General features: G+C 42.2%; 3 protein-coding genes across 4 annotated transcripts in view; 2 read left to right on the forward strand and 1 right to left on the reverse strand.

Annotated features, from left to right (window-relative positions):
* LOC124003500 (beta-1,4 N-acetylgalactosaminyltransferase 1-like) overlaps positions 1–1,671 on the reverse strand; it is a 26,463-nt gene extending 24,792 nt beyond the window's left edge. The window contains exon 1 of one of the 2 annotated variants that reach the window (XM_046311794.1): positions 1,453–1,671. In XM_046311794.1, coding sequence (XP_046167750.1) covers positions 1,453–1,459 — 7 coding nt within the window. In that variant the 5' untranslated portion in view covers positions 1,460–1,671. The remainder of the gene's footprint in view (positions 1–1,452) is intronic. The other variant, XM_046311795.1, reaches the window with a different exon arrangement.
* Positions 1,672–10,023: 8,352 nt separating this feature from the next.
* Positions 10,024–34,880, forward strand: LOC124004168 (protein OS-9-like). The gene is made up of 11 exons (XM_046312943.1): positions 10,024–10,197; positions 17,085–17,148; positions 17,396–17,472; positions 25,108–25,206; positions 25,368–25,569; positions 25,711–25,872; positions 26,251–26,342; positions 29,766–29,912; positions 30,065–30,309; positions 32,419–32,678; positions 34,858–34,880. Exons 1-11 carry the CDS (start codon positions 10,024–10,026, stop codon positions 34,878–34,880), a joined length of 1,545 nt encoding a protein of 514 aa, XP_046168899.1.
* A 4,914-nt stretch (positions 34,881–39,794) lies between these two features.
* Positions 39,795–48,928, forward strand: c1galt1b (core 1 synthase, glycoprotein-N-acetylgalactosamine 3-beta-galactosyltransferase, 1b). Its single transcript, XM_046312199.1, has 4 exons — positions 39,795–40,267; positions 40,809–41,071; positions 41,859–42,523; positions 47,391–48,928. Exons 2-4 carry the CDS (start codon positions 40,843–40,845, stop codon positions 47,712–47,714), a joined length of 1,218 nt encoding a protein of 405 aa, XP_046168155.1. The 5' UTR covers positions 39,795–40,267; positions 40,809–40,842; the 3' UTR covers positions 47,715–48,928.
* The last annotated feature ends 23,161 nt before the right edge of the window (positions 48,929–72,089 follow it).

A 72,089-nucleotide genomic window follows, 5' to 3' on the forward strand; every position in this document is an offset into this window, starting at 1 on the left:
AGCAGTGTAAGTGTGTTTAGCACAATGCCTACTCAGAGGTGGAGTGGTTGTTCTGCTTTGCTTAGCTGCCTAGTTCTACTGGTTATTGGGGATGGAAATTAGGTATCTCAGAAGTGTTCATCTCCATGTCTGGACTGAACTGCTGGAGTATATAGCCTAGTGTTGTAGGCCTATGTGTGCTTTTAAGAGAGAGGAGAGGAAGAACAGGTGCATTTAATTTACTTAGTTTAGCTAATTATGCAAGCATGGTGATTTATAAGAACATATGCATTATTAGGGTGTGGCTATAGAGGAGACACAAACTTTCTTGCAAACAGTCTTATGTAGAGTAGGCTAATAGTAGGCCTATTGTGTAATGATGTATGATGTGTTGGCTATAGTGAAATGTCGGCCACTCACAGGCGGTTGGTGGCACCTTAATTGGGGAGCGCAGGCTCGTGGTAATGGCTGGAGCAGAATTGGTGGAATGGTATCAAATACATCAAACTCATGATTTCCATGTCTCTGATGCCATTCCATTTGCTCCGTTCCGGGCATTATTATGAGCCGTTCTCCCCTCAGCAGCCTCCTGTGCAGCCATTATCGAGACAGACATGGTCTCAAATCACTGATGCAGAAGACGTGCTCTGCATATTGACTGAGAATATGATTATCAGCATGGGAATCCTCCCAATATTCCAAGGTTCTTAAAAACACGTTTACAGTTTATAGGCTAGTGCAAGAACAGGACCGCTACCTGAAAAAGAGTATATGGGCTATACAGAATCAAACAGTGATGAAACAAAATGTAGGAAGGTGGGTTGGCTACCTGTATCCATGCCGGTGCGATGTCTAGCACCATCGGTGTTCCTCCCTACTAAATTACGGGATGCTTATTTTACCTTCAATCATCGACAACATCTTATCCTTGCGCTCCGATATTCTTCCAACGCCGCAACCCACAGCCCAAATGAGGAAAAACGCTCTTATGGTGTCGTTCAGATCTAATCATAATGTGGAGCAATTTCAGGCCAACGCACGTCAATGGCCAGTATTGAGATATAATATGATTTGATTCAGCCTTTCTCTCACAGGCCTCTCAGCTAACCGGGTGGTGACTGCACATACTGTAGACAAATACAGGTCTGATTAGCCTGCTTGTCTATTAGGCTTTAATGGACATTTCCTCACTACAAATAAAATATTGCTGCAATTGCGCTCGTAATAGTCGACAACGCCTCTTGTGATATTAAAGCTATAATTAGGATAGATAGGATAGAGATTGTGTACAACACGCATAAATGCTTTGAAAGGTACGCATTTCACGATTGTCTCGTTAACATTTTAATTAAAAGGACACATTGAAAAAGACGAAATGAAACATTAATCTTACCTTAACATCTCTAGTAATCAGATTGGCCTTCTCTATGCTCATAATGCATGCGTAAAATTTTGGTGTAAAAATCTACTTACATTCCATTTATTTGAATCCGGCAGTCACACTGTTTTAATTCCAATAGATTATATACTTCGTCCCAGCAGCTGTGTACCTGCACCTCGCCTCTGCGTTTTTCAGACAAGACTCGTGGATTAAAAGGACGAGAGAGGGATAATGCCACGAGCGCCCAATTGGAATCGCAGCAGAATGGAGGTAAAGCTTCGATCACACCGACAGTGTCTGGCATTGCAATGACATTCATTTCCAATAAAACGCTGCGTTTACCTTGCAGCATTGCGTTGCAGAGGTAGTTGCAGTTCATTGGGTGTGGTGCATGCGTTGAATTTATCTAACGTATGCGTCAAACTGTATGTGTAGACGGCTTGACAGAAATGGTAGGATAAGGTGAATGTTGAACTAAAGTCGGTGTGATCGTATCTCCTCCATGGGTCCAACAACCGCATGCAACCCATGTGTGTAGATAGATAACTACATTCAGTGTTGTGTAGCAGCTCAAAATGGTATGCAGCAGCGTTAAGCCTCAATCACACCACACCACACCATTTTCATTATGGTACACCACGAGTACATTCATTTCCAATTGAACATATGCTCAAACTGTATGCTAAACAGCTTGACAGAAATGGTAGCAGAAGATGAATGTTAAGTATATCATCTATAGAAATTAAAACAGTGTGACTGTCAGATTCAAATAAGTGTTATGTAAGCAGATTTCTACACAATTATGTTAGCATGCATTATGAGCATATTGATGGCTATTTCAAGAGAAGGCTGCATTCCATTGGAACTGAATGTACTTGTGGTGTACCACAAAAAGAATAGCTGTCGGTGTGGTGTGATCGAGCCTTAACGCCTTGATCACACCGACATTATGATTGCATCAATGCGCAACAACACTGAATGCAGGTATCTATTTACACACATGTGTTGCAGATGGTTGTATGCGGTTGTTGGACACATGGAGGAGATAATAAGTTTCACATTCTCCTCAAAGCCGTGCCACTTTGACAGTGGTTACTTTTCTTAATCTAGTTTTGGTCTGACTCAGACCTAGCCTGCAAGCACACTTTTGCAACTGCTAGGGCTTAACCACAAATACTAATATAGATGGCTTGTGCAACGTATAGTGGTAGAGTTTTAGACACATAAACTCAGCAAAAATAGAGTCCTCTCACTGTCAACTGTGTTTATTTTCTGCAACTTAACATGTGTAAATATTTGTATGAGACAACTGAGACAAACTGAACAAGTTCCACAGACATGTGACTAACAGAAATGGAATAATGTCCCTGGACAAAGGTGGTGTCAAAATCAAAAGTAACAGTCAGTATCTGGTATGGCAGCCAGCTGCATTAAATACTGCAGTGCATCTCCTCCTCATGGACTGCACCAGATTTGCCAGTTCTTGCTGCCAGATGTTACCCCACTCTTCCACCAAGATATCTGCAAGTTCCCAGACATTTCTGGGGGGGAATGGCCCTAGCCCTCAGCCTCGGATCCAACTGTTCCCTGAAGTGCTCAATGGGATTGAGATCCGGGCTCTTCGCTGGCCATGGCAGAACACTGACATTCCTGTCTTGCAGACAATCACATACAGAACGAGCAGTATGGCTGGTAGCATTGTCGTGCTGAAGGGGGGAGGATGAGGGAGGAGGAAGTCTTCCTTGTAAGGCACAGCTTTGAGATTGCCTGCAATGACAACAAGCTCAGTCCGATGACGCTGTGACACACCACCTAAAACCATGACGGACCCTCCACCTACCAATCGATCCCGCTCCAGAGTACAGGCCTTCATGTAACGCTCATTCCTTCGACGATAAACGCAAATTCGACCATCAACCCTGGTGAGACAAAACGATGACTCGTCAGTGAAGAGCACTTTTTGCCAGTCCTGTCTGATCCAGTGACGGTGGATTTGTCCCCATAGGCAACGTTGTTGCCGGTGATGTCTGGTGAGGACCTGCCTTACAACAGGCCTACAAGCCCTCAGTCCAGCCTCTCTCAGCCTATTGTGGTCAGTCTGAGCACTGATGGAGGGATTGTGCATTCCTGGTATAACTTCAGCAGTTGTTGTTGCCAACCTGTACCTGTCCCGCAAGTGTGATGTTCGGATGTACTGATTCTGTGCAGGTGTTGTTACACATGGTCTGCCACTGCGAGGTCAATCATCTGTCCATCCTGTCTTCCTGTAGCGCTGTCTTGGACGTCTCATTGTACGGACATTGGAATTTATTGCCCTGGCCACATCTGCAGTCCTCATGCCGCCTTACAGCATGCCTAAGGCACATTCACGCAGATGAGCAGGGACCCTGGGCATCTTTCTTTTGGTGTTTTTCAGAGTCAGTAGAAAGGCCTCTTTCGTGTCCTAAGTGTTCATAACTGTGACCTTAATTGCCAACCGTCTGTAAGCTGTTAGTGTCATAACGACCGTTCCACAGGTGCATGTTCATAATTGCTTCTATGGATCATTGAACAAGCATGTGAAACAGTGTTTAAACCCTTTACAATGAAGATCTGTGAAGTTATTTGGATTTTTACAAATTATCTTTGAAAGACAGGGTTCAAACAGTCAAAACTCTTGAATGAGACGGTGGAACTCTCCTGCCTTCTTTCAGGACCCACATAGACCTGCGCTTTTGGCGAGGCTGGTCCAACAGCGAGATCATGACCGCCTTCCTCAACGTTGGTCTCATTGTTTAGAGCCTACTATCTACTATATTGACTATTTATTATTGTAATTCTATCCAAAACTATGCATTTCTAAGGGAAATTATATTATAGGCTGTCACAAGTTTGTAGATGTCATGGAATAAATAATATTTATGCTACTCTGCAAATTAATTCATTAAAAACTCCAAGAAATTCTGTACTAAAGATTTTTTAAATTATGTAATTCAACACATTTTTTTTACTGTATACACTACCGGTCAAAAGTTCTAGAACACCTACTCATTTAAGGGTTTTTCTTTATTTTTACTATTTTCTACAAGGCATTATAGAATAGCTTCAATATGTTGGATTCATGTAGTTAGATTTTATTTGCCACGGTCACTGCTGGCATACAGTACGAGTCTAAAATTTGGACACACCTACTCATTCAAGGGTTTCATTATTTGTACTATTTTCTACATTGTAGAATAATAGTGAATACATCACAACTATGAAATAACACATATGGAATTATGTAGTAACCAAAAAAGTGTAAAAGAAATCAAACTATATTTGAGATTCTTCAAATAGCCACCCTTTGCCTTGATGACAGCTGCACACTCTTGGCATTCTCTCAACCAGCTTCATCTGGAATGCTTTTCCAACAGTCTTGAAGGAGTTCCCACATATGCTGAACACTGGCTGCTTTTCCTTCACTCTGCAGGTCGACTCATCCCAAACCATCTCAATTTGGTTGTGGTTGGGGGATTGTGGAGGCCATGTCATCTGATGCAGCACTCCATCACTCTGTGTGTGACGTCCAAACTCAGTAGCTCTACACTCACTAAGTTGACTGTGCCTTTAAACAGCTTGGAAAATTCCAGAATATGATGTCATGGCTTTAGAATCTTCTGATGGGCTAATTGACATCATTTGAGTCAATAGGGGGTGTACCTGTGGCTGTATTTCAAGGCCTACCTTCAAACTTGGTGCCTCGTTGCTTGACATCATAGGAAAATCTAAAGAAATCAGCCAAGACCTAAGAATTATTTTTTGTAGACCTCAACAAGTCTGGTTCATGCTTGGGGGCAATTTCCAAACGTCTGAAGATACCACATTCATCTGTACAAACAATAGCACACAAGTATAAACACCATGGGACCACACAGCCATCATACCGCACAGGAAAGAGATGAATGTACTTTGGTGCAAAACGTGCAAATCAATCCCAGAACAACAGCAAAGGACCTTGTGAAGATGCTGGAGGAAACAGGTACAAAAGTATCTATATCCACATTAAAACGAGTCCTATATTGACATAACCTGAAAGGCCGCTCAGCAAGGAAGAAGCCACTGCTCCAAAACCGCCATAAAAAAAGACAAACTACGGTTTGCAACTGTATATGCCGCAACATCTCAAGACATCAGTCAGGAAGTTAAATCTTGGTCCAAATAACTCTTCCAAATGGACAATGACCCCAAGCCAATTTGTAGCAAAATGGCTTAAGGACAACAAAGTCAAGGAATTAGAGTGGTCATCACAAAGCCTGACCTCAATCCTTCAAAAAATGTGTGGGCAGAACTGAAAAAATGTGTGCGAGCAAGGAGGCCTACAAACCTGACTCAGTTACACCAGCTCTGTCAGGAGGAATGTTTGGTTTGACACAAGTTAAACGATTTAAAGGCAATGCTGCCAAATACTAATTGAGTGTATGTAAACTTCTGACACACTGGGAATGTGATGAAAGAAATAAAATATCAAATAATTCCCTCTACTATTATTCTGACATTTCACATTCTTAAAATAAAGTGGTGATCCTAACTAACCTAAGACCGGGAACCTTTACTAGGATTAAATGTCAGGAATTGTGAAAAACTGAGTTTAAATGTATTTGGCTATGGTGTATGTAAATGTCCGACTTCAACTGTATATGTACATATTTTTATTCCATCCCTTTACTTAGATTGGTATGCATGAGGTAGTTGTTATGAAATTGCTAGATTACTTGTTAGATATTACTGCACTGTCGGAACCAGAAGCACAAGCATTTTGCTAACCTCACATTAACATCTGCTGAACATGTGTATGTGACCAATAAAATTTGATTTTATTGGTCAAATTTGATCAAATTTGATTTGATCAAATCAGTGATTTGAGACCATGTTTGCCCTAACAGTGGCCTACATTTCACTATAGCCTACACATTATACATCATTACACCACAGGCCTGCTATTAGCCTATTCAGCCCTATCTTAAGTATCTGTTCTTATAAATCACCATGCTTGAATAATTAGCTCCACTAAGTAAATAAAATCCATCTGATCTTCCTCTCCCTTAAAAGCACACAATGGAAATGGACTGCTATATACTCCAGCAGTCCAGACATGGAGATGAACACTTCTGAGATACCTAATTTCCATCCCAATAACCAGTAGAACTAGGCAGCTAAGCAAAGCAGAACAACCACTCCACCTCTGAGTAGGCATTGTGCAAAACACACACACACTGCTCTCAGGGGTTTCCTTTGCGTCATGGTGAAAGCATTGGATGTGTCTAAGTAAGCAAAATAATTAGTACCTGATCCAGGTGAGGTGCATGAACCTTGAGGGCACTGAAACCATTTACAGTCTTGAGTAAAAGGTACATCCCTCACCCTTTATGGAAACGGAGTTGCTTTGGTTAGGCCTACAAGCATTTGGTTCTATGTAAAGAGAGTAGGTTGAACCAATTTGGAGTCAGGGGTCGACGTAACATTGTAAATGTATATCTGTGACTCTAATTAATATGATGTGTTTCGTATGGTATGTATAATTTGTGGTTGTCCATCATCCACTATGACAGACAAAATAAGAAAAAAAATCCAGAAAATCACATTGTATGATTTTTAATGAATTTATTTGCAAATTATGGCGGAAAATAAGTATTTGGTCACCTACAAACAAGCAAGATTTCTGGCTCTCACAGACCTGTAACTTCTTCTTTAAGATGTTCCTCTGTCCTCCACTCGTTACCTGTATTAATGGCACCTGTTTGAACTTGTTATCAGTATAAAAGACACCTGTCCACAACCTCAAACAGTCACATTCCAAACCCCACTATGGCCAATACCAAAGAGCTGTCAAATGACACCAGAAACAAAATTGTAGACCTGCACCAGGCTGGGAATCTGCAACAGGTAAGCAGCTTGGTTTGAAGAAATCAACTGTGGGAGCAATTATTAGGAAATGAAAGACATACAAGACCACTGATAATCTCCCTCGATCTGGGGCTCCACGCAAGATCTCACCCAGTGGGGTCAAAATGATCACAAGAACGGTGAGCAAAAATCCCAGAACCACATGGGGGACCTAGTGAATGACCTGCAGAGAGTTGAGATCAAAGTAAAAAAGTCTACCATCAGTAACACACTACGCCACCAGGGACTCAAATCCTGCAGTGCCAGACGTGTCCCCTGCTTAAGCCCGTACATGTCCAGGCCCGTCTGAAATTTGCTAGAAAGCATTTGGATGATCCAGAAGAAGACTGGGAGAATGTCATATGGTCAGATGAAACCAAAATAGAACTTTTTGGTAAAAACTCAACTCGTCGTGTTTGGAGAACAAAGAATGCTGAGTTGCATCCAAAGAACACCATACCTACTGTGAAGCATGGGGGTGGAAACATCATGCTTTGGGGTTGTTTTTCTGCAAAGGGACCAGGACGACTGAACCGTGTAAAGGAAAGAATTAATGGGGCCATGTATCGTGAGATTTTGAGTGAAAACCTCCTTCCATCAGCAAGGGCATTGAAGATGAAACGTGGCTGGGTCTTTCAGCATGACAATGATCCCAAACACACCGCTCGGGCAATGAAGGAGTGGCATCGTCAGAAGCATTTCAAGGTCCTGGAGTGGCCTAACCCCATAGAAAATCTTTGGAGGGAGTTGAAAGTCCATGTTGCCCAGCAACAGCCCCAAAACATCACTGCTCTAGAGGAGATCTGCATGGAGGAATGGGCCAAAATACCAGCAACAGTGTGTGAAAACCTTGTGAAGACTTACAGAAAACATTTGACCTCTGTCATTGCCAACAAAGGGTATATAACAAAGAATGGAGATAAACTTTTGTTATTGACCAAATACTTATTTTCCACCATAATTTGCAAATAAATTCATAAAAAATCCTACAATGTAATTTTCTGGATTTTTTTCCCCTTATTTTGTCTGTCATAGTTGAAGTGTACCTATGACTAAAATTACAGGCCTCTCTCATCTTTTTAAGTGGGAGAACTTGCACAATTGGTGGCTGACTAAATACTTTTGCCCCACTGTATATGAATTTTCAAAAAGTATGACATGTTACAAATTTAAATTTGGTGTGGCAAATGTTAGCAAGGTGGCTAACATTAGCTAGGCTGGGGGTTAAAGTTAGGGTTAGGTTAAAGGGTTAGCAAACATGGTAAGTACATTGAACAAAAATATAAATGCAACAATTTCAAAGATATGACTGAATTACAGTTCATATAAGGGAATCAGTCAATTGAAATAAATTAATTAGGCCCTAATCTATGGATTTCACATGACTGGATATATATACAGTGCTGTGAAAAAAAATAATATTTTTTTGCACATTTGTCACACTTAAATGTTTCAGACCAAACCAATTTAAATATTACATAAAGATAAACTGCATTTTGTGTTTACTTGGGTTAAGTGATGATTTGATTTATTAAGAAAAAAAAGCGATCCGAACCGTCATGGCCCTATGTGAAAAAGTAATTGCCCCCTAAACCTAATAACTGGTAGTGCCACCCTCAGCAGCAACAACTGCAATCAAGCGTTTGCGATAACTGCCGATGAGTCTTTCACGCCGCTGTGGAGGAATTTTGGCCCACTCTTCTTTACAGAATTGTTTTAATTCAGCCACAATGGAAGGTTTTCGAGCATGAACCGTCTTAAGGTCACACCACAGCATCTCAATCGGATTCAAGTCCGGACTTTGACTAGACCACTCCAAAACCATATTTTTTTTCACGATTTAACAAGCGGGGGGGGGGGGTTCGGAAAGCTTTTTCCCTTAATTTGATATATTATCACTTAACTGCATTTTGTGCTTACTTGGGTTATCTTTGTGTAATATTAAAATTAGTTTGATGATCTGAAAGATTTAAGTGTGACAAATGTGCAAAAAAAAAGAAATCAGGAAGGGGAAAATACTTTTTCACAGCACTGTATATATATATATATATATATACAGTATATATCTGTTGGTCAGAGATACCTTAAAAAAAATGTGTGGCGTGGATCAGTGAACCAGTCAGTATCTGGTGTGACCACTACTTGTCTCATGCAGCACAACACATCTCCTTCTCAAAGAGTTGATCAGGCTGTTGATTGTGGCCTGTGGAATGTTGTCCCACTCCTCTTCAATGGCTGTGCAAATGTGTTGGATATTGGCGGGAACTGGAACACGCTGTCGTCACATTGATCCATAGCATCCCAAACATGCTCAATGGGTCACATGTCTGGTGAGTATGCAGGCCATGGAAGAACTGGGACATTTTCAACTTTCAGGAACTGTGTACAGATCCTTGTGACATGGGGCTGTGCATTATCATACTAAAACATTAGGTGATGGTGGCTGATGAATGGCAAGACAATGGGCCTCAGGATCTCGTCACGGTATCTCTGAGCATTCAAATTGCCATTGATAAAATGCAATTGTGTTTGTTGTCCGTAGCATATGCCTGCCCATACCATATCCCACCGCCGCCATTGGGCACTCTGTTCACAACGTTGACATCAGTAAACCCCTCGCCCACACGACACCATTTGTCCAGTACAGTTGAAACCGGGTTTCATCCGTGAAGAGCACACTTCTGCAGCGTGCCAGTGGCCATTGAAGTCGGTACCCACTGAAGTTGCTTACTACCCTAGTGAGGGCGACGAAAACGCAGATGAGCTTCCCTGAGACGGTTTCTGAAAGTTTGTGCAGAAGTTCTTTGGTTGAGCAAACCCACAGTTTAATCAGCTGTCCGGGTGGCTGGTCTCAGACGATCCAGCAGATGAAGAAGCCGGGTGTGGACGTCCTGGGCTGGAGTGATTACACGTGGTCTGCTGTTGTGAGGCCGGTTGGACGTACTATCAAATTCTCTAAAAGTATGTTAGAGGCAGATTATGGTAGAGAAATTGACCTTCAATTCTTTGGCAACAGCTGTAGTGGACATTTCTGCAGTCAGCATGCCAATTGCACACATCCTCAAAACTTGACATCTGTGGCATTGTGTTGTGTGTCAAAACTGCACATTTTAGAGTGGCACAAGGTGCATCTGTTTAATGCGGTTTAATCAGCTTCTTGATATGCCACACCTGTCAGGGAGATGGATTATCTTGGCAAAGGAGAATACTCACTAGCAGGGATGTAAAGAAATTTGTGCACAACATTTGAGAGAAAAAAGCTTTTTGTGCATATGGAACATTTCTGGGATCTTTTATTTCAACTCATGAAAACACTTTACATGTTGAGTTTTATATACATATATGTTTTTTTACCTACTGGGAACTGGTAGGTTCCCTAGCAAAGTATCTAAAAAGTAGTAAGTAGTTGCTAAAATGCTGAAGTTGTCTGTGATAAGATTTGCAACCTTTGGGTTGGTAGACATTTGCATTACATGCCAACCAACCACCCTACTTTCGTTTTTATCTTAAGTAACCTTCTGTCTTATGTAACCATGCCAAAACGTGACATATCATATTAATTTGAGTGTACCCAGATTTACATTTAATATGTTATGTCTAGTGTATAAGACCAGGTTGGTTGAACTTCTGCAGGTTGCCAGGGCAGGGCATCATGTGATTTATGAGGGCTGAGTAGTTGCTTAGTGCTGACCCTCTTCTGGGGGCGGCAGGTAGCCTAGTGGTTCATGGCCCCATTACAGCTTTAAAATGTATGCCTTTCATACACCTTTCCAACATACTTCTCAGTATTTGGTATTCAGACTTACCTTATTCAGTCGCATAATTCTACCTTGGGCACTCTGAATATATTTCATTCCACAGCTGAAAACCCTCCCACTTGCTGGCCAACAGATTTTTTTAGTGGAGTTTTCATTCAATAGTGTTTTGTACTTCTTAGTTTGAATTTTGTCGACAGACTAGAATAAAGCGAGAGAACGGGTTCAGATCAATTAAAGAAAGCCATCTAAAGATATGCATATTTGTCTCTGTTTCAGCACCAATTGGTAGAATTAAAAATACTCTGATCTTGTATATTATTTAGGTTTAGGAAAGTATTTATAAAGCATTAAAAAAAACAGGTTTGGAGAGCCTTTACGCTCAAAAGAAAAAAAGGGTGGTTTGACTCATTCAGAAAATTGCCACATTCAGTTCCAAATAAAGCGCCATGCGTCTGGTTCAAACTGTTACGGCTAGGTCTGCACTCCACTCCACAACAATGTTTATCATCAACTGCTACTAATGATCCTCAGCAACAACCACGCTGCCATGACGGCGTTTACAGATGTAGTACATGAAAGTAAATGAAACAATGTAATTAAATGGAATAACAATGTAGGCTATACCAACTGAAGGAACTAACAGTAAATTAGCAGTTGAATGTGTGGTTATTAGCCTACTGACGGTCGATACTGATAGTGGCTAATCAGGGTAGGCTGCTGAGGGGAGGACGGCTCATATTAATGGCTGGAACGGAACTGAATGGCTTCAGACTATGTGTTTGATGTATTTGATACTATTCTACTCATTCCGCTCCAGCCATTACCACAAGTCCATCCTCCCTAATTAAGGTGCAACCAACCTCCTGTGTGGCTAATATTTAACATGATAGAAATAGGAGACAGAGAAAGTCGGGCGAGCCTATAATTAAGACATTCGAGAGTGCCCATCCCTGCAAGTTAAAAGGCTGTGCAATTTCAATTCTGCATAATGGCACAGCATTTCATTAACTTTACTGTGGGGAAGTGTATATGTTATTATTCAGTTTGCTGCCGGACGACTGGTTTCCCATTTGTCTCCGGCGATTATAAGGTCAAATATATCTAAAACAAGTGTCATTCATATTTACAATTCACTTATCCAAATGGATTACTCATTTACCTAGCTCTTATCAAGTTGTAATTTACAGTGCATGGAGAATGATGTTTTTTCTATTGGGAAAAAATTAAGTAGATGCTTTTTCCAACTTGCAACTGGTAGGTTCCCTAGACCTTATTAATGGCATTGGTGGAAAAGGACCCAGTTGTCAAACTTGAGTAAAAGTAAAGATACCGTAATAGAAAATGACAAGTCACCCAGTAAAATATTACTTGAGCAAAAGTCTAAAAGTATTTGGTTTTAAATATACTTAAGTATCAAAAGTAAATGTAATTGAAAAAAATTACTTAAGTATTAAAAGTAAAAGCAAATTCCTTATATTAAGAAAACCAGACAGCACCATTTGTTTAAAAAATATATATATATATATTTTTTACAGATAGTCAGGGGCACGCTCCAACAATTTACAAACTAATAATTTGTGTTTAGTGAGTTCACCAGATCAGCGGTAGTAGAGATGACCGGGGATTTTCACTTGATAAGTGTGTGAATTGGACCATTTTCCTGTCCAGCATTCAAAATGTAACGAGTACTTTTGGGTGTCAGGGAAAAAAAAATCTTTAGGAATGTAGTGAAGTAAAAGTAAATATAAATAGTAAAGTGAATTACAGATACCCCAAAAAACTACTTAAGTAGTACTTTAAAATATATTTACTTAAGTACACCACTGATGTACACCACTGATTAATGGTTTCCTTGCGCGTTAAGATGGTGGCATTATTTAAGGAATTAAATTAAGGTCAGAATATGCTTATCTGTAGACATCTCCGCCACATCTTAATTTATTCTATCTCCACCCCAAACGCATAGCGGGTGAATAGAATGCTATTCTCATGCTTAAGTTAAAGGTCAGAGTACTGTTGGAATCGGCTAAACTTTGAACATTGAGATATTAAATAAATGATAGAGACAAAGCCTTGAATAGAAAGAGTTTGTAAAAAGCCAGAAGGCTTTGGAATATGTTTGATGGAGGAGAGGAGAGCGATGTGTTGATATAGGGAAGACAGTTTGGATATATGTGGATTAGGTGAAGGAGGGTTGGAGGTCAGGAGGTGAGGGGTGAGGTCAGATCCCCTTAAGGGAGTAATAGAGTTGGTATCTGGTTACCTTCTTTCCTGTGGAGAGCCATAAAATGTAAGGATTGGAGAGAAAGGGGAGTGTATTAAGTAGGATGCATATAAACTGTGATGTCTGAAACCTTTTGCTGTCTGTTTACAGCTGTACAAAACCTTTGGGGAATGATTAAACTTGGTTAAAGCTTCTCTAGTGTCCGTGAGTTATTTACTCTGAAAAATAAGAACCGAACAGTACGCATAGAGAAAAAAAGAGAATTACGTTCCATTTATGCATGCTTATCTCGGGTCGGAATCGGCCCCTAAGAGCATTGGGCTAGTAACCGAAAGGTCACTGGTTTGAATCCCCGAGCCGACTAAGTGAAAAATCTGTCTGTACCCTTGAGCAAGACACTTAACCCTAAATGCTCCGTTAAGTCACTCTGGATGAGAGCGCCTGCTAAATGACTTAAATGTAATGGCCTTTTCCCTATATTGATCTCTTCCGACTGACCACACTAAAGGCCGGTTGGGCGTCCCCGCCCAGCCCCACTGGCAATACCATTCCCTCAGGACCAGTAAGAACCTTGCAGCTGAGGGAACTCCTATGTTGTTGGCTGTTCATGTCATGATCTCAGTTCAAGTCATGATATCATCATGCACTCTTAGAAAAGAAAAAGGTGCTATCTAGAACCTAAAAGGGTTCTTTGACTGTCCCCATAGGAGAACCCTTTGAAGAAACCTTTTTGGTTCCAGGCAAAGGCGGAGGTGTTGCTAACATTTACGATGGCAAATTTCAATTTACAAAAAAAATTACGTTTTCGACTTTTGAGTTTCTAGTCATGAAATTATGCAGTCTATTCAATCACTTTTTATAGCTACTGTTTACAGTGCTCCTGGGCCATATACAGCGTTCCTCATTGAGTTCCCTGAATTCCTATCGGTCCATGTAGTCATAGCAGATAATATTCCAATTTTTGGTGACTTTAATATTCACATGGAAAAGACCACAGACCCACTCCAAAAGGCTTTCAGAGCCAACATTTCTCTGGACCTACTCACTGTCACAGTCATACCCTGGACCTAGTTTTGTCCCATGGAATAAATGTTGTGGATCCTAATGTTTTTCCTCATAATCCTAGACTATCGGACCACCATTTTATTACGTTTGCAATTGCAACAAATAATCTGCTCAGACCCCAACCAAGGAGCATCAAAAGTTGTGCTATAAATTCACAGACAACACAAAGATTCCTTCATGCCCTTCCAGATTCCCTCTGTCTACCCAAGGACGCCAGAGGACAAAAATCAGTTAACCACCTAACTGAGGAACTCAATTTAACCTTGCGCAATACCCTAGATGCAGTTGCACCCCTAAAAACTAAAAACATTTCTCATAAGAAACTAGCTCCCTGGTACAGGAGAACCTTCCCAAGTTCTCTCACGTCACCCCGCTCCTCCGCTCTCTCCACTGGCTTCCAGTTGAAGCTCGCATCCGCTACAAGACCATGGTGCTTGCCTACGGAGCTGTGAGTGGAACGGCACCTCAGTACCTCCAGGCTCTGATCAGGCCCTACACCCAAACAAGGGCACTGCGTTCATCCACCTCTGGCCTGCTCGCCTCCCTACCACTGAGGAAGTACAGTTCCCGCTCAGCCCAGTCAAAACTGTTCGCTGCTCTGGCCCCCCAATGGTGGAACAAACTCCCTCACGACGCCAGGACAGCGGAGTCAATCACCACCTTCCGGAGACACCTGAAACCCCACCTCTTTAAGGAATACCTAGGATAGGATAAGTAATCCTTCTCACCCCCCCCTTTAAGATTTAGATGCACTATTGTAAAGTGACTGTTCCACTGGATGTCATAAGGTGAATGCACCAATTTGTAAGTCGCTCTGGATAAGAGCATCTGCTAAATGACTTAAATGATTAAATGTAAATGTACACAGAAAATACCCGAGCTTTGAAGCAAGCTTCCAGAAAATTGTAACGGAAATGACGCCACACTAAACTGGAAGTCTTCCGACTAGCTTGGAAAGACAGTACCGTGCAGTACCGAAGAGCCCTTACTGCTGCTCAATCATCCTATTTTTCTAACTTAAGAGCCCTTACTGTGCTGCTCAATTCCTTTTTGATACTGTCGCAAAGCTAACTAAAAAGCAGCATTCCCCAAGAGAGGATGACTTTCACTTTAGCAGTGATAAATTCATGAACTTCTTTGAGGAAAAGATTATGATTATTAGAAAGCAAATTACGGACTCTTTAAATCTGCGTATTACTTCAAAGCTCAGTTGTCCTGAGTCTGCACAACTCTCCCAGGACCTAGGATCAAGAGAGACGCTCAAGTGTTTTAGTACTATATCTCTTGACACAATGATGAAAATAATCATGGCCTCTAAACCTTCAAGCTGCATACTGGACCCTATTCCAACTAAACTACTGAAAGAGCTGCTTCCTGTGCTTGGCCCTCCTATGTTGAACATAATAAACACTGGCTCTACACTGGCTTCCTGTCAAAGCGAGGGCTGATTTCAAGGTTTTACTGCTAACCTACAAAGCATTACATGGGCTTGCTCCTACCCATCTTTCTGATTTGGTCCTGCCGTACATACCTACACGTACGCTACGGTCACAAGACGCATGTCTCCTAATTGTCCCTAGAATTTCTAAGCAAACAGCTGGAGGCAGGGATTTCTCCTATAGAGCTCCATTTTTATGGAACGGTCTGCCTACCCATGTCAGAGACGCAAACTCGGTCTCAACCTTTAAGTCTTTACTGAAGACTCATCTCTTCAGTGGGTCATATGATTGAGTGTAGTCTGGCCCAGGAGTGGGAGGGTGAACGGAAAGGCTCTGGAGCAACGAACCACCCTTGCTGTCTCTGCCTGGCCGGTGCCCCTCTTTCCACTGGGATTCTCTGCCTCTAACCCTATTACAGGGGCTGAGTCACTGGCTTACTGGGGCTCTCTCATGCCGTCCCTGGAAGGGGTGCGTCACCTGAGTGGGTTGATTCACTGATGTGGTCATCCTGTCTGGGTTGGCGCCCCCCCCTTGGGTTGTGCCATGGCGGAGATCTTTGTGGGCTATACTCAGCCTTGTCTCAGGATGGTAAGTTGGTGGTTGAAGATATCCCTCTAGTGGTGTGGGGGCTGTGCTTTGGCAAAGTGGGTGGGGTTATATCCTTCCTGTTTGGCCCTGTCCGGGGGTGTCCTCGGATGGGGCCACAGTGTCTCCTGACCCCTCCTGTCTCAACCTCCAGTATTTATGCTGCAGCAGTTTATGTGTCGGGGAGGGGAGGGGGGGGGGGGCTAGGGTCAGTTTGTTATATCTGGAGCACTTCTCCTGTCCTATTCGGTGTCCTGTGTGAATCTAAGTGTGCGTTCTCTAATTCTCTCCTCTCCTTCTTTCTCTCTCTCGGAGGACCTGAGCCCTAGGACCATGCCCCAGGACTACCTGAAATGATGACTCCTTGCTGTCCCCAGTCCACCTGGCCGTGCTGCTGCTCCAGTTTCAACTGTTCTGCCTTATTATTATTCGACCATGCTGGTCATTTATGAACATTTTAATATCTTGGCCATGTTCTGTTATAATCTCCACCCGGCACAGCCAGAAGAGGACTGGCCACCCCACATAGCCTGGTTCCTCTCTAGGTTTCTTCCTAGGTTTTGGCCTTTCTAGGGAGTTTTTCCTAGCCACCGTGGTTCTAAACCTGCATTGCTTGCTGTTTGGGGTTTTAGGCTGGGTTTCTGTACAGCACTTTGAGATATCAGCTGATGTACGAAGGGCTATATAAATACATTTGATTTGGATATGAAATGTAATATGAAGTAAAACGTCATTCTTTATGACTGCAGACGAAAGACTTGTGGACATGTGAGTTCTGCTATGGACAACACATTAGACAGTACCATCTTGAGGGTAAGACTTACTTTCAACAACTATTTAGGCCAAGAAAAAAGTTAACAGAACAAGTAGAAACAGCTGGATCCTTCTTGTTTGTACTCACTGTTTACACTTTCACCTTTTTACTTTCGTTACTTACTCTGGTGTTGACCTGTCTGTCAAGTGCTGCTGCATCACATGGTGTCACCTACCTGACGCTACTTTATCTATTTAGATTTCGGTCATGCCTCTAATTATCGGGTCTGTTTTTATCTCTCCACAGACACAGGTGTCAAAGGGGATGTTTTCTTCCCAGGTTACTATGATTCAGAGTTTGACTGGATCAATGAAACAGCCAAGGTAAAATGTTTGTTTGTCTGTTGCATGAAGCCTCCCTCCTCTCTCCCCTCCATAGCATTTTGACATACCTTGTTGTGCTACTGTAGTGTACTCTTCTCATACATAGGACTAAAGAGTTTTTCGATGTATACTTGCTGGCAAATATGAAATGAGCATGTTGCATGAACCAATATAATTTATTTTTATGGAAAAATCTCAAGCTGTTTCGGTTTGTTTCTTGTTTTATTTTTCACCCATTGTACTGTAGTTCAAGTAGAGTTGGAGTGAGTGCTTGGAAGGTACGGGCTGCTTGTTAGTTTTGGAACACAGCATGTACCTTGTTCAGGTTGATGACATGATGAGGGAAAGAACTTCGTGAGCCTGTTGACTTGACTCCTTCAGCTTAAGTGACTCTCCCCTGAGACTCATACTGTGATGTTCTATGCAATTTGGTAATTTAGTAGGATGTCCATGGTCTATAAATTGATATTCTCCAGAGGCCCAGCAATTCATTTTGTCCTTTCTAGTGGACATCAGTTCTCATCAAGAAATGTCCTCTGTAGTGGACACCCAGATGCCGCAACTATGTTTTTTAACTACTATACCCATTGACTGTAATGTACATTTGTCTTTGTTTTTTTGGGGGGGAGGCTCAGGAGAATAGACACTGTATATACAAAAGTATGTGGACACCCCTTCAAATTAGTGGATTCTGCTATTTCAGCCACACCTGTTTCTGAAAGGTGTATAAAATCGAGCAAACAGCCATTCAATATCCATAATATCCACTCAGTAACTTTCAATGTGACACCGTCATAGGCTGCCACCTTTCCAAAAAGTCAGTTTGTGAAATTTCTGCCCTGCTAGAGCTGCCCCGGTCAACTCTGTGCTGGTTTTGTGAAGTGGAAATGTCTAGGAGCAACAACGGCTCAGCATGAAGTGCTAGGCCACACAAGCTCACAGAACGGGACCGCTGAAGTGCGTAGCGAATAAAAATAATCTGTCCTCGGGTTGCCACACTCACTACCGAGTTCCAAACTGCCTCTGGAAGCAACATCAGCACGAGAACTGTTCGTTGTGAAACTCGCTGCCATTGAACTCTGGAGCAGTAGAAATGCGTGATGAATCGTATTTCACCATCTGGGCAGTCCGACGGACGAACCTGGATTTGGCAGATGCCAGGAGAACACTACCTGCCCCAATGCATAGTGCCAATTGTAAAGTTTGGTGGAGGAGGAATAATGGTCTGGGGCTGTTTTTTGTGGTTTGGGCAAGGCCCCTTAGTTCCAGTGAAGGGAAATCTTAACTCTCCAGCATACAATGGCATTCTCTCATTCCTGTTTCAGCATGACAATGCCCCCGTGCACAAAGCGAGGTCCATACAGAAATGGTTTGTCGAGATTGGTGTGGAAGAACTTGAGTGGCCTGCACAAATCCCTGTCCTCAACCCCATTGACCACCTTTGGGATGAATTGGAACAAGAGGTCGACTGATTAATCTGAATGGCCGATTAATTAGGGCCGATTTCAAGTTTTCATAACAATCGGAAGTCGGTATTTTTGGGCGCCGATTTTCTAATTTTTATTATTTTTTAAATGTATTTTGTATATACATTTATTTAACTAGGCAAGTCGGTTAAGAACACATTCTTATTTTCAATGACGGCCGAGAAATGGTGGGTTAACTGCGTTGTTCAGGGGCAGAACGACGGATTTTCACCTTGTCAGCTCAGGGGGATCCAATTTTGCAACCTTACAGTTAACTAGTCCAACGCAATAACGACCTGTCTCTCTCTCGTAGCACTCCACAAGGAGACTGCCTGTTACGCAAATGCAGTAAGCCAAGGTAAGTTGCTAGCTAGCATTAAACTTATCTTATAAAAAACAATCAATCATAATTACTAGTTCACTACACATGGTTGATGATATTACTAGATATTATCTAGCGTGTCCTGCGTTGTATATAATCTGACGGAGCAAACAAGCATACAAGTATCTAAATATCTGACTGAGCGGTGGTAGGCAGAAGCAGGCACGTAAACATTCATTCAAACAGCACTTTCATGCGTTTTGCCAGCAGCTCTTCGATGTGCGTCAAGCATAGCGCTGTTTATGACTTCGAGCCTATCAACTCCCGAGATGAGGCTGGTGTAACCGAAGTGAAATGGCTAGCTAGTTAGCATGCGCTAATAGCGTTTCAAACGTCACTCGCTCTGAGCCTTCGAGTAGTTGTTCCCCTTGCTCTGGTGGTGGTGGCTGTCGTTGTGTTGCTGGTTCGAGCCCAGGGAGGAGCGAGGAGAGGGACGGAAGCTTATACTGTTACACTGGCAATACTAAAGTGCCTATAAGAACATCCCATAGTCAAAGGTTAATGAAATACAAATGGTATAGAGGGAAATAGTCCTATAATTCCTATAACTACAACCTAAAACTTCTTTCCTGGGAATATTGAAGACTCATGTTAAAAGGAACCACCAGCTTTCATATGTTCTCATGTTCTGAGCAAGGAACTGAAACGTTAGCTTTCTTACATAGCACATATTTCACTTTTACTTTCTTCTCCAACACTTTGTTTTTGCATTATTTAAACCAAATTGAACATGTTTCATTATTTACTTGAGGCTAATTGATTTTATTGATGTATTATATTAAGTTAAAATAAGTGTTCATTCAGTATTGTTGTAATTGTCATTATTTCAAATAAATAAATAAAAATAGGCCGATTAATCGGTATCGGCCTTTTTGGGCCTCTAATAATCGGCATCGGCGTTGAAAAATCATAATCGGTCGACCTCTAATTGGAACACCCAATATCAGTGCCCGACCTCACTAATGCTCTTGTGGCTGAATGGAAGCAAGTCCCCCGCAGCAATGTTCCAACATCAGTGGAAAGCTTTCCCAGAAGAGTGGAGGCTGTTATAGCTGTAAAGGGGGGACCAACTCCATATTACTGTTCACTTACACATACGGACTAATACATACACACTTAATCTCGCTCTCTTCTCTCACTCTCTTTCTCTCTTTTCTCCTTTCTTTTTTCTCTGGATTACAATTATCATCATGAATATTAAGGCTATACGCACTACATGTTACACACATAGACATTCAAACATGCAAATTGGCATTATTTATTTGGACATCACACATTATAGTCTTACTCTTATACAGATATCGTACACACTCTGAAACTATCCTCCGCCATTGTCGCAACCCCTATTACCAGGCTGTTCAACCTCTCTTTCATATCGTCTGAGATCCCCAAGGATTGGAAAGCTGCCGCAGTCATCCCCCTCTTCAAAGGGGGAGACACCCTGGACCCAAACTGTTACAGACCTATATCTATCCTGCCCTGCCTATCTAAGGTATTCGAAAGCCAAGTCAACAAACAGGTCACTGACCATCTCGAATCCCACCGTACCTTCTCCGCTGTGCAAACTGGTTTCCGAGCCGGTCACGAGTGCACCTCAGCCATGCTCAAGGTACTAAACGATATCATAACCGCCATCGATAAAAGACAGTACTGTGCAGCCGTCTTCATCGACCTTGCCAAGGCTTTCAACTCTGTCAATCACCATATTCTTATCGGCAGACTCAGTAGCCTCGGTTTTTCGGATGACTGCCTTGCCTGGTTCACCAATTACTTTGCAGACAGAGTTCAGTGTGTCAAATCGGAGGGCATGCTGTCCGGTCCTCATGCTGTCCGCTGCCTGCACCCGCATGCCCGACTAGCATCACCACCCTGGATGGTTCCGACCTTGAATATGTGGACATCTATAAGTACCTAGGTGTCTGGCTAGACTGTAAACTCTCCTTCCAGACTCATATCAAACATCTCCAATCGAAAATCAAATCAAGAGTCGGCTTTCTATTCCGCAACAAAGCTTCCGTCACTCACGCCGCCAAACTCACCCTAGTAAAACTGACTATCCTACCGATCCTCGACTTCGGCGATGTCATCTACAAAATTGCTTCCAACACTCTACTCAGCAAACTGGATGCAGTTTATCACAGTGCCATCCGTTTTGTCACTAAAGCACCTTATACCACCCACCACTGCGACTTATATGCTCTAGTCGGCTGGCTCTCGCCACATAATCGTCGCCAGACCCACTGGCTCCAGGTCATCTACAAGTCCATGCTAGGTAAAGCTCCGCCTTATCTCAGTTCACTGGTCACGATGGCAACACCCATCCGTAGCACGCGCTCCAGCAGGTGTATCTCACTGATCATTCCTAAAGCCAACACCTCATTTGGCCGCCTTTCGTTACAGTTCTCTGCTGCCTGTGACTGGAACGAATTGCAAAAATCGCTGAAGTTGGAGACTTTTATCTCCCTCACCAACTTCAAACATCTGCTATCTGAGCAGCTAACCGATCGCTGCAGCTGTGCATAGTCTATTGGTAAATAGCCCACCCATTTTCACCTACCTCATCCCCATACTGTTTTTATTTATTTACTTTTCTGCTCTTTTGCACACCAATATCTCTACCTGTACATGACCATCTGATCATTTATCACTCCAGTGTTAATCTGCAAAATTGTAATTATTCGCCTAACCTCATGCCTTTTGCACACAATGTATATAGACTCCCCTTTTTATACTGTGTTATTGACTTGTTAATTGTTTACTCCATGTGTAACTCTGTGTTGTCTGTTCACACTGCTATGCTTTATCTTGGCCAGGTCGCAGTTGCAAATGAGAACTTGTTCTCAACTAGCCTACCTGGTTAAATAAAGGTGAAATAAAAAAATACAAATAAATAAACTCTCACTAAATCACATCCAATATCATGCACATCAACTTACTCAGATTTAAGACACACATAATATCTTGTCTCAATTTTCGAACATTTGTGGCACTGGCTCACAGGCAAACAGGCAAGGGAATAAAACATATATTGCTAGAACCTATTTTAAAAAATATATCTAAATATCATACATTTGAAAGCTCTAGTTTGGACTGTCATAATAGCTCTGATGGCAGTAACTTTTAATTATTTCTGTCATGGACAAAGGAACTCAAAAAGTGTGATATTAATTAACAACAATTTCAATCTGAATGTGCAAATAGTTAAGAACGATTCGCAAGGAAGGTAGATCCCTTTTTTTAAATGAAAGTGAATGAAAAAGAGATTTGTCTCATTAATCTGTGGTCCAAATCGGGATGATCGATACTTCTTTGAAAATAATGATCAAATCATTATGGTAGGAGACTATAACACAGTGTTAAGTACCTCATTGGAACACAAAGGAAATCACTCTACAAACTATCATCACTGTGCCCTTAAGGAAATCACACATATTATGGACACATTAGAAAAAGTGGATATTTAGAGACTAAAATCCCCAACCTAGTGAGATATACATGGAGGAGACTTAAGAAGGTATTCATGATGACTTAGCTTGATTTATCTATTTCTCTCTTGCCACAAAGGTTAAAAAAGATTTAATAGGAGACGGAATGCGATTGGATCATCATCTAATTGGCCTTCACATAACTCTTATAACATTTCTACGTGGACAGGGATATTGGAAATTTAATCAGTTTACTGGAGGACAACTTAGTTAAAAATAAGACAAAATAATTTATAACTGAATTTTTCCAGTATAATATAGGAACAGCAAACCCACTTATTGTTTGGGATACCTTTAAATGTACCTTCCGAGGTCATTCAATTCAGTATTCATCAATAATAAAAAAGCAGTTCCTGGCTAAAGAGACTAGACTAACAAGGGAAATACATGAACTAATCGTACAGGTAGATAGCAATAAAAACAATATCACAGAGATACAAAGTAAGTTAATGGAAAAATAAAAATAACTTGAACTTATTCAAGGACGATCTAATGTAATCTATTACAAAAATAAAGCAAACTGGATGGAATATGGAGAAAAATGCACAAAATTATTCCTCAATCTCCATCACAGGAACACTAACAAAAATAATTTGCAGAAACTCGTTACTGAAGACGGAGTCATCTATGATTCTCCGAATATTTTAAGCAGATGTTCTCTTTTTGGTCTCCTCCTCTCCCACTGAATGAAGATTACGGTAAGGAATTCTTTCCAAATAATAAAAAAATTTTAACATTTAACAAATGTACAGAAAAATAACTTTTTGAAAAATAACTTTGAGGCTATTAAATCCTTTCAGTCTGGAAAAAAACCCAGGGCTCGATGGCATACCGGTAGAGGTATATGAAGCCTTTTTTTAAATACTAAAAGCTCCATTGTTAGATTGTTTAACTACTCCTATAGAAATGGTAGTCTGTCAGGTACTCTGCAGGAAGGTCTGATTTCACTATTATTAAAACAAGATAACTTGTGCTATACAGACTGCAAAATAGTTGGGAAGAAATTTTTGATGTACCGATTCCATGGTACAGGGTATATGAGTTGATATATAAAATTATGCAAGTTTCAAGACTTCGTGCTTTTCAGCAAAAATTATTATATGGAATTCTTGCCACCAACAAAGTGATGAAAATTTGGGGCATAAAATCATCAAAGCTCTGCAGATTTTGTTGTGAGGATACAGAATCAATAGACCATTTATTTTGGTATTGCCCTCAGGTAGCCTGTTTCTGGTCTCTGGTTCAGGAATGGCTGACAATGCATAACATTGATCTAAAATTGACACTAGAAATAGTACTGTTAGGAGATCTGGAGAGACCGGGTGAGTCAATTACTAATACTCTTAGTAAAAGTATTTATCTTCAACAATCTGTGGATTCTATGCGATTAGATAGATTGAAATTGTACGTTAAAAATCACAGCATAGTTGAAAGATATGTTGCATAGAAATCCGAAGAGGGTGGCCAGCAGAGATAGGTGGGATGGGATGAGGGAAGCTGAGGGTTGGGATGTGGAATTGGAGACAAGTGAGAGTAGAGTTGCTGGGCGGGAGATAGAATGATGGTCAAAGATAAAGTGAAAAAATAAAGTCAATATAAAACTGAGGGGCAGTGTTTTTACAGCTAATGCTGGTTTGCCTGAGGCTGATGCCGTGCAGGTGTTTGTACACATGCATATACACACTCTCATTCAAATAAAACATACACGGACACACACATATGTAAATAGTGGGGGGGGGTCTTGTCGCTGACTCCTCATCTGTCTGCTCATCCACTGTCCCCTCATCACCGGTCAAAATCTCATTAAGAGTCTTCAGCTCCACTGAGATCTGCTCCACTTTATGTTTTGTGTCCGCTGAACATGAGAGCGGAGGGTCCCCGCTTTTTGGGGGGACCTTGTGGGAGACCTGTCGACGTGCCCTTGAGCAGGGCGTTGACCCTGGATGCTTCTGTGTGTCGCTCCGAATGGGAGTCTGTTGGATGACAGGTGTGGTGTAATTGTTGAGCAGCTTCACTACAAGTATATTGTATGTTTTGGATATTCAATAAAAAAATATATTTTAAAAATCCATATTAATGCCCATGATTTTGGAATGAGATGTTCGACGAGCAGGTGTCCACATACTTTTGGTAATGTAGTGTAAGAGCTGGCAAATACCATCGTCATTAAAAAATGATCTCTTTCTCTTTTGAAATTACAGCCTGCCGTACTGCATCAATACCAACGAGTGTGTGTATACCAGTGTAATACACACACACACTAATAAAGCTCATTTTCTCTATCCTTCCCTCTCCCTCCCAGGCCTCCAAGCAGCACAGGTTGAAGCGCTACCACAGTCAGAGCTATGTCAATGGCTCCAAATGTGACCTGAACGGGAGCCCCAGGGAGACTGAAGTCAGGGTGAGAGACGGTTTCTTAAGATTGCAATAACAACCTGAACAACCTGTTTTATATTAAATAAATATTGAATAAATATGTAAAACTGCAAACACATCAGATATGACTGGTGTGACTCCCTGACAAACTGTGACCCCTGATCTTTTGTGGTCTGTGTTTTTCAGTTTGTGTGTGAGAAGTGGTCGGGTGACTACGTGGCCCGTGTGGACGAGCCCCAGTCCTGTCGCTACGTACTGACGTTCCACACCACCCGCACCTGCCTGCACCCCTTCCTGTGTCCGCCCTCCACCGCCAAGCCCCAGGGCATTGTGTGCCAGCCAGCCCTCAGCACCCAGCAGTACATGGACTATGTCAAGGCCCAAGTCTGTGAGTAATCAGGCAGGATCGAGGTCTGTGGGAGGCTGCTTACTCTTCATGTATTGTGATATGAAGCCTGGCTAAATATTTTATTTCACAAGCCCTGAGGAATAATGTAACCTTCCTTCTCTCTATCGCTCTCATGTTCAGCGGACACAAAACGTAAAGTGGAGCAGATCTCAGAGGAGCTGAAGACTCTCGATGAGATTTTGACCGGTGATGAGGGGACAGATGGCACAGCGGATGAGCGGACAGACGAGGAGTCAGCTACACCAACCGAAGTACCAGATGTCCTGGGGTCAGACACAGAAGGTTCAATACCCATTTCTTGCATCAAAGTACTTAATTTTTGGGGTGTGTGTTGGTCTGATAGGAGACACCACTAATTTCTGTGAGGGAGTGACAAATCCAGGGGGTACCACAGCAACTGACACACTTCAGAGCATCAGGTACATACAGTCAGTGATCATAATATCTTTCAACTTTAGTCTTCCACAGGATGGCGCCAACAGCTTTCTGTTTTGACAGACTGGAGAGGGTGCCTTTGATAATCAGCTCACAGATAATGAGGTCACAGAGGATGGTAATTAATTGACATTTATAAACACTACTCACTACAATATCACATCTGATGCTTTGAAGTGTCATCCTTTTGGTTAAATTCTATCAGGTGTTTTTGATTCCTCGCAGCTTTTGGAGATGAAACATTCAACTCCAAGGTCATCACAGACCCTGCAGACCTGATGAAATGTGTGCAGCATCTAAAAGAGAGCAACAGAAAGGTTGGTGCCGCCTTCAGGCCGGGCTATGGAACAGTTACCTTTTCCCCATAGCCGTGGATTCATAATAAAATCAAATCAAATTTTATTTGTCACATACACACTGTTAGCACATGTTAATGCGAGTGTAGCGAAATGCTTGTGCCTCTAGTTCCGACAATGCAATAATAACCAACAAGTAATCGAGCTAACAATTCCAAAACTACTACCTTATAGACACAAGTGTAAGGGGATAAAGAATATGTACATAAAGATATGAATGAGTGATGGTACAGAGCGGCATAGGCAAGATACAGTAGATGGTATTGAGTGCAGTATATACATATGAGATGAGTATGTAAACAAAGTGGCATAGTTAAAGTGGCTAGTGATACATGTATTACATAAAGATGCAGTAAATGATATAGAGTACAGTATATACATATACATTTGAGATGAATAATGTAGGGTATGTAAACATTATATTAGGTAGCATTGTTTAAAGTGGCTAGTGATATATTTTACACAATTTCCCATCAATTCCCATTATTAAAGTGGCTGGAGTTGAGTCAGTGTGTTGGCAGCAGCCACTCAATGTTAGTGGTGGCTGTTTAACAGTCTGATGGCCTTGAGCTAGAAGCTGTTTTTCAGTCTCTCGGTCCCAGCTTTGATGCACCTGTACTGACCTCGCCTTCTGGATGATAGCGGGGTGAACAGGCAGTGGCTCGAGTGGTTGTTGTCCTTGATGATCTTTATGGCCTTTCTGTGACATCGGGTGGTGTAGGTGTCCTGGAGGGCAGATAGTGTGCACCCGGTGATGCGTTGTGCAGACCTCACTACCCTCTGGAGAGCCTTACGGTTGTGGGCGGAGCAGTTGCCGTACCAGGCGGTGATACAGCCCGACAGGATGCTCTCGATTGTGCATCTGTAGAAGTTTGTGAGTGCTTTTGGTGACGAGCCAAATTTCTTCAGCCTCCTGAGGTTGAAGAGGCGCTGCTGCGCCTTCTTCACGATGCTGTCTGTGTGGGTGGACCAATTCAGTTTGTCTGTGATGTGTACGCCGAGGAACTTAAAACTTACTACCCTCTCCACTACTGTTCCATCAATGTGGATAGGGGGTGTTCCCTCTGCTGTTTCCTGAAGTCCACAATCATCTCCTTAGTTTTGTTGACGTTGAGTGTGAGGTTATTTTCCTGACACCACACTCCGAGGGCCCTCACCTCCTCCCTGTAGGCCGTCTCGTCGTCGTTGGTAATCAAGCCTACCACTGTTGTGTCGTCCGCAAACTTGATGATTGAGTTGGAGGCGTGCGTGGCCACGCAGTCGTGGGTGAACAGGGAGTACAGGAGAGGGCTCAGAATGCACCCTTGTGGGGCCCCAGTGTTGAGGATCAGCGGGGTGGAGATGTTGTTGCCTACCCTCACCACCTGGGGGCGGTGAGGAAGTCCAGTACCCAGTTGCACAGGGCGGGGTCGAGACCCAGGGTCTCGAGCTTGATGACGAGCTTGGAGGGCACTATGGTGTTAAATGCCGAGCTGTAGTCGATGAACAGCATTCTCACATAGGTATTCCTCTTGTCCAGATGGGTTAGGGCAGTGTGCAGTGTGGTTGAGATAGCATCGTCTGTGGACCTATTTGGGCGGTAAACAAATTGGAGTGGGTCTAGTGTGTCAGGTAGGGTGGAGGTGATATTGTCCTTGACTAGTCTCTCAAAGCACTTCATGATGACGGAAGTGAGTGCTACGGGGCGGTAGTCATTTAGCTCAGTTACCTTAGCTTTCTTGGGAACAGGAACAATGGTGGCCCTCTTGAAGCAAGTGGGAACAGACTGGGATAGGGATTGATTGAATATGTCCGTAAACACACCAGCCAGCTGGTCTGCACTGTATTGTCCTCAAAGCGGGCAAAAAAGTTAGTCTGCCTAGGAGCAAGACATCCTGGTCCGTGACTGGGCTGGTTTTCTTTTTGTAATCCCGTGATTGACTGTTGACCCTGCCACATACCTCTTGTGTCTGAGCCGTTGAATTGAGTTTCTACTTTGTCTCTATACTGACACTTAGCTTGTTTGATTGCCTTGTATTCGGTCATGTTTCCGGTCACCTTGCCCTGATTAAAAGCAGTGGTTCAGGCTTTCAGTTTCACGCGAATGCTGCCATCAATCCACGGTTTCTGGTTTGGGAATGTTTTTATCGTTGCTATGGGAACGACATCTTCAACGCACGTTCTAATGAACTCGCTCACCGAATCAGCGTATTCGTCAATGTTGTTGTCTGACGCAATACGAAACATATCCCAGTCCACGTGATGGAAGCAGTCTTGGAGTGTGGAATCAGATTGGTCGGACCAGTGTTGACCTCAGCGCGGGAGCTTCTTGTTTTAGATTCTGTCTGTAGGCAGGGATCAACAAAATGGAGTCGTGATCAGCTTTTACGAAAGGAGGGCGGGGCAGGGCCTTATATGCGTCGCGGAAGTGAGAATAGCAGTGATCCAAGGTTTTCCAGCCCTGGTTGCGCAATCGATATGCTGATAAAATTTAGGGAGTCTTGTTTTCAGATTAGCCTAGTTAAAATCCCCAGCTACAATGAATGCAGCCTCCGGATAAATGGATTCCAGTTTGCAAAGATTCAAATAAAGTTTGTTCAGAGCCATCGATGTGTCTGCTTGTGGGGGAATATATACGGCTGTGATTATAATCGAAGAGAATTCCCTTGGTAGATAATGCGGTCGACATTTGATTGTGAGGAATTCTAAATCAGGTGAACAGAAGGACTTGAGTACCTGTATGTTGTTATGATCACACCACGTCACGTTAACCATAAAGCATACGCCCCCACCCCTCTTCTTACCAGAAAGATGTTTGTTTCAGTCTGCGCGATGCGTGGAGAAACAGCTGGCTGCACCGATTCCGATGGCGTCTCTCCAGTGAGCCATGTTTCCGTGAAGCAAAGAACGTTACAGTCTCTGATGTCCCTCTGGAATGCTACCCTTGCTCGGATTTCATCAACCTTGTTGTCAAGAGACTGGACATTGGCGAGAAGAATGCTAGGGAGTGGTGCACGATGTGCCTGTCTCCGGAGTCTGACCAGAAGACCGCTCCGTTTCCCCCTTTTACGAAGTCGTTTTTTTGGGTCGCCGGCTGGTATCCATTCCGTTGTCCTGGGTGAAAGGCAGAACACAGGATCCGCTTCGCGAAAGTCATATTCTTGGTCGTACTGATGGTAAGTTGTCGCTGCTAGTATGTTCAGGAGTTCTTCTCGACTGTATGTAATGAAACCTAAGATGACCTGGGGTACTAATGTAAGAAATAACACGTTAAAAAAAACTGCATAGTTTCCTAGGAACGCGAAGCGAGGCGGCCATCTCTGTCGGCGCCGGAAGTTCCATTTCTGCAGGAATACCATTTCTGTGTATTTAAATTTCAATACGGTTATTTGACTTCCCTTTCAGAAAGCACAAAATGAAGCCGAAAGAGAGGCACTGAGGAAGAAAAAGGAGAGACGTGGAGCCGAGGATGAGGATGGAGAAGAGCGTCTCCTGTGGCACGAGTTTGATGAAGAGATAGCTGGCCTTTTACCCTTTAGTGTGTACTTTACTGTATTTATTCTTGGGATATCAGTTTTCTGGTGGAAAAGTAAAAAAATGACTAGGGGACATCTTTAATATTTATATTATTTCAGTCATATTTACTTGACAGGCTCAATGGTGCTGTCTTCCTTTGACTTGATGGGCTTCTCTCTATGTTCTAGGCTCAGCAGGAGCTGGACACAGAGGGTCTGAAGGGGGAGTTTGACCGCACTCAGGCCACCCAGACTCTTGAGACATCTCTGGACAAGCTGCTGAACCGCTTAGAGGACAAAGACGCCGGGGACACAGAGGCAGAGCACCTGACAGAGGGAGGCCAGAAGGCCAATGACCCAGCCAGGGGCCCCCCCAACAGCCAGGTAACTGAGCTCTCCACCAAAGGCTCCACTCACTGGGCCTGGGTCTACGTGTTCATAGTTCAAACATCTAACTTCTGTGTATATTCATTTCTTGTTCCATCCCATATTCAGTACCTTTGGAGATTTGAGGTTCAATGCTCAAGGGAGATTAAAACCGCTGTAGGCTATATCAGCATACTGACTATATGAAGATAAATGATAGAATAGCTTCAATATGCTGGATTCATGTAGTTACATTTTATTTGCCACTGTCACTGCTGGCATACAGTACTAGTCCAAAATTAGTAGGTTTTTCTTTATTTTTATTATTTTCTACATTGTCGAATTATAGTGAAGACATCAAAACTATGAAATACGTCCCTTCCGTCTTCAAGAGAGCGAGAGTTGCACCCCTTCTGAAAAAACTTACACTCGATCCCTCCGATGTCAACAACTACAGACCAGTATCCCTTCTTTCTTTTCTCTCCAAAACTCTTGAACGTGCCGTCCTTGGTCAGCTCTCCCGCTATCTCTCTCAGAATGACCTTCTTGATCCAAATCAGTCAGGTTTCAAGACTAGTCATTCAACTGAGACTGCTCTTCTCTGTATCACGGAGGCGCTCCGCACCGCTGCTAACTCTCTCTCCTCTGCTCTCATCCTTCTAGACCTATCGGCTGCCTTCGATACTGTGAACCATCATCCTCTCCACCCTCTCAAAGTTGGGCATCTCCGGCGTGGCCCACGCTTGGATTGCGTCCTACCTGACAGGTCGCTCCTACCAGGTGGCGTGGCGAGAATCTGTCTCCTCACCATGCGCTCTCACCACTGGTGTCCCCCAGGGCTCTGTTCTAGGCCCTCTCCTATTCTCGCTATACACCAAGTCACTTGGCTCTGTCATAACCTCACATGGTCTCTCCTATCATTGCTATGCAGACGACACACAATTAATCTTCTCCTTTCCCCTTCTGATGACCAGGTGGCGAATCGCATCTCTGCATGTCTGGCAGGCATATCAGTGTGGATGACGGATCACCACCTCAAGCTGAATTCGGCAAGACGGAGCTGCTCTTCCTCCCGGGGAAGGACTGCCCGTTCCATGATCTCGCCATCACGGTTGACAATTCCATTGTGTCCTCCTCCCAGAGCGCTAAGAACCTTGGCGTGATCCTGTTCTCAACTAACATCAAGGCGGTGGCCCGTTCCTGTAGGTTCATGCTCTACAACAATGACCCTGCCTCACACAGGAAGCGGCACAGGTCCTAATCCAGGCACTTGTCATCTCCCGTCTGGATTACTGCAACTCGCTGTTGGCTGGGCTCCCTGCCTGTGCCATTAAACCCCTACAACTCATCCAGAACGCCGCAGCCCGTCTGGTGTTCAACCTTCCCAAGTTCTCTCACGTCACCCCGCTCCTCCGCTCTCTCCACTGGCTTTTCGCATCCGCTACAAGACCATGGTGCTTGCCTACAGCTGTCAGTACCTCCAGGCTCTGATCAGGCCCTACACCCAAATAAGGGCACTGCGTTCATCCACCTCTGGCCTGCTCGCCTCCCTACCACTGAGGAAGTACAGTTCCCGCTCAGCCCAGTCAAAACTGTTCGCTGCTCTGGCTCCCCAATGGTGGAACAAACTCCCTCACGACGCCAGGACAGCGGAGTCAATCACCACCTTCCGGAGACACCTGAAACCCCACCTCTTTAAGGAATTTAGGATAAAGTAATCCTTCTCACCCCCCTTTAAAATATGTAGATGCACTATTGTAAAGTGGCTGTTCCACTGGATGTCATAAGGTGAATGCACCAATTTGTAAGTCGCTCTGGATAAGAGCGTCTGCTAAATGACTTAAATGTAAATGTAAATGTAAATAACACAAATGGAATCATGTAGTAACCAAAAAAGTGTTACATTTAGATTTGTTTATTATAGATTATTCAAAGTAGCCACCCTTTACCTCGATGACAGCTTTGCTGTGTTGGGTCATTGTCCTGTTGAAAAATCAATGTGTGTTATTTCATAGTTTTGATGTCTTCACTATTATTCTACAATGTAGAAAATAGTAAATAAATAAATAAAGGGAAAACCCTTGAATGAGTAGGTGTGTCTAAACTTTTGACTGGCACTGTACATTTTAAGTTACGACATTGTAGAAAAAAGCCCTTTTCAAATACATGTGAGTAAGACACTTCTATAACAGATCCCCCCTACATCCTGCTTCCCTACGTATACTTGTTGGGAGGGGACCTCTCTTTGTCTCTCGTCTCGTCACACCAAACCAAGCGACTGACGACCATGTTCAAATCAGAGTTACTAAGTATAAGACGAGCAGCAGCCCCGATGGGGAGGTCGAAGTTCAGGAGATGGGCGAAGGCGACCTCCAGTGGCAGCATATTAAGGACATGGTTAAAGGACAGCTAGAGAAGGCGGGACTGAAGGCCGAAGGTAGGAGGGGGGGTGGCAAAAAACACATGGCCTATCGCTCTCTTTTCCGCCTGCTTTCTTTAGCGTATGATCATGCAAAGCTCCTCTCATCTAATTTTGGTCGGGTCCTAAAAATAGAATGACACAACAGAGCTACGCATCACATGATCATCTCTTATCTATTGAAATTCTCTTTTAAAATTCCCTTCCACAGATCACTATTGGGGTGTTGCAAAGATCCTGTGTGAACATGTTATCTGAGGAAGTTTCTGGGTGTGCTAGCGATAATTACATTTCACAATAGGATTTGGCCTCACAGTATGAAATATTTATGTACAAGAGGTGTACAGTCGTGGCCACAAGTTTTGAGAATAACACACATATTAATTTTCACAATGTCTGCTGCCTCAGTTTGTATGATGGCAATTTGCATATAGTACAGATTGTTATGAAGAGTGATCAGATTAATTGCAATGTCCCTCTTTGCCAAGCAAATGAACTGAATCCCCCCAAAACATGTCCACTGCATTTCAGCACTGCCACAAAAGGACCAGCTGACATCATGTCAATGATTCTCTCGTTAACACAGGTGTGAGTGTTGACGAGGACAAGGCTGGAGATCACTCTGTCGAGCTGATTGAGTTCGAATAACAGACTGGAAGCTTCAAAAGGAGGGTGGTGCTTGAAATCATTGTTCTTCCTCTGTCAACCATGGTTACCTGCAAGGAAACAAGTGTCGTCATCATTGCTTTGCACAAAAAGGGCTTCACAGGCTATTGCTGCCAGTAATATTTCACCTAAATCAACCATTTATTGGATCATCAAGAACTTCAAGGAGAGCGGTTCAATTGTTATGAAGAAGGCTTCAGGGCGCCCAAGAAAGTCCAGCAAGCGCCAGGCCCGTCTCCTAAAGTTGATTCAGCTGCGGGATCGGGGCACCACCAGTACAGAGCTTGCTCAGGAATGGCAGCAGGCAGGTGTGAGTGCATCTGCACGCACAGTGAGGCGAAGACTTTTGGAGGATGGCCTGGTGTCAAGAAGGGTAGCAAAGAAGCCACTTCTCTCCAGGAAAAACATCAGGGACAGACTGATATTCTGCAAAAGGAACAGGGATTGGACTGCTGAGGACTGGGCTAAAGTCATTTTCTCTGATAAATCCCCTTTCCGATTGTTTGGGGCATCCGGAAAAAAGCTTGTCTGGAGAAGACAAGGTGAGCGCTACCATCAGTCCTGTGTCATGCCAACAGTAAAGCATCCTGAGACCATTCATGTGTGGGGTTGCTTCTAAGCCAAGGGAGTGGGCTCACTCACAACACATCTTCCCTAGAGCAACTTCTCCCAACCACCCAGGAACAATTTGGTGACGAACAATGCCTTTTCCAGCATGATGGAGCACCTTGCCACAAGGGAAAAGTGATAACTAAGTGGCTTGTGGAACAAAACATTGATATTTTGGGTCCATGGCTAGGAAACTCCCCAGACCTTAATCCCATTGAGAACTTGTGGTCAATCCTCAAGAGGCAGGTGGACAAACAAAAACCCACAAATTCTGACAAACTCCAAGCATTGATTATGCAAGAATGGGCTGCCATCAGTCAGGAGGTGGCCCAGGAGTTAATTGACAGCATGCCAGGGCAGATTGTAGAGGTCTTGAAAAAGCAGGGTCAACACTGCAAATATTGACTCTTTGCATCAACTTCATGTAATTGTCAACTAAAGCCTTTGACACTTATGAAATGCTTGTAATTATACTTCAGTATTCCATAGTAACATCTGACAAAAATATCTGAAGACACTGAAGCAGCAAACTTTGTGGAAATTAAAGTGTCATCCTCAAAACTTTTGGCCACGACTGTAGATGCAACAGTGACACTGTCTCATCCATTTTCATAATCCGCCTTTAATGTGCTTTCCATGTGCAGTTTCTGTTCTCTGTTCTTATTTCTGAAGTGTTTGCTTTCTGTATCTGGTATTGTGATAGAATCTTTCCAGTGGGGTTTCTGGCTGATATTCAAGACCATATTTGTGCACAGTTGCACATTTCAAGCTGCCCATGTGTAATGTGTTTGTTGTATATTTATACTGTATGTGTATGAGAGGTTAGGCGATGTGGCATCTTTTGCCTGTTTGTATGCATTTGCTTTATTTGATGTAAGTGAAACAGCTATAAGTATGGTAACTTTATTGTATTTCTTTTAAGGTAAAATTGAGGTGAAGATTTGAACACTAAGGCGCATAGGTTTCCTCAGTGATAAATGCATGCCATTTAGCCGACAATTTTATCCAAAGTGACAGTCAGGCATGCATACATTTTACATATACAGTGGGGAGAACAAGTATTTGATAACCTGCAAAATCGGCAGTGTTTCCTACTTACAAAGCATGTAGAGGTCTGTAATTTTTATCATAGGTACACTTCAACTGTGAGAGACGGAATCTAAAACAAGAATCCAGAAAATCCCATTGTATGATTTAAGTAATTAATTTACATTTTATTTCATGACATAAGTATTTGATACATCGGAAAAGCAGAACTTAATATTTGCTACAGAAAACCTGTTTGCAATTACAGAGATCATACGTTTCCTGTAGTTCTTGACCAGGTTTGCACACACTGCAGCAGGGATTTTGGCCCACTCCTCTATACAGGCCTTCTCCAGATCGCGGGGCTGTCGCTGGGCAATACAGACTTTAAGCTCCCACCAAAGATTTTCTATTGTGTTCAGGTCTGGAGACTGGCTAGGCCACTCCAGGACCTTAAACTGCTTCTTACGGAGCCATTCCTTAGTTGCCCTGGCTGTGTGTTTTGGGTTGTTGTCATGCTGGAAGACCCAGCCACGACCCATCTTCAATGCTCTTACTGAGGGAAGGAGGTTGTTGGCCAAGATCTTGCGATACATAGCCCCATCCATCCTTCCCTCAATACGGTGCAGTTGTCCTGTCCCCTTTGCAGAAAAGCATCCCCAAAGAATGATGTTTCCACCTCCATGCTTCACAGTTGGGATGGTGTTCTTGGGGTTGTACTCATCTTTCTCCTTCCTCCAAACACAGCGAGTGGAGTTTAGACCAAAAAGCTATTTTTGTCTCATCAGACCACATGACCTTCTCCCATTCCTCCTCTGGATCATCCAGATGGTCATTGGAAAACTTCAGACGGGCCTAGACATGCGCTGGCTTGAGCAGGGGGATCTTGCGTGCGCTGCAGGATTTTAATCCATGACGGCGTAGTGTGTTACTAATGGTTTTCTTGAGACTGTGGTCCCAGCTCTTTTCAGGTCATTGACCAGGTCCTGCCGTGTAGTTCTGGGCTGATCCCTCACCTTCCTCATGATCATTGATGCTCCATGAGGTGAGATCTTGCATGGAGCCCCAGACCGAGGGTGATTGACCGTCATCTTATATATATATTCAATCAATCCCTATACCAGTCTGCTGTTCCCACATGCTTCAAGAGGGCCACCATTGTTCCTGTTCCCAAGAAAGCTAAGGTAACTGAGCTAAACGACTACCGCCCCGTAGCACTCACTTCCGTCATCATGAAGTGCTTTGAGAGACTAGTCAAGGACCATATCACCTCCACCCTACCTGACACCCTAGACCCACTCCAATTTGCTTACCGCCCAAATAGGTCCACAGACGATGCAATCTCAACCACACTGCACACTGCCCTAACCCACCTGGACAAGAGGAATACCTATGTGAGAATGCTGTTCATCGACTACAGCTCGGCATTCAACACCATAGTACCCTCCAAGCTCGTCATCAAGCTCGAGACCCTGGGTCTCGACCCCGCCCTGTGCAACTGGGTACTGGACTTCCTGACGGGCCGCCCCAGGTGGTGAGGGTAGGCAACAACATCTCCTCCCCGCTGATCCTCAACACGGGGCCCCACAAGGGTGCGTTCTGAGCCCTCTCCTGTACTCCCTGTTCACCCACGACTGCGTGGCCACGCACGCCTCCAACTCAATCATCAAGTTTGCGGACGACACAACAGTGGTAGGCTTGATTTACCAACAACGACGAGACGGCCTACAGGGAGGAGGTGAGGGCCCTCGGAGTGTGGTGTCAGGAAAATAACCTCACACTCAACGTCAACAAAACTAAGGAGATGATTGTGGACTTCAGGAAACAGCAGAGGGAACACCCCCCCTATCCACATCGATGGAACAGTAGTGGAGAGGGTAGCTAGTTTTAAGTTCCTCGGCATACACATCACAGACAAACTGAATTGGTCCACTCACACTGACAGCGTCGTGAAGAAGGCGCAGCAGCGCCTATTCAACCTCAGGAGGCTGAAGAAATTCGGCTTGTCACCAAAAGCACTCACAAACTTCTACAGATGCACAATCGAGAGCATCCTGGCGGGCTGTATCACCGCCCTCAACCGTAAGGCTCTCCAGAGGGTAGTGAGGACTGCACAACGCGTCACCGGGGGCAAACTACCTGCCCTCCAGGACACCTACACCACCCGTTGTTACAGGAAGACCATAAAGATCATCAAGGACATCAACCACCCGAACCACTGCCTGTTCACCCCGCTATCATCCAGAAGGCGAGGTCAGTACAGGTGCATCAAAGCTGGGACCGAGAGACTGAAAAACAGCTTCTATCTCAAGGCCATCAGACTGTTAAACAGCCACCACTAACACTGAGTGGCTGCTGCCAACACACTGTCATTGACACTGACCCAACTCCAGCCATTTTAATAATGGGAATTGATGGGAAATGATGTAAATATATCACTAGCCACTTTAAACAATGCTACCTTATATAATGTTACTTACCCTACATTATTCATCTCATATGCATATGTATATACTGTACTCTACATCATCGACTGCATCCTTATGTAACACATGTATCACTAGCCACTTTAACCATGCCACTTTGTTTACTTTGTCTACACACTCATCTCATATGTATATACTGTACTCGATACCATCTACTGTATGCTGCTCTGTACCATCACTCATTCATATATCCTTATGTACATGTTCCTCATCCCCTTACACTGTGTATAAGACAGTAGTTTTGGAATTGTTAGTTAGATTACTTGTTGGTTATCACTGCATTGTCGGAACTAGAAGCACAAGCATTTCGCTACACTCGCATTAACATCTGCTAACCATGTGTATGTGACAAATAAAATTTGATTTGATTTGATCTTGAACTTCTTCCATTTTCTAATAATTGCGCCAACAGTTATTACCTTCTCACCAAGCTGCTTGTCTATTGTACTGTAGCCCATCCCAGCCTTGTGCAGGTCTACAATTTTATCCCTGATGTCCTTACACAGCTCTCTGGTCCTGGCCATTGTGGAGAGGTTGGAGTCTGTTTGATTGAGTGTGTGGACAGGTGTCTTTTATACAGGTAACGAGTTCAAACAGATGCAGTTAATACAGGTAATGGGTGGAGAACAGGAGGGCTTCTTAAAGAAAAACTAACAGGTCTGTGAGAGTCGGAATTCTTACTGGTTGGTAGGTGATCAAATAATTATGTCATGCAATAAAATGCAAATTAATTACTTAAAAATCATACAGTGTGATTTTCTGGATGTTTGTTTTAGATTCAGTCTCTCACAGTTAAAGTGTACCTATGATAAAAAATTACAGACCTCTACATACTTTGTAAGTAGGAAAACCTGCAAAATCGGCAGTGTATCAAATACTTGTTCTCCCCACTGTAGGTAGTGCCGGTGATCAAACCTACAACCCTGGTGTTACACTCGCCATGCTCAAACAACTGAGCTAGAAAGGGCTTAACGTGTGTATATATTGTGAATAATTGTAGCTCTTTAAAATCTGTAAATAATTTCTCTTGAACATGTGAGGGGATCATTTTTATATTTCGTTAAGATCATTATACGCACACTTCCTTGTTGGGGGGGTGTTATTGAATGAAGATTGAGATCAATTTTGTTACATTTACCAGATGAACATCCTCCCTAAAAGTCTGAGCTGCATTGTAAAATGTTGTATATTCATACTGTGCCAATTTAAAATAAAGACCATTAGAAAATACTTGGGCAAGATATACCGTAGTGTTTATTGATGTTTTGAGGAATTCTCTCAGTAATTTCAAGTGATAGGCCTATATGAAGTTTGAGGAAACTACTTATTTTTCTGTCAACAACAAGTCAGTAGTTTGTGGAAGCTATCATAAAGAAAATCGACTGTCGTAGTGCAGGCAGTGTAGTGAATAGAAAAATTACATTTGTTTAAGTGAACAAAAATGTTTTGAAGACCATCATGGTACCAATAACTGCTTCTAATACACCAGATGGTTGTTCTTGAACCGATTATTTGAACATTTACACACAGAGGTTATGGCACACAGAAGGATAATTTAGCTCACGAGTGGTGCGGCAGTCTAGGGTACTGCATCTCAGTGCTAGATGCATCACTACAGACTCTGGTTCGATTCCAGGCTGTATCACATCTGGCTGTGATTGAGAGTCCCATAGGGTAGCGCACAATTAGCCCAGCGTCGTTAGGGTCTGGTCGGTGTAGGCCATCATTGTAAATAAGAATTTGTTCTTATCTAACTTACCTAGTAAAATAAATACAAAAAGTTGCTAATGGCAGCCTGCAGTTCCTCATTCGGCATTAAACTTGAGTTATTCAATGAGAGGAGGCAGCAACGAGTTAACCTGCAACGTTCCCCTTGCTCAGACGTTGCATGAATCAACCTATGGTTGCGTGCTACGTCAGCGACTGACAGATTGCTATAACATATGCGATTAGCTGATACTTAAAATACTTATCCAGGCGTTGTAAGATCTGGTATGCGTCAGCAATGCCTGGGCAGAGTATCGTGCCCTGATCGATGGCTTTGTCTAGTCATTGGGCTAGTTCGTTTTGAGTAGAGTTTACAGTTTAGAGAACAATTCCACTGGTACTTAAATGTAATCTCCACTCACCCAGGGCATCGGGCCATGCAAAACGAATTTGCCCACTGTTTATTTTTTTTGCTACAGCACTAGCACCCGAACAGTGCTCTGATGCCACCCAATGATTGGTTGTGCCTGCTCCGTGTACATGCAATGATCCAATAGAAACTTAACAGTATTTAAAGGGCGGGGACTAAGGAAAGGCAAAGGATTAAGCAATCAATGACTTCAGATACGTGTTGTGGGCCTGCGCATTAGAAGCTAATGTTGGCGTTTCCTGTAAGTGCAATACAGCCACCGTAAAGAAGCGTTTTACACCTCAATAAAATCATACTGCTTTTACATCGAAGTTGAGCCTGTGGCTAAGGTAGTTTATTTTGACATAATATGAAAGACACCGAATACTCTTAGAGAATCAGTATTGGTTTCGAATGACAGTTGGATTTGATGTCTCGTTTCGCTATTTCTAATCCATAGCTGATAAGGATGATGTGAGATGCGGCTAGCTACCAAACCCACAGTTAGCTAGGTAAAGAATATTCCAAGAGAAGACCGTTTTCATCCCTTCAACGCCAAGTGGTAACGTTATTTGTTTTTGACGAGATTGTGTTTTAGTCGTAAGCAGATGGCTCTCTAACATGACACGCGCCACAGTTTCCCCACTTTTCAACTGGACCCAAGAGAGGGACTTTTCCGCAATGGTGTTCAAGTAACGTTAGCGGTAAGGGCCTCTAACCACCAATTTCTCTTGACATTTCCGCTAGACGTATTGTTACTAGTCAACAGCCTGACCCTCCCTCACTTTGTTTGTTAACAAAGTGTGGCAAGGTCAGCTATGTAGCTGTATTTTATTTGAGATCACAGATCTAAAATGCATTGGCTTGCTGTTTACATTATCATACATCTAACTACAATGAAAGTAGTCAGCTAAATGAACTAATGTTGATTTCTCTCTACTCCAATGTACACACCATATACTAATCACCCAACCATTTATTTGCATAGTGCCTAGCATGGATGGCATTCATTTGTACATACCTGTCAAACAGTGGGGGTTTCCCAAACGTGCACCTAACATTACACAGCTGATTCAAATAATCAAAGTTTGATGAGTTCATTATTTGAATCAGGTGTGTAGTGCTAGGGCAAAAATCAAAATGTACACCAGAGGGAGAAGGAGGGGGGAAAGGACCGAGTTTGGGAAACTCAGCTCAAAGATAACACCGCCCTGCCTCTCTTGTTTGTCTTGACTCTTGAAATAGGGACTCAGCTTGAGGCACATTGTTTGAGTTCGTCATGAAGGTGCTGGGCTCGCGCTTTGCCTTCCTCATAGGATTCCTGGTGGGGACCTGTACGCTCTATGTGTTCCTACGTCAGGTGTGGTTCGAGAGGACCTTCTCAACACGTTCTCAGCCCGATGGCCTGGAGAAGACAGTGGCTCAGTTACGTGAGCTGGAGGAGGACAGCAAGAATTGGAAGAAGGAGAGGTCGGCTCTCTTCAACCTCAACCACCCCCACCACAAAGGTACAGTGCCAGAAGGAGAGAGTAGTTTTAACAGCCAGGGGTCAACACTAAGCTTGTCATGATTGTATGTATCTTCTAATCTTGACAGATTTCAAATAGTGCCACTGAGCCGGTAACGTTACATACATTTATGGTTGAGATCTCAAATATAAATGCATTTCTAAAGAGTCATGACTCATGTACTTCCTTATGTGCTTAGCACATCCTTATCTGTTAAGCATGTTAAGACTTCAGTCTTTAATGGTTGTTGAGGTTGTGAAGTGGATCGTAGTTCCTGGTTATCTGGTAAATCGGTTAACGGAAGCCACCTTTGTTCCAAAGAGGGTTAGGGTTGGGTTGAAGAAGTAAATATGACCATCATGGGTTGCTTTACACATTTTACTACTGTATAGGCCTATGTTCTGTTTGTGCACTCTTCTAGAAACCATGAATGTGGTAATGTAAAAATCGTGACTCAACACCATTTTACATATTTACAATAGCCCAGGGCAATGTTAGTAGTTATGCATTTTCTTGTGCAGATAAATGACAAATCATTCTACTGTATTTATCTTCATACAGAGTGCAACAGTAACCTAATTGGTCATTAGATCACGCTGTGCCTTTAGGCGGTATTTCCATATATCCCTAAATACGCTTTAAATGGGGGAAAAAGGCATTTATCATCCATGTTATTTAGAAGAATGGGGTCTTTGTTTCTGTGCTGTTGGATCTGAAGACATGCAGACTGATGGATAATGAACTTCAATAATCAAGTGCAAAAAAGTAAACCCCCCCCCCCTTTCAGGTGAGGACAGCCACATGGCAGACGAGCTGTACAAGAAGGTGCGCATCCTTTGCTGGGTGATGACAGGGCCCAAAAACCTGCAGAAGAAGGCCCGCCACGTAAAGAACACCTGGAGCCGCCACTGTAACGTGGTGGTGTTCATGAGCTCTGTGGACGACCCTGACTTCCCCACTGTGGGGCTGGGCACCAAGGAAGGCCGCGACCAGCTCTACTGGAAGACCATCCGGGCCTTTCACTACGCCCTGGAGAACCATGGAGACGAGGCCGACTGGTTCCTTAAGGCTGACGACGACACCTATGTTATTGTGGACAACCTGCGCTGGGTGCTGGCCAACCACACGCCAGAGGAGCCCATCTACTTTGGACGCAGGTTTAAGCCCTACACCAAGCAGGGCTATATGAGTGGCGGGGCAGGCTACGTGCTGAGCAAAGAGGCCCTTAAGAGGTTCGTGGATGGCTTTAAGACCAAGGTGTGCACCCACACCACCCACGTGGAGGACCTGGCCATGGGCCAGTGCATGGAGAAGGTGGGGGTGGTGGCCGGGGACGCAAGAGACACTGTCCTCAGGGAGACATTCCACCCCTTTGTCCCTGAGCAGCACCTCACCTCCAAGTTCCCCAAGAGCTTCTGGTACTGGAGCTACTGCTACTACCCTATCTCAGAGGTAAGGACCTGGAGGCTGTTGTTGGGCTGAATAAGTAAGTTAGAGGCTTAGATGTGATTTTGTTCAATATTAGGCAATATGCATTTATTTGCAGTAACATTTGGACTTGCCATTTGTCCAGCAACTCCATGGGTCTGAACCATCGGATATTGTAGCTCTATAACACTCAAGAAGTCATAAAAAACAGTTAGCTTAAAAAAATCCCATAAAAATACTTAAAACGACACTATTTACAATTATACAGGAGCTCTCTGCCTAGGATTCCTCGTGGCACCATGGAACCCCAAAGTATAATAGAATGAAATAGCTATGAGGAAATAGAATGAATAGAACGGGCTTAGATCATCTAACCCTGGAAATGTGACTGTAATGTGATGCAATAATTTCCATGGTAATGTAGAATGTTAAAATGATAACTGATGTGGCTCATGCAATTAAATGCATTTTTTTTTTTGTAATGACAGTTGAATCAATAAATCACAGCACATATTTTACTTCCTGCTTTGCTCCTATGGGTACACTCGTAATGGCCACCAGTCCACCCATTATGTCATCATTGACTTGAATGGCGATGCCCGTTCTATCCATTCGATTTTAATGTAGTTGAATTGCTTTTTATCCTGCAGATTTTCTTGTGCATGTAAAGTTACTTTGGGTATGGTGAAAAGCACATAAAATACAAATGTATTATTTCGAAGGCAACGCATGCGGTCAGGAGTGAAGAAAATGTGTGTGTATATCTTGTGCTATTCGAACGGTTATTATGGTAACTGTGGTCATATGGCTGGCCAATTAGTCATCCAAAATTCCATGACGTCACAGCCCTAGTGGTAGACCCAACCTAGTACCAGATATGTTCTAGTGAAACCAGTTTTGCCAGTGCTGTTGCTATCCCTGCTAATGTGGCCAGTTAATAAGGTGGGTAAAGCCTTTTTAAGACTAACTGTCATTCACCTTAGCTTTATCATGATACAAACATGTAAAGCAACTCCTGCTGAGTTGGGATTTGATATGGTTTAAAAAGCATCCAGTTGGGCCTCCAAAGGTGCTCTAAGGCACTACATTGCACTGCTTGAGGCATCTCTACAGACCTGGGTTTGATCCCAGGCTGTATCACAACCAGCTGTCATTGGGAGTCCCATAGGGTGGTGCACAATTGTACCAGCATTCTCCGGCTAAGGAGAGGGTTTGGCTGGGGGGGCTTTACTTAGCTCATTGCGCTCCAGCGACTCCTTGCGGCGGGCCGGGCGCTTGCAGGCGGGCCTCGTCAGTTGAACGGTGCTTCCTCCGACACATTGGTGCGGCTGGTGTGCAAGTGTTAAGAAGTGCAGTTTGGCGGGTCATGTTTCGGAGGACACAACTCGACCTTCACATCCGGAGCCTGTTGGGGAGTTGTTGCGATGAGACAAGATTCTAATTGGGGAGAAAAGGGGGTTAAAAAAATAAGTACAAAATAACTACCAGATATTCCTTGTTTTGCCACGTGTAGGCTATTCATTGTCAGTAGGATCTGACTGACTGGTTGCTATAGTACTGTACCTGGTCTTCTGTACAGCATTTCATGAGATATCCTTATTGACCCAAAGCAAAACTGGAACAGGTTGAACGGGAAGAGGGAAGGACAGGGGACTGATTGTGTTCCCAGATAAGTGTGTAATTTGAGGGTGTACAATCACTGCCAAGAGTGGGTGTCGGATTTCCTAACCTAATACATTCGATAATAAACACAGCGCTCTGTTGACAGAGCAGTGCCACTTCCTGCAGAGAGTTTTGACGATTTTTCGTTGTCATCTGTAAAGTTGTTTCCGCGGGTCGCAAAATTTTAACCTGACAAGCAGAATTACACAACAAAAATATGAACGCAACATGTAAGGTGTTTGTCCCATATTTCATAAGATTCAATAAAAGAGCTGAAAAATTTTCCATATGCCAAAAAAGCTTATTTCTCACATTTTGTGAATAAATTAGTTTATCGCTGTTAAAATCAAATTTGATTAGTCACATGCGCCGAATACAACGGCTGTAGACCTTACAGTGAAATGATTAAATGCTTACTTACGAGCCCCCAACCAACAATGCAGGTAAAATAAAAATAGACGATAAAACTTACAAGTAGTTTAAAAGAGCAGCAGTAAAACAACAATAGTGACACTATATACACAGAGTACAGAGTCCAGGTATGTGGGCACCGGTTAGTTGATGTAGTATGTACAGTTGAGTCGGATGTTTACATGCACCTTAGCCAAATACATTTAAACTCAGTTTTTCACAATTCCTGATATTTAATCCTAGTAAAAATTCCCTGTCTTAGGTCAGTTAGGATCACCATTTTATTTTCAGAATGTGAAATCTCAGAATAATAGTAGTGATTTTCTTCAGCTTTTATTTCTTTTATCATATTCCCAGTGGGTCAGAAGTTTACATAGACTCAATTAGTATTTGGTAGCATTGCCTTTAAATTGTTTAACTTGGATCAAATGTTTCTGTTAGCCTTCCACAAGCTTCCCACAATAAGGCCCATTCCTCCTGACAGAGCTGGTGTAACGGAGTCAGGTTTGTAGGCCTCCTTGCTTGCACACGCTTTTTCAGTTCTGCCCACAAATGTTCTATCGGATTGAGGTCAGGGCTTTGAGATGGCCACTCCAATACCTTGACTTTGTTGTCCTTAAGCCAATTTGCCACAACTTTGCAAGTTTGCTTGGGGTCATTGTCTATTTGGAAGACCCATTTGCGACCAAGTTTTAACTTCCTGACTGATGTCTTGAGATGTTGCTTCAATATATCCACATAATTTTACTTCCTCATGATGCCATCTGTTTTGTGAAGTGCACCAGCCCTCCTGCAGAAAAGCAACCCCACAACATGATGCTGCATCCCCCGTGCTTCATGGTTGGGAGGGTGTTCTTTGGCTTGCAAGCTTCCCCCTTTTTCCTCCAAACATAACAATGGTCATTATGGCCAAACAGTTCTATTTTTCTTTTATCAGACCAGAGAATATCTCTCCAAAAAGTACAATCTTTGTTGCGAACCGTAGTCTGGCTTTTTTTGTGGCGGTTTTGGAGCAGTGGCTTCTTCTTTGCAGAGCAGCCTTTCGGGTTATGTCGATATAGGACTCGTTTTACTGTGGATATAGATACTTTTGTACCCGTTTCCTCCAGCATCTTCACAAGGTCCTTTGCGGTTGTTCTGGGATTGATTTGCACTTTTCATACCAAAGTAACTTAATCTCTAGGAGACAGAACACGTCTCCTTCCTGAGCGGTATGACGGCTACGTGGTCCCATGGTGTTGCATACTATTGTTTGTACAGATGAACGTGGTACTTTCAGGCGTTTGGAAATTGCTCCCAAGGATGAACCAGACTTGTGGTGGTCTTTAAAAAAAAAAATAATAATAATAATAATTCTGAGGTCTTTTTCTTTTGATTTTCCCATGATGTGAAGCAATGAGGCCCTGAGTTTGAAGGTAAGCCTTTGAAATACATCCACAGGTAAACCTCCAATTGACTCAAATGATGTCAATTAGCCTATCAGAAGCTTCTAAAGCCATGACATCTTTTTCTGGAATTTTCCAAGCTGTTTAAAGGCACAGTCAACTTAGTGTATGTAAACTTCTGACCCACTGGAATTGTGATAGTGTGTTGGGGATCGTTTCCTTGTCAATCACTGGCTCATTGGTGAAATTAGCATTATTCAATTACAGACAGAAGTTGACAACAGGAACATAAAACGTATGTTCTGCAAAATAGTCAAATCCCAAGTTATGTTATTAAACCCGAAGTCCAGCCTTAGTGATGTCACTGCCTACATCATTACCTTCTACTCATGAGACCAAGCCCATGCATCCACAGCTACACAAACCGAGATTCAGTGTTATCTAAAAGCGTAGAAGTTAAATGTCCACTCACCAATTTTGATTTATAGTGGAATTTCTGACTCATCTCATCTCTTACACTCCCTGGGAAGTCCCTACACTCCCTGCATCTTTATCTTTTAGGCTCTTCTCACAGACACCCTGAACTCACACATTTCTCACAGTTTCTTTACATGAGGCCAAGACTAGAAAACGACTGGAACAATATTGAAACTCAATGTGTGTATATATATTGTTAATTTGTAGTCTAGGACCCTATATATATGTAAGGAGGGAGGGTCTTATAACACAGCAGAAATATAGTTTTCAAATGTATAAAATAAACTTTATTTACATAAGTATTCAGATCCTTTGCATTTATATTTTTGTTCAGTTTAAATGTAAAATGCGTTGGAAAAATTAAACGCTTGCGGTATGCTCTGACTTTTCAGACGCTTGTTTTTCTGAGAAATCTTTGGGAGGGGGAACAGGAATTTCTCATTAATATGAAAAGCATATACTAAAACATGAATGTCTTGTCTCAATCGCACAGCATCCAGCCTAGCTGACGCAGTACAATTTTCCTGATTTTATTTCTTTTTTAAAAATAAAAATTGACCTTCTCTGGCCTACATGGATTTAGTCTCCTTAAACTTGGCCATTCTACAAGGGTAAAAACTCCAATAAATGATGAACGAATTATGATAAAGACATGAGGTTTGGACCCTTTCTTAGTAGTATCTTAACAATTATTTTTATCCATTGGTCAAAAGATCCATTTGATTGAACACCCTATAATTTAGCTCCTTGCACGGTCACACTGTTTTTGACTTACTGACATGATACGACTACTACATTTTAGTTTTACTACTAAACTGTTAGATGAATCATTGTCCCCTGTCCAGTTTGTTGTTGTAATGCTAAACTGAGCCTCAGGCCTCCCTCACTGTCTGTACCCCCTCCCTTTTCCTTTCCCCAGTCTGGCTCTAACCCTGGTCTTCTGTACTGTCCCGTAGGGGCCAAATTGCTGCTCGGACCTGTCTGTGTCTTTCCACTATGTGGACGCGTCTCTCATGTACCTGTTGGAGTACTACGCCTACCACCTGCGTGCCTTTGGCTACAGGTACCGCTACCAGCCCCCAGCCCCCCTGGGCTACAAGAATGAGGCGTGGGACAGGTCAGAGGGTGGACACTCGTACTCCAAAGAGCAGCCGGCCATCCAGAGGGGGCCACTGGCGAGGGTGGAGAGTCCGTCCAGGACAGACAGGAAACAGGAAGTGATGCCTCCCGCTGCAGCAGAGAAGGACCCGCCTGCTGCTGCACAGGATGACAAGCAGTAGTAGCCTTGTGTATCTGAGAGTGAGGTGTGTTAATGGTTGCTTTTGAGCGTGCATATGCATCTGTATGGATGCACTTGCACACATTTTTACAGAAGTGAAAAGACTCAACTGTGGTGCCTCCCAAAGAAGTGTGCTGTTGTGAAGGATTGTGTCAGTGTTGAAGAATGTGTGACTGGCTGTTGGTTGGGTTGTTACTGGCAACAACCATCCCCTTTTTTTTCTTCTTTTTGTCCTTGTGTTTACCACACAGCCTCCATGTTGAAATGTCAACAGCCCTTCAATTTTTTAAAGATATTTAACATGATTGTTGTTTCAAATACTTGTTTTAATCCATGTTTTAATTCCCTCAGTTCTTGGACCACTCATAAGGAATCATCAAATAATTAAAGGATGACTTGGTGAGTGGTCCTGGGCCAATGTTCCTATAGGAGATTCCTACTGGACTGGTTCATCTTGCTACTCATTACATTACATTTAAGTCATTTAGCAGACGCTCTTATCCAGAGCGACTTACAACCAGTTTGACCAGTCCTCACAGCCCTCGCTTTAACATTGAGCTGACTAGATTATCAGAAAGGATTTAGGATCAGCTTCCCCTACCCTAATCAACCTACGCTACTAGGAGTTGAAAACCAAACTTGGTCTTAGATTTGTGTTTTTATTTATACCTGTATAAAATATTGTCTGTATAAGAAGACCAGGTCTTTCAGACATACTGTTGAAGAGTGGTAACGAGAGAGAGGGTCACTTTAAACCTGGGAGAATCTCTCTCAATCAGCCCCAGTAGCTTGTGCCTTGTGATGCATGATTGTGTGCAACGTTAGTTGCACATTTTGAAACTGCACTGTGACTAAAAACAAGACTGACATGTCACTTGAACCTACCTGTGCATGTTCAGTTAGCCGATCTCTAGAGAACAGTTTTTGCACCCTGTTTGATTGGATAATATTGTGTTTATTTGTTTGATTCAAGTTCTATTTAAATCTGTTATGGATAGGATGATTCAAGAGTTTTTAGGGGGGAGATTTCTGGGAAATGACTGGGTGGGGATGTTTGGTGTGTGTGATGTCATTAGCTGATGTCGCTGACTGAATTTGGTTTAATTTTTATGAGTCTTCATTGTATTATGATACCATATTCTTATTCTGTATGTTTTTACAGTATATTATACTTTTTGAGCAAAGTGACTTATTGATCACCTCAAACCAAACTCACAGGGTGTCTTGTCTTTTCATCTTCAGTTCAAATGGGACTTACAGTGCATTGCGAAAGTATTCGGCCCCCTTGAACTTTGCAACCTTTTGCCACATTTCAGGATTCAAACATAAAGATGTAAAACTGTATTTTTTTTGTGAAGAATCAACAACAAGTGGGACACAATCATGAAGTGGAACGACATTTATTGGATATTTCAAACTTTTTTAACAAATCAAAAACGGAAAAATTGGGCGTGCAAAATTATTCAGCCCCCTTAAGTTAATACTTTGTAGCACCACCTTTAGCTGCGATTACAGCTGTAAGTCGCTTGGGGTATGTCTCTATCAGTTTTGCACATCGAGAGACTGATTTCCCCGCCCCCCCATTCCTCCTTGCAAAACAGCTCGAGCTCAGTGAGTTTGGATGGAGAGCATTTGTGAACAGCAGTTTTCAGTTCTTTCCACAGATTCTCGATTTGGATTCAGGTCTGGACTTTGACTTGGCCATTCTAACACCTGGATATGTTTATTTTTGAACCATTCCATTGTAGATTTTGCTTTATGTTTTGGATCATTGTCTTGTTGGAAGACAAATCTCCGTCCTAGTCTCAGGTCTTTTGCAGACTCCATCAGGTTTTCTTCCAGAATGGTCCTGTATTTGGCTCCATCCATCTTCCCATCAATTTTAACCATCTTCCCTGTCCCTGCTGAAGAAAAGCAGGCCCAAACCATGATGCTGCCACCACCATGTTTGACAGTGGGGATGGTGTGTTCAGGGTGATGAGCTGTGGTGCTTTTACGCCAAACATAACGTTTTGCATTGTTGCCAAAAAGTTCAATTTTGGTTTCATCTGACCAGAGCACCTTCTTCCACATGTTTGGTGTGTCTCCCAGGTGGCTTGTGGCAAACTTTAAAACAACACTTTTTATGGATATCTTTAAGAAATGGCTTTCTTCTTGCCACTCTTCCATAAAGGCCAGATTTGTGCAGTATACGACTGATTGTTGTCCTATGGACAGAGTCTCCCACCTCAGCTGTAGATCTCTGCAGTTCATCCAGAGTGATCATGGGCCTCTTGGCTGCATCTCTGATCAGTCTTCTCCTTGTATGAGCTGAAAGGTTAGAGGGACGGCCAGGTCTTGGTAGATTTGCAGTGGTCTGATACTCCTTCCATTTCAATATTATCGCTTGCACAGTGCTCCTTGGGATGTTTAAAGCTTGGGAAATCTTTTTGTATCCAAATCCGGCTTTAAACTTCTTCACAACAGTATCTCGGACCTGCCTGGTGTGTTCCTTGTTCTTCATGATGCTCTCTGCGCTTTTAACGGACCTCTGAGACTATCACAGTGCAGGTGCATTTATACGGAGACTTGATTACACACAGGTGGATTGTATTTATAATCATTAGTCATTTAGGTCAACATTGGATCATTCAGAGATCCTCACTGAACTTCTGGAGAGAGTTTGCTGCACTGAAAGTAAAGGGCCAATTTTTCAGTTTTTGATTTGTTAAAAAAGTTTGAAATATCCAATAAATGTTTTTCCACTTCATGATTGTGTCCCACTTGTTGATTTTTCACAAAAAATAGTTTTATATCTTTATGTTTGAAGCCTGAAATGTGGCAAAAGGTCGCAAAGTTCAAGGGGGCCGAATACTTTCGCAAGGCACTGTATGTCTATAGCCCTGTATTTCACTGGTTGATGTCTGTTTTATAGACATGTGTTAACTTAACATCCTGTACGTGGTGCTGTATATTGGTCAGACACCATTTTCACAAACAGAGGGCCTGTATAGGTGTATTGACATTTGTCACATGGCAGCCTCCATTGTAACTTAAACAGTAAACCAAGTCAGCATGTATGCTGTAAGATTTTATTCTGTATTTTAAACCCGTTTCAAACAAGAATGACTTGTAAGTATCCTCCTCACTTTCTTGTCCTATCTACTTCCTGTTCACCTTACGAGCCGTCATTTCACAACGCTGATCAAATGACTAAGTCCTGTTCTTTACTTCAGTGGAGATCTTAGTCACCCAACTGGCAAACATCCTAGACTTTGAATAGCTGTGGAGTCTGAATGTACTCTATGCGGGGGAAACGGTGCATGACGTTAGTCACATGCGTCAGTGTGAAAGGTGCGGGACAGGTCTACTCCACTCCTTCAACCACAACGGCATCAATCTTGTATAATGTCACCATTCATTGGGCGGAGGGTAGCTTAGTGGTTTGAGCGTTGAGCCAGTAACCGAAAGGTCAAATCTGTCATTCTGCCCCTGAAAAAGGCAGTTAACCTACTGTTCCCTGGTAGGCTCTCATTATAAATAAGAATTTGTTCTTAACTGAAAATCACATAGATCAGAGTTAAGTCTGCCTCAAACACCTGCCTTTTACCAAGCCGCTGGCTTTCTCTTTCTGGGGTGTGTGTGTGTGTGTGTGTGTGTGTGTGTTGGTACAAGCAACCCAATCCTACAATCTGCTATATAGTTCACATTCCTGTAAAAGGGTGTGTATAGAACTGTATCTGTTTATGTTGGCAGTGGCAAAGTATGTCATAACCATACTTTGCAGTATGTTCTCAAAGGCACAATTTTACTCAGCTGTGTATGTCTAATCTCATCAGAGGCTGATTTTATTGACTGTGTGAAATGATATCTCAGACAGAGGTACTCTAGGGGTTACCAAAGGCTGGTACGGTATATGACCCTTAATCTGGTATAACTTAGACATGGTTGTAATACATTAGGTAACATATTGTATAATACAGAATTAACATTACATTAGTTTGCAATATGTCACATGTATGTTTACAGAATCATCCTCTCGGTGGTGAGAAATAAGCATAGTGGCATCACGGCAAGACTACGGTTTCTTAGTAAATCCTATTTAGAGGAACTCTGGATGAATGATGTGAATAGTCGGGCGTAGTAGATGAAGCAGGACCCTACACACCGGGTGCAAATCTAAGCAGAGAGATGGTAAGGAGAAAAAATGGAGAACAAAACTGTGGTCAGATCTAGTAAGATGAAAGAGCAACACTAGGCAGTAGCACAACATTTCAGCCAGCACAGGGCTGATAACTGGTACAATCTTGGAGGCTTTCTGTTAGAGAATTCATTTATGAATATTCAATTCACTCCATATTTGACCATAATGGTCTCTTAACATGTATGGGTCTCAATCACTGAGATGACTTAAGTGTTTTTGTAATGTTTGGTCATTTCATGTAAAAGTCCTTACGTGCCTCAGTCTCCCGTTCTTGATGAGAATTCCTCCTCTTGGCTGTGGGTATTCCTCTCCCCAGGGCTGAGGAATGGCTATAACCACGCACAGATCAACAAGATAAACATCTACTACTTTGGCATCTGGGAATTCCACAAAGTTTCACTGGAGGGCAAACTGTCTCCAGCTTTTTCTTTCCGTCTCTTCCCAGCAACTGCTCTGTGTAGTGTACAGTAGCTACCCACTGGGCACAGACATCAGTTAAAGGTCTGTTTTTGATTTACATTTGGTAGTCAACTAACCTGAATTCAATGTGAAATCAACAGAACAATTCATGTCATTGGATCTAGTTGGGTGAAAAAATACTTTCCTTATGTTGATGACTTTAAAATATCCAATCAGTTTTCTACGTTGATTCAATTACATTAAAGGTTTTTGTTTATATGTAAAACTGTGTGAATCAGTGTTTTGCCCAGGGGGTAGTTACTCACCTGACCTGGAGCTCCTGCGACCCAGGAGGCCGAGAAAGACGCCATCCATGTCTGCTACAGAAAAAGAGTTTGGTTCTTTAAAAACATAATTACATACAGTGGGGCAAAAAAGTATTTAGTCAGCCACCAATTGTGCAAGTTCTCCCGCTAAAAAAGATGAGGCCTGTAATTTTCATCATAGGTACACTTCAACTATGACGGACAAAATGAGAAGAAAAAAAATCCAGAAAATCACGTAGGATTTTTAATGAATTTATTTGCAAATTATGCCTTTTAAGTGGGAGAACTTGCACAATTGGTGGCTCACTAAATACTTTTTTGCCCCACTGTATGTAACATTTTCACCAAAAGGCGTTGCATAAAATTGTACTGTTTGTGGCCGTAGAGCATTTACACCTAGTTATTTACACCTAATTATCACATATTACAGTGTTACCACTGCATAATGCTACATATTAATTCATTTTCAGACGTTTTAGTCACAGACTTGCTGCATTAGATAAACCTGTCTATCGCACAAATAAAATGTTAAAAAGTTGATAACATTTCTAGATGGTGGGCACACGGTCATCCATATCATGTATACTGTGGAAGAACCCGCTACCGGTGACAGAATACAAAGGCTCTCTTTGGACCCTGGAGTCCCAGACTCTTACCTGCACTTCTCCTGCCCATCAGACCCACGAAGGTGTCATAGTAGATGTCGCTGTACCTCTTGGAATTAGTTAAATCACTGCTGAGGTAGTCTTGTCTGAACTGGGAGAGCAGATTGTTTGTATCATTAAAGAACTCAAATGATTTAGAATTATTTTGTGAGATTAATATACAGACCAGCTACTACATGAACCAGTTCAACTGTGAGGAAAGGGCAAAACCTCAGACTTATCCATAGAAATGTAATATATATACTTAACAAATATAAACGCAAAATGTAAAGTGTTGGTTTCATGAGCTGAACTAAAGTATTCCTGAAAAGTTCCATAAATACAAAAAGGCAAAATTCTCTCAAATGTTGTGTACACATTTGTTTGCGTGAATGTTTCTCCTTTGCCAAGATAATCCATCCACCTGACAGGTGTGGCATATCAAGAAGCTGATTAAAGAGCATGATCATTACACAGGTGCACCTTGTGCTAGGCACAATAAAAGTCTACTCTAAAATGTGCAGTTTTGTCACACAACACAATGCCACATATGTCTCAAGTTGAGGGAGCGTGCAATTGGTATGCTGACTGCAGGAAGGTCCACCAGAACTGTTGGTAGAGAATTTAATGTTAATTTATTTACCATAAGCCGCCTCCAATGTCATTTTAGAGTATTTGGCAGTACGTCCAATCAGCCTAACAACCGCAGACCTGGTGCATGGTGTCGCGTGGGCGAGAGGTTTTCTGATGTCAACGTTGTGAACAGTGTCCCATGGTGGTGGTGGGGTTATGGTATATGGTATAGGTAAGCATAAAGTTGCATTTTATCGTTTGGCAATTTGAATGCATGAAAATACTGTGATGAGATCCTCAGGCCCATTTTTTTCAAAGGTGTCTGTAACCAACAGATGCATACATGTATTCCCAGTCATGTGAAATCCATAGATTAGGGCCTAATTAATTAATTTATGTTGACTGATTTCCTCATATGAACTGTAACTCAGTAAAATTGTAAAAATTGTTGAATTTATATTTTTGTTTAATATAGACACTAGAGCAGTCTGTACCTGCAGTTTTGAGTTGTAGAATTCCTCTTCACAGTCTGACTCCATTGGACATGAGATGAGGATAACCAGTAAAGTCAATATGGCCAGTGCCCAGTTGTTTCCCATCATGCTGTCCAGGTGGAATACAGTGTAAACTCTCGGAGAAATGCCAACCATGAGAAACGGGATGCGTAAAATGTATCTTTTAATAGGCAAATATTTGTACTGGGACATTTTATGTATTAATGTATGCATTTTGTAAAACAGACCCATTTAAAATAAGTAATGGTAAAAAAAATAATCCAGACTTATATTTAGCAATTATTTCTCAACATGACATAATAGCTGAATTTATGATACAAAGTACAGGAAGTATTTTCCAAGCCCCCCAAATTATATTGCACAAATAAATACTGAGAGAAAAAAAGCACATCACTGGATGCCATCAGATCACAGTATTCACTAAATATCAGAGCACATTTATTGACGTTTGGCAACACAAGACCTGAACAATCAATGCAATGTAGGCATATCTTACTTTTAGTCATATACATACAGTATTATGTATATAGTCTACTGCCGTGCTCTAGAACGTTTATTGCGTACACTTTGCCTGCTCACTCATTTAGACATATTTAATGCATGGGCATATATAGGCTATAGCTTAGTGACAGTTACTTGTAGACTAACAAAAAGGTCTAGAAGGAATGTCTATGTTTTGACAAGACATGAATTTGACTGTCTTTTTGACATGTAAAAAGAAATACAAAACTTTAAAAAGATAATTACTTAAAGTAAAAGTTTTTTTTCTCAAGAATATATGTTGATGAAAAAAATCTTACCTTATTGATATTTGTTCAATCTTATGTTGATGACAGAGGACCTGATGCTTCCTCCGTGTAGCCCTCCTATGTTCTACAAGGACAATGAAATGTCCACTGCCTATCAAAATTCCACCACGATCTCTCTCCTAATATCTGCCCAATTATTATAGGTACAGGAGAGCACACATTTGCCAATCGGGGTTCGACCAGCTTCTCTCTCTCTCTCTCTCTCTCTCTCTCTCTCTCTCTCTCTCTCTCTCTCTCTCTCTCTCTCTCTCTCTCTCTCTCTCTCTCTCTCTCTCTCTCTCTCTCTCTCTCTCTCTCTCTCTCTCTCTCTCTCTCTCTCTCTCTCTCTCTCTCTCTCTCTCTCTCTCTCTCTCTCTCTCTCTCTCTCTCTCTCTCTCTCTCTGTTTGAATAACTAACAGTTAACTCGAGAATTACAGAAGTGAAAATTGCAATATGATTTTCCAGACCCATTACATTTTTTTCAATTGCACTGGTAATGCTGTGGTTTACTGCATTCCATCAGTCCCAAGCCATTGTATTTACAGTACACTCTATCTTCAATATCTGGATGTGTCAAGAGACATAGTTAAATTACACATTTAAATTAGTGTCCATTTTTTGAACAGATGCTGTCAACCTAAACGACTTTTTATGCAACCTGTATTATCCTCTCAGTAAATATCATATAGTATTTTGTACCCAGACATCATTCTAAATATGTTGAGGTCAGTGGATGATGAATAAACATGATTGATGGGGTCAATATAGAGCCTTACAGGTACAATAGAGCTCACTGCATATATTTGCGGTCTCAAAATGAGTTGGTTAAGAATGCTGCTCGAAAATGATTGAATTCTGTTCTCTTATTGTGTTCAGATAAGAAGGAGAGGTAGTGTGGGTTTGAGGACACCGTTTTTTAAAATAAGAAATGACCTCAGCTTGATGAAATCAATATTTCAATCTTTTCATCAATGTTTATTCGGATTTGTGTCAAAGAAGTGAAAGGGTGTCAATAGATGAGTGCATGGCTCTGACATTTCCAGGCAAATGGGCAAATGATTGAATGGTGGGAGCAGTAATGACTCTAGCCTTCTGCAGTCTTGAGATGGAAGGAACCACTTTTGATCAGACCATTGAGGGCAGTTGATTGAACCATTCATTGACTGTGGCAGCATGAGTCTCTCTAGTGTGCACCCAACTTTCCTCGCATTGCGAACAATGGTGCAGCTAACCATTCTAAAGCCTTGTGACTGTATGTCTGTTGAGATAACCTTTTATCATCTTTATCACACTTCACATGAAGGTTTGATGAGTCTGCGTGTGCGTGGGGGGGAGGGGTGCGTCTTGTGGGTGTATGTGTCTGTGCTTCTGGTTCTGATGTCTCTGTCTCTATATGTGGCAGATATCTTGGACAACGGGGTTGGGTTGGGGGGGGGGCGGGTTCATTGAAAACATTTGTAATTACTTATGAGTCATTGGGTACTGAGACTAACTTATTCCTAATTATGTTTTAAACAAGACATATTGTTCAATGTTACTTATCAGTGCATTGTTGGATGATAATGCCGAAAAAGGCTGCCAACTACCTAAAGTATGTTGATCGACTACCTGCATGATACAGTGCCGTGTTGCATTTCCATTCTCACTGCAAAGGCTAAGTCTATTCAATTTGATATTTATGTAACAGTCACTCAGGCCCTAAGCGCATTAGTGTTTGACAAGAGTTTTATTACTTTAGAGGCGGCTGGAAATAATACCTGAAGGACTTCTGCCGGGGTCGATGTGTTGCCAACACGCTAAACAGCGTGTGTGTAAAGTGTCTTTGGAGATGGAGAGAGAAAGTACATGTTCCCTTTCTTTGTGAGTCTGGGAACCTGTATGATACGTTGTCATTGCGAGTGTGTGTGTGTGCACGCTCTTCCTCAGTTCTACATGTATTGTGTTTCCTGAGGACAGGAGGCTGCTGTTTTTCCCCACATTGTCACCAGGTTGTCAGACATAAACAGGGAGCAAAAAAACTTCCACACACCAACAACATTGATGACTGGTCTCACCACAACTGACAACTGCCATCCATAACCGCCCTGCTACCTTCCCTCCCTAACTTAATTATACTCTGTTCAGAATACGGATTATGCCTGGGATTAAATCCATTTACCCTTAGGGCAGAGTGACGGGGTGTAATTATATGAACATGAACAAGTAAGATTCTCTCCATCGCAGGAATATATATCCGAAGGAAACCATCCTGAAGTTGTTCACAAACACACACGCATGGACGAATGTGCACACACACATGATGAGAGAGCATGCTAACCACACATGGTTTCCACAGCTGCCATCCCACGGTCAAACCCTAATCAAGGTAACCATGTTACTGAACTGATAAATCAGTCTAACGCAGGATTACTGAACCACCTGCATTTCCTAAGAGAGCTCCCCAATCACTTTATTTTCAATTCTCTCTTCTTTAATAAATTATGTATTTTTCTTCTACAAATTAACCATGTTTAATAAATGCAAGACACTCCTCATCAAATAATGTACGTCACCTTCAAGCACGTCCTAAGCCTTGGTTTATGTGTTTTTATGAATTCGGTGCTGTGTGAGACAGTTACCTCTGAGAGCTCCCTAACCTTGGTTTATGTGTATTTATGAATTCGGTGCTGTGTGAGACAGTTACCTCTGAGAGCTCCCTAACCTTGGTTTATTGGTTTATGTGTTTTTATGAATTCGGTGCTGTGTGAGACAGTTACCTCTGAGAGCTCCCTAACCTTGGTTTATGTGTATTTATGAATTCGGTGCTGTGTGAGACAGTTACCTCTGAGAGCTCCCTAACCTTGGTTTATGTGTATTTATGAATTCGGTGCTGTGTGAGACAGTTACCTCTGAGAGCTCCCTAACCTTGGTTTATGTGTATTTATGAATTCGGTGCTGTGTGAGACAGTTTTTAACCTTGGTTTATTGTTTATGTGTATTTATGGTGCGGTGCTGTGTGAGACAGTTACCTCTGAGAGCTCCCTAACCTTGGTTTATTAGTTTATGTGTATTTATGAATTCGGTGCTGTGTGAGACAGTTACCTCTGAGAGCTCCCTAACCTTGGTTTATTGGTTTATGTGTTTTTATGAATTCGGTGCTGTGTGAGACAGTTACCTCTGAGAGCTCCCTAACCTTGGTTTATGTGTTTTTATGAATTTGGTGCTGTGTGAGACAGTTACCTCTGAGAGCTCCCTAACCTTGGTTTATGTGTTTTTATGAATTTGGTGCTGTGTGAGACAGTTACCTCTGAGAGCTCCCTAACCTTGGTTTATTGGTTTATGTGTATTTATGAATTCGGTGCTGTGTGAGACAGTTACCTCTGAGAGCTCCCTAACCTTGGTTTATGTGTTTTTATGAATTCGGTGCTGTGTGAGACAGTTACCTCTGAGAGCTCCCTAACCTTGGTTTATTGGTTTATGTGTTTTTATGAATTTGGTGCTGTGAGACAGTGAGCTCCCTAACCAGCTGTTTTTTACCTCTGAGAGCTCCCTAACCTTGGTTTATTGGTTTATGTGTATTTATGAATTTGGTGCTATTTGAGACAGTTACCTCTGAGAGCTCCCTAACCTTGGTTTATTGCTTTATGTGTATTTATGAATTTGGTGTTGTGTGAGACAGTTACCTCTGAGAGCTCCCTAACCTTGGTTTATGTGTTTTTATGAATTCGGTGCTGTGTGAGACAGTTACCTCTGAGAGCTCCCTAACCTTGGTTTATGTGTATTTATGAATGTGGTGCTGTGTGAGACAGTTACCTCTGAGAGCTCCCTAACCTTGGTTTATGTGTTTTTATGAATTCGGTGCTGTGTGAGACAGTTACCTCTGAGAGCTCCCTAACCTTGGTTTATGTGTATTTATGAATTTGGTGCCGTGTGAGACAGTTACCTCTGAGAGCTCCCTAACCTTGGTTTATGAGTATTTATGAATTTGGTGCTGTGTGAGACAGTTACCTCTGAGAGCTCCCTAACCTTGGTTTATGTGTATTTATGAATTTGGTGCTGTGTGAGACAGTTACCTCTGAGAGCTCCCTAACCTTGGTTTATGTGTATTTATGAATTTGGTGCTGTGTGAGACAGTTACCTCTGAGAGCTCCCTAACCTTGGTTTATGTGTATTTATGAATTCGGTGCTGTGTGAGACAGTTACCTCTGAGAGCTCCCTAACCTTGGTTTATTAGTTTGTGTATTTATGAATTCGGTGCTGTGTGAGACAGTTACCTCTGAGAGCTCCCTAACCTTGGTTTATGTGTTTTTATGAATTTGGTGCTGTGTGAGACAGTTACCTCTGAGAGCTCCCTAACCTTGGTTTATGTGTATTTATGAATTCGGTGCTGTGTGACACAGTTACCTCTGAGAGCTCCCTAACCTTGGTTTATTAGTTTGTGTATTTATGAATTCGGTGCTGTGTGAGACAGTTACCTCTGAGAGCTCCCTAACCTTGGTTTATTAGTTTGTGTATTTATGAATTCGGTGCTGTGTGAGACAGTTACCTCTGAGAGCTCCCTAACCTTGGTTTATGTGTTTTTATGAATTCGGTGCTGTGTGAGACAGTTACCTCTGAGAGCTCCCTAACCTTGGTTTATTGGTTTATGTGTATTTATGAATTCGGTGCTGTGTGAGACAGTTACCTCTGAGAGCTCCCTAACCTTGGTTTATGTGTTTTTATGAATTCGGTGCTGTGTGAGACAGTTACCTCTGAGAGCTCCCTAACCTTGGTTTATGTGTATTTATGAATTCGGTGCTGTGTGAGACAGTTACCTCTGAGAGCTCCCTAACCTTGGTTTATTGGTTTATGTGTATTTATGAATTCGGTGCTGTGTGAGACAGTTACCTCTGAGAGCTCCCTAACCTTGGTTTATGTGTTTTTATGAATTTGGTGCTGTGTGAGACAGTTACCTCTGAGAGCTCCCTAACCTTGGTTTATGTGTTTTTATGAATTCGGTGCTGTGTGAGACAGTTACCTCTGAGAGCTCCCTAACCTTGGTTTATTGGTTTATGTGTTTTTATGAATTCGGTGCTGTGTGAGACAGTTACCTCTGAGAGCTCCCTAACCTTGGTTTATTAGTTTGCACGTGTGTGTTTCCCCTGAGAGACCCCTATCCCATTCTGCATTATTAGTTCTCTTTTCATAATAAGTTTAAATCACAATGTTGTGTAACACACTACATGACCAAAAGTATGTGGACATGTGCTCGTCGAACATCTCATTCTAAAATCATGGGCATTAATATGGAGTTGGTGCCACCTTTGCTGCTATAACAGCCTCCACTCTTCTCAGAAGGCTTTCCACTAGATGTTGGAACATTGGTGTGGGGACTTGCTTCCATTCAGCCACGAGCATTAGTGAGGTCGGGCACTGATGCTGGGCAATTTGGCCTGACTCGCAGTTGGTGTTCCAATTCATCCCAACGGTGTTCGATGGGGTTGAGAACAGGGCTTTGTGCAGACCAGTCCACACCGATCTTGACAAACCAGTTCTGTATGGACCTTGCTTTGTGCATGGGGGCATTGTCATGCTGAAACAGTAAAGGGCCTTCCCCAAACTGTTGCCACAAATTTGGAAGCACAGAATCGTCTAGAATGCCATTGTATGCTGTAGCGTAAAGATTTCCCTAAGGGGCCTAGCCCGAACCATGAAAACCAGCACCAGACCATTATTCCTCCTCCACCGAACTTTACAGTTGGCACTATGCATTCGGGCAGGTCGGATTGCCAGATGGTGAAGTGTGATTCATCACTTCAGAGAACGCGTTTCCACTACTCCAGAGTCCAATGGCGGCGAGATTTACACCACTCCAGCCGACGCTTGGCATTGCGCAGGGTGATTTTAGGCTTCTGTGCGGCTGCTCTGCCATGGAAACCCATTTCATGAAGCTCCCGACTAACAGTTCTTGTGCTGACGTTGCTTCCAGAGGCAGTTAAAACTCGGTAGTGAATATTGCAACCGGGGAAATACTATTTTTACTCGATACAAGCTTCAGCACTCGGAGGCCCCGTTCTGTGAGCTTGTGTGGGCACTTCGCGGCTGAGCTGTTGTTGCTCTTAGATGTTTCCACTTCACAATAACAGCACTTACAGTTGACCGGACCAGCTCTAGCAAGTCAGAAATTTGACGAACTGACGTGTTGGAAAGGTGGCATCCTATGCCACGTTGAAAATCACTGAGCTCTTCAGTAAGGCCATTCTACTGTCAATGTTTGTCTATGGAGATTGCATTGCGGTGTGCAATTTTATACACCGGTCAGCAATGGGTGTGGCCAAATCCACTAATTTGAAGGGGTGACCACATACTTTTGTATATATGCAGTGGTGGGAAAAGTATTTTCATACTTTGTCATACTTGAGTAAAAGTAAAGATACCGCAATAGAAAATTACTCAATTAAATGTGAAAGACACTTAGTTTTAAATGTACTTAAGTATCAAAAGTAAAAATATAAATAATTTCAAATTCCTTACATTAAGCAAAGCAGACGGCTCAGTTTTCTAGTTAAAGAAAAATCATATTTACAGGTAGCCAGGGACACACTCCAACAGTCAGACATCATTTACAAACAAAGCATTTGTGATTAGTGACTCTGCCAGATCAGAGGCAGTAGGGATGACCAGGGATATTCTCTAGATAAGTGTGTGAATTGGACAATTTTCCTGTCCAAATGTAACAAGTACTTTTAGAACATCTCAAGGTGAACACTACAGTAATACCAAAATAATTTTAAAATTGTCATTATTATGTGGCTATCAAAATATAATGGGATTACAGTTAGTTTAGTTGAAAGGAGATAAAAACATAAAAGACAGTTAAAATAAGATTGTAACAAGCAGCTGCAACTGTCCCATAAGGAATGAGTGTTATCTAAGCCCTGTGTTGAATTTTGTCCAAATGGAAGCTGACCTGTCTACATAGGGGTAATAATTCACTTTAACACTGCGTGTGCGTGTGTGTGAGCCAGTGTTTGCATAGGGAAGGGCCGTAAATGCATCTTGTTGTTAATGAAGACCGAGGTATTCTATCTCCCTGTTCTGTTGCAGGTATTTTATGTGTGCCGTAATGTGTGTGCGTTTGTTCACAGTATTCTGTCTTATCTGTGTCCGTGGGTATTACATTTGACACGTTATGTATTGTGTGTGTTGCCATCAATGTGTCAAACTGTGAGAATAAATAGACAATACTTTAGGTCATGTCTCCATTAACACCTTTGAGAAAAAAATAGCTTTCTGGCAGATCATCTTCCCTTGTTCTTACTCTTTGTCTCTCTCTGTTTCCATTATGATTATTTCATTTTTTAACTTCTGCATCTGTTTTCAAACCAGTGTTCAAGATTACATGCTCTGAGAATGCTTGGAAAAACAAAAATCCCCAATGTGTTCCATCCACACTCTCCACACAATATGATTACTGCTCTTTTGTTTCCTGATTTTTCAAGTGGTTTTCAATCATTATCTCAGCTGTATGAAATGCTAGGGCTAATTACTGAAATTGCACATACCAGGGATGGCATATTCCATCGTAATCAACTACGGTATTTCACAGCCTTTGCCTATGAAGTGTCACCCTATTCCCTTTCTGCTGCACTACTTTTAACCACTACTCTGGTCAAAGTTAGTACATTATATTGGAAATAGGGTGCCATTATACAGGAAATTTGGCACTCAGAGTCTACTCTCGGAACACTACCCTGAGAATAAAAATAATTAAGTCTGAGCAGCTGAGCTTTGCACATCACTTGTGTTTGCTTTTCCAGTTGTACTTGTCTTAGCCCTTGGGGGATTCCTGTAAAACTGCAATAAGGAAAATTAAGTTACATTTTTGTATCTCTTTCATAAGTCACAAGACAAGACCATTCACTGCCTTAAAATAAATCATTTTTTACTGTCATTTTCTACAATCTCAAATGGTTAAGTTTTTGTTTTTGTTTTATAACAATACATAATGCTCCAGGGCTAATTTTGTTCATATTTTGGTTTGTGTTTTATTTTTTTCGAACAGAAAACAACATTTATGAAGCAAACATTATTCGTTATGTCTAGCACAGAAAATATTTCAATAGTTTAACCATATTTTGCAGAACAGTGATTCAAATATGTGCTTCTAAATATACAGTCAAAAGATTGTTACTAGGGTTTTCAGGATGGCATTCAAGGGTTTTTCTTTATTTTTACTATTTTCTACATTGTAGAATAATAGTGAATATATATGCCATTTAGCAGACGCTTTTAGTGAAGGCATCAATACTATGAAATAACACATATGGAATCATGTAGTGACCAAAAAAAGTGTTAAACAAATCAAAATATATTTTAGATTTTGAATTCTTCAAAGTAACCACTCTTTGCCTTGATGATAGCTTTGCCAACTTCACCTGGAATGCTTCCACATTGTGGCTACTCTGGTCCAACTCCTCCGAAACCATCTCCACCGGGATGTGGTCGGGTGATTGTGGAGGCCAAGTCATCTGATGCAGCACTCCATCACTCTCCTTCTTGGTCAAATAGCCCTTACACAGCCAGGAGGTGTTGGGTCATTGTCATTGTCCTGTTATTGGGTCATTGTCCTGTTGAAAAACAAATGATAGTCCCATTAACTTCACTAGGGTAGGGGGCAGCATTTGGAATTTTGGATGAAAAGCATGCACATAGTAAACTGCCTGCTACTCAGGCCCAGAAGCTAGGATATGCATATAATTGGTAGATTTGGAGAGAAAACACTCTAAAGTTTCCAAAACGGTTCACATAATGTCTGTGAGTATAACAGAACTGATATGGCAGCAGGCAAAAATCTGAGGAAAATCCATCCAGGAAGTGCTTTTATTTTGAAAGGCTGTTTTTCCATTGAAATCCTATCCACCATACAAAGACTTAGGACCCAGTTCACGATCTCTATGGCAGTTCACGATCTCTACATGTGGTCAGTCTTCGGGCATTGTTTCAGGCTTTTACTCTGAAAAATGAGGGAGATACAGCACTTTCAATAAGTGGACAGTGGAAATTTCCAGACATGAGTCCAGCGCATGACCGGGAGCGCGCCTTTCTTGTTTCTCCTTTTCTATTGACGAAGCTTTTGTCCGGTTGAAATATTATTGATTATTTATGACAAAAACAACCTGAGGATTGATTTTAAACATCGTTTGACATGTTTCTATGAACTGTTATGGTAATTTTTAGATTTTTCGTCTGTCTGTTGTGACCGTGCTTTGTTCCAATGGATTGCTGAACAAAACGCACCAAAAGAAACTGAGGTTTTTGGACATTAAAAGGGACATTATCGAACAAAACTAACATTTATTGTACAACATGGAGTCTTCGGAGTGCATTTATTGAGTAAATGGGAGTCTTGTGAGTGCAAACATATGAAGATCATCAAAGGTAAGTGGTTCATTTTATCACTATTTCTGACTTGTGTAACTCTACTTGGCTGAGAACTGTTTGTAATGATTTGTCTGCTGGGCGCTCTTCTCAGATAATCCCATGGTATGCTTTCTCCGTGAAGTCTTTTTGAAACCTGACACCGTGGTTAGATTAACAAGAAGTTTACCTTTAAACCCATGTATAACACTTGTATGTTTCATGAACTTTTATAATGAGTATTTCTGTTTTTGAATTTGGCGCTCTGCAATTTCACTGGATGTTGGCCAGGTGCGACGCTAACATCCACACCCCCTAGAGAGGTTAAACGCAAACCAGACTGGATGCCATATCGCTGCAGAATGCTGAGGTAGCCATCCTGGTTAAGTGTGCCTTGAATTCTAAATAGAACACAGACAGTGTCACTAGCAAAGCAACCCCACACCATCACACCTCCTCCTCCATGCTTCATAGTGGGAACCACACATGCGGAGATCGTCTGTTCACCTACTCTGCATCTCACAAAGACAGAGTTTGAAACCAGAAATCTCCAATTTTGACTCATCAGACCAAAGGACAGATTTCCACCGTTCTAATGTCCATTGCTGTAAGGATCGATGCTGGTAGAGATGAAAAGCTTGTACAGAGAGTGAACATTGAATTATCAACGGACATGGAACGGAACAGGATAGGACAGTGTCTGGAAATGAACACATAACGACATTAATTCAGACACCGGGAACAAACGGGGAAGCAGACTGTTAGACGGGGCAATCAACTAAGGGAAGGAGTCCAGGTGAGTCCAATGAGCGCTGCTGTGCATAATGATGGTGACAGGTGTGCGTAATGAAGGGCAGCGGGAGCAGGCGTGACAATTGCTAGGGTTTCTTGGCCCAAGCAAGTCCCTTTTTCTTATTGGTGTTCTTTAGTAGTGGTTTCTTTGCAGCACTTCGACCATGAAGGCATGCTTCACGCAGTCTCCTTTGAACAGTTGATGTTGAGATGTGTCTGTTACTTGAACTCTGTGAAGAATTTATTTGGGCTGTAATTTATGAGGCTGGTAACTCTAATGAACTTTTCCTCTGCAGCAGAGGTAACTGGGTCTTCCTGTCCTGTGGCGGTCCTCACGAGAGCCAGTTTCATCATAGCGCTTGATGGTTTTTGAGACTGCACTTGAAAAGTGCTTGACATTTTCCGGATTGACTGATCTTCATGTCTTAAAGTAATGATAGACTTTTATTTCTCTTTGCTTATTTGAACGGTTCTTGCCATAATATGGACTTGGTCTTTTACCAAAATAGGCTGCCTTCTGTATACCACGCCTACCTTGTCACAATACAACTGGTTCAAACGCATTAAGAAGGACAGAAATTCCACAAATGAACTTTTAACAAGGCACACCTATTAATTGAAATGCATTCCAGGTGACTACCTCATGAAGCTGGTTGAGAGAATGCCAAGAGTGTGCAAAGCTGTCTTCGAGTCAAGTGTGGCTACTTTGAAGAATCTCAAATATAACATATATTTTGATTTGTTTAACACTTATTTGGTTACTACACGATTCCATATGTGTTATATCAATCTACACACAATAACCCATTAGGACAAAGCAAAAACATGTTTTTAGAAATGTTTGCAAATGTATTAAAAATATAAAAAACAGATACCTGTTTGCATAAGTATTCAGACCCTTTGCTGTGAGACTCAAAATTGAGGTCAGGTGCATCCTGTTTCCATTTATCATCCTTGAGCTGTTTCTACAACTTGATTGGAGTCCACCTGTAGTAAATTAAATTGATTGGACATGATTTGGAAAGGCACACACCAGTCTATATAAGGTCCCACAGTTGACAGTACAAGTCAGATTAAAAACCAAGCCACGGGGTCGAAGGAATTGTCCGTATAGCTCCGAGACAGGGTTGTGTCGAGGCACAGATCTGGGAAAGGGTACCAAAATAAAAGTCTGCAGCCTTTAAGTTCCCCAAGAACACAGTGGCCTACATCATTCTAAAACGGAACAATTTTGGAACCACCAAGTCTCTTCCTAGAGCTGGCCGCCAGGCCAAACTGAGCAATCAGGGGAGATGGGCCTTGGTCAGGGAGGTGACCAAGAACCCGACAGTGACCATCGGACAAAGCTCCAGAGTTCCTCTGTGGCGATGGGAGAACCTTCCAGAAAGACAACCATCTCTGCAGCACTCCACCAATGAAGCCTTAGTGGTAGAGTGGCATCTCCATAGTAAAAGGCATATGCAAACACGCTTGGAGTTTGCCAAAAGGCACCTAAAGGACTCAAGATTATCTGGTCTGATGAAACCAAGATTGAACTCTTTGGCCCAAAGAGCTCCTCACGTATGGATCAAACCTGGCACCATCCCTACGGTGAAGCATGGTGGTGGCAGCATCATTCTGTGTGGATGTTTTTCAGAGTCAGGGACTGGGAGACAAATTAGAATCGCGGGACATAAGAACGGAGCAAAGTAAAGTGAGATCCTTGATGAAAACCTGCTCCAGAGCACTCAGGACCTCAGACTGGGGCGAAGAGCTTGAGAGTATCTGCAGAGAAGAATGGGAGAAACTCCCCAAATACAGGTGTGCCAAGCTTGTAGCTTCATACCCAATAAGACTCAAGCTGTAATCGCTGCCAAAGGTGCTTCAACAAAGTACTAAGTAAAGGGTCTGAATACTTATGTAAATATGATATTTTTTTATTATAATATTTATTTTTTAGCAAACATTTCAAAAACTTGTCATTATGGGGTATTGTGTTTAGATTGATGATGAAACAAACAAAAATTGAATCAATTTTAGAAATAGGATATAACGTAACAAAATGGGGGAAAAGTCCGTGTCTGGATACTTTCCGAAGGCACTATATTTAAAAATGATCTTAAAGGGCAAGCCACTGACGGAGTTGACAACTGATACCCAAAACAGAAATATTTTTGTCTAAAAAAAATGTAATATTGAAAAATATTAATTTGAATATTCCCAATAAAAACAACCATTCTATCTGCAAGACAATCTCACACTCAATTTGTGCAAAATGTATTTCAGCAGATTTTGTTACGTTTTTTGGGGTCTTAATTTGTGTGAAAATACACACATTTGGTGTGACTTAATTCGTAGGAAAATACAAAGAAAACGGGTGCGACATCATTCATAGGAATATACATTTTTGGGGGGCAAACTTCGGAACAATATTTTATTATTTATTGGAGCAATGCATTTTGGGCAAAGGTGTTCTACACTGCCTTTTAGAAAATAACAACCCAATATTGTTAATCAACCAGTTTGTCACCAAAATACTTAGAATGTAATAGTAGCCTTACATTTTTTACTAGTATTATTATTAATGCCAATGCTGTTTTCTATGCTTGTTTTCGCTTAATACTTTGGGATACTGGTGCTATGTCAGATTTTTAGGGTTAACCAACAGATTGGAGAAAAATCTGTATTTGTCTTTTTTGTGTGTGGTATCGATGAACATATTTGATTGGGGAATAGGGTTACATTTTAATGATGGGAAATAAATTCATCAATAAATGTAGAGAAACCAAACACTTGCAACATAAAATCTTTGGTTTAAATTCCCCTGGTGCAAGTGCATGGTATTTGCAACGATAACAAGTCTGGACTGTGATCAAAAAGAGCCATATCAATGCAGTTAAACAAGTTAACGTAAAATGAGGAATTATGTTGGTTTACACTTATGGCACTTCCAAGGCCATTTCATGATGATTATTACAGTTGTGTCAATCATGTTATATACTTAGGCTATTGTAACAAAGCATATGCCAGCATTGTAGGCCTACTGCCTCTGCCAAGAGGCCTACTAGACATTCAAGGCAACAGGTGTTAGAGTTCACTTTTTCACATATAAGTTCTGGTTAGACTCCCTGTTGCAGCTTTCACTTTCTTTCATTACATTGGTGGCAGTGTTGGGATCACGTCAAGCTCACATCTAGTTGTGTGATCTTGTGATGGGAAGCATTCTGTTTTTCAACATTGTGTTGGATGTAATTACATTTCTATACAGTACCAGTCAAAAGTTTGGAGACACGTACTCATTCCAGGGTTGTTCTTTATTCTTACAATGTTCTACATTATAGAAAACTATGAAATAACACATATGGAATCATGTAGTAAACAAAAAAATTGTTAAATCAAAATATATTTGAGATTCTTCAAAGTAGTGTGGTGGATGAATCAGAATTAGTTGGGTAACATAGATAAGATGTTTTATTTTCATAATATGCTTATGTGAGATACTTGTCATTAGGATGTATCCCTTTGGACTATAGTGTTGGCAGTTGCACTTTTCCCTTCTCAGCTGGGGCTCAGTCACTTGGGGCCCAGAGAGGGGAGAGGTCAGGCTTGTCTTTCACATGTCGCTGGTGCTATGCAGAATGTCAGAAAGAGAAGAGGACAGAATGGAACATCATCTTCTTATGTGAATGTGTCTTTACCTATTCTTAAACCATGTGAAGGGATGGCGTAATTAATGTGGAACCAATTACTTGTCTCCCTGTCTGTACGCCAGTCACTCCCTCCTTTTCCCATTGGAGGGAGGTGTATGGCAGTGTCTGGAACCATTGTATGTCCCCTCTGATGTTGCACTTATCTTGAGATAGTTTATGACCTAGAGGCTCACTCCCCTCAGTGAGCTTGTCCAGGAGTAGGGGTTTTACTTGAGATGGGAGTATCTAGAGTTGACAATTGATATATGCCATTGGATGAGTTGGTGTTTTTGTACTATGAAGTACCAGGAACGAGATTAGAACCTCGTCTTGGAGACCAAACTGAATTATAATTTATAGCGAATGCTATCTGGCTATGGGATACTCCTCTTTCAAGTAAAAGTCTTTCTTTTTGAACAGTTCCTATTATCTGTGGTTTGTGATGTCGACTAGGGGGGTGGATGTTTGCTATAAAAGATCTGTTGCCATGATGTTGACACTCTCAACTATTCATTAGAGATAGTGAATTGTTGAAAGTCAAATGCTATTGCAAAGCTGAATTATTATTAATGGTGTAGTTTAAGTATAACTCTGACTGGTGTGTGAAGTGTCTCTCTCTCTCTCTTTGGTAATACAGAAATTAATATACCACAGTAGCCACACATGCCTTGACAGATTTTCACAATCTTGGCATTCTCTCAGCCAGCTTCATTGAGGTAGTCACCTGGAATGTATTTCAATTAGCAGGTGGGCTTTGATAAGTTAATTTGTGGAATTTCTATCCTTCTTAATGCGTTTGAGCCAATCAGTTGTGTTGTAACAAAGTAGGGGTGGTATACAGAAAAAAGCCCTATTTGGTAAAAGACCAAGTCCATATTATGGCAAGAACAGCTCAAATAAGCAAAAAGAAACAACAATCCATCATTACTTTAAGACGAAGGTCAATATGGAAAATCTAAAAGTTTCTTCAAGTGCAGTCGCAAAAATCATCATGATGAAACTGGCTTTCATGAGGACCGTCACGGGAAGGGAAGACCCAGAGTTACCTCTGCTGCAAAGGATAAATTCATTAGAGTTTCCAGCCTCAGAAATTGTATAACCCTCCACTTCCTTCCATGCTAGCAAATGTGCAATCTTTGGAGAATAAAATAGATGACCTACGCAGAAGATTAAACTACCAACGGGACATTCAAAACAGTAATATCTTATGCTTCAAGGAGTTGTGGCTGTACAACGACACTATCAACATACAGCTGGTTGGTTAGACGCTGTACTGGCAGGATAGAACAGCGGCCTCTGGTAAGACAAGGGGCGGCGGACTACTTATTTTTGTAAATAACAGCTGGTGCACGATACAGTGCCTTGCAAAAGTATTCATCCCCCTTGCCGTTTTTTCCATTTTGTTGCATTACAACCTGTAATTTAAATTGATTTTTATTTGGATTTCATGTAATGGACACACAAAATAGTCCAAATTGGTGAAGTGAAAAAAATTACTTGTTTCAAAAAACACAAAGTTTAAAATGGAAAGGTGGAGCCCTTAAATAGGATCTTGTGCAACCAATTACCTTCAGAAGTCACATAATTAGTTAAATTAAGTCCACCTGTGTCCAATCTACGTGTCACATGATCTGTCACATGATCTCAGTATACATACCGTAATTTCTGGGCTATTAGGTGCACCTGAATATAAACCGCACCCACTGAATAAATAAAAAAAGTATTTTGTACATAAATAAGCCGCACATGTCTATAAGCCGCAGGTGCCTACCGGTACATTGAAACAAATTAACTTTACACAGCTTTTAAACGAAACACGGCTTGTAACAATTTCCTTTTCCAACAGCCAGATCGATCGCCTTCAACTTGAAAGCTGCATCATATGCATTTCTCCTAGTCTTTGCCATGATGAGGGTGACAAAATGACTACCGTAATCATAATTATGGGAAGTTTGAGCGCGCTCGATTTACGTCACATTATGTGACGGTGCTCAGTTTTTTGGTGGCATGAATCTTGTGAAAGCGGGAAAAATCCATAAATTAGCCGCGTCATTGTATAAACCGCGAGGTTCAAAGCATGGGAAAAAAGTAGCGGCCTATAGTCCGGAAATTACGGTACACCTGTTCTGAAAGGACCCAGTGTCTGCAACACCACTAAGCAAGCGGCACCATGAAGACCAAAGAGTTCTCCAAACAGGTCAGAGACAAAGTTGTGGAGAAGTACAGATCAGGTTTGGGTTATAAAAAAATATCCAAAACTTTGAATATCCCACGGAGCACCATTAAATCCATTGTTAAAAAATGGAAAGAATATGGCACCACAACAAACCTGCCAAGAGAGGGCCGCCCACCAAAACTCACGGACCAGGCAAGGAGAGTATTAATCAGAGCGGCAACAAAGAGACCAAAGATAACCCTGAAGGAGCTGCAAAGCTCCACAGCGGAGATTTAAGTATCTGTCCATAGGGCCACTTTAAGCTGTACACTCCCCAGAGCTGGGCTTTACGGAAGAATGGCCAGAAAAAAAACATTGCTTAAAGAAAGAAATAAGCAAACACATTTGGTGTTCACCAAAAGGCATGTGGGAGACTCACCAAACATATGGAAGAAGGTACTCTGGTCAGATGAGACTAAAATTGAGCTTTTTGGCCATCAAAGAAAACATTATGTCTAGCGCAAACCCAACATCTTTCATCACTAGGAACCCCCCCTGTAAGCTCCGGACTGGGGACCGTCCCTGCAGGCTCCGGACAGGGGACCGTCTCCGGAGACTCCGGACTGCAGACAGTCGCTGGAGGCTCCAGGCCATGGATTGTCACTGGAGGCTACGGGCCATGGATCGTCACTGCAGGCTTCGTGCCATGGATAATCACTGGAGGCTTCGGGCCATGGATCATCACCAGTATGCTCTTTCTAATTATCTCTTTCTTCCAGGGGACCTGAGCCCTAGGACCATGCCTCAGGACTACCTGGCATGATGACTCCTTGCTGTCCCCAGTCCACCTGGCCGTGCTGCTGCTCCAGTTACAACTGTTCTGCCTGCGGCTATGGAATCCTGACATGTTCACCGGACGTGCTACCTGTCCCAGACCTGCTGTTTTCAACTCTC

Source organism: Oncorhynchus gorbuscha, linkage group LG18, assembly GCF_021184085.1.
Source record: "Oncorhynchus gorbuscha isolate QuinsamMale2020 ecotype Even-year linkage group LG18, OgorEven_v1.0, whole genome shotgun sequence".
Classification (NCBI taxonomy): domain Eukaryota; kingdom Metazoa; phylum Chordata; class Actinopteri; order Salmoniformes; family Salmonidae; genus Oncorhynchus; species Oncorhynchus gorbuscha.

Coding starts and splice junctions, on each gene's coding strand:
- LOC124004168 (XM_046312943.1), top strand. CDS start 10,024: ATGAGCTTCCCTGAGACGGTTTCTGAAAGTTTGTGCAGAAGTTCTTTG. Junction 25,570..25,710: donor CTATGTCAAGGCCCAAGTCT/GTGAGTAATCAG, acceptor TCTCATGTTCAG/CGGACACAAAACGTAAAGTG. Junction 30,310..32,418: donor CACTGGGCCTGGGTCTACGT/GTTCATAGTTCA, acceptor CATGTGAGTAAG/ACACTTCTATAACAGATCCC.
- c1galt1b (XM_046312199.1), top strand. CDS start 40,843: ATGAAGGTGCTGGGCTCGCGCTTTGCCTTCCTCATAGGATTCCTGGTG. Junction 41,072..41,858: donor CAACCACCCCCACCACAAAG/GTACAGTGCCAG, acceptor CCCCCCTTTCAG/GTGAGGACAGCCACATGGCA. Junction 42,524..47,390: donor GCTACTACCCTATCTCAGAG/GTAAGGACCTGG, acceptor ACTGTCCCGTAG/GGGCCAAATTGCTGCTCGGA.